The sequence below is a fragment of the Arachis stenosperma genome, chromosome 3, assembly GCF_014773155.1.
Source record: "Arachis stenosperma cultivar V10309 chromosome 3, arast.V10309.gnm1.PFL2, whole genome shotgun sequence".
NCBI classification, from domain to species: domain Eukaryota; kingdom Viridiplantae; phylum Streptophyta; class Magnoliopsida; order Fabales; family Fabaceae; genus Arachis; species Arachis stenosperma.
The window spans coordinates 39,174,280-39,246,368 of NC_080379.1; the positions used below are offsets into that span (position 1 = coordinate 39,174,280).

The following is a 72,089-nucleotide window of genomic DNA, read 5'->3' on the forward strand; positions in this document are numbered from 1 at the left end:
TTGAAGTATTTTCGTGTAGAGACTCTTCTTGGAGTTAAACGCCAGCTTTTATGCCAGTTTGGGCGTTTAACTCCCACTTTGGTGCCAGTTCCGGCGTTTAACGCTGGGAATTCTGAAGGTGACTTTGAACGTCGGTTTGGGCCATCAAATCTTGGGCAAAGTATGAACTATTATATATTGCTGGAAAGCCCAGGATGTCTACTTTCCAACGCAATTGAGAGCGCGTCAATTGGGCTTCTGTAGCTCCAGAAAATCCACTTCGAGTGCAGGAAGGTCAGAATCCAACAGCATCTGCAGTCCATTTCAGTCTCTGAATCAGATTTTTGCTCAGGTCCCTCAATTTCAGCCAGAAAATACCTAAAATCACAGAAAAACACACAAACTCATAGTAAAGTCCAGAAAAGTGAATTTTAACTAAAAACTAATAAAAATATACTAAAAACTAACTAAAATATACTAAAAACATACTAAAAATAATGCCAAAAAGCGTACAAATTATCCGCTCATTACAACACCAAACTTAAATTGTTGCTTGTCCCCAAGCAACTGAAAATCAAATAAGATAAAAAGAAGAGAATATGCAATGAACTCCAAAAACATCTATGAAGATCAGTATTAATTAGATGAGCGGGGCTTTTAGCTTTTTGCCTTTGAACAGTTTTGGCATCTCACTCTATCCTTTGAAATTCAGAATGATTGGCTTCTATAGGAACTCAGAATCCAGATAGTGTTATTGATTCTCCTAGTTAAGTATGATGATTCTTGAACACAGCTACTTTATGAGTCTTGGCCGTGGCCCAAAGCACTCTGTCTTCCAGTATTACCACCGGATACATACATGCCACAGACACATAATTGGGTGAACCTTTTCAGATTGTGACTCAGCTTTGCTAGAGTCCCCAATTTGAGGTGTCTAGGGTTCTTAAGCACACTCTTTTTGCCTTGGATCACAGCTTTATTTTTTTTTTCGCTTCTTCTTTCTTTTTTTTTGTATTCGCTGCTTTTTCTTGCTTCAAGAATCATTTTTATGATTTTTCAGATCCTCAGTAACATCTCTCCTTTTTCATCATTCTTTCAAGATCCAACAATTTTAACATTCATGAACAACAAATTCAAAAGACATATGCATTGTTCAAGCATACATTCAGAAAACAAAAGTATTGCCACCACATCAAAATAATTAATCTGTTATAAAATCTGAAATTCATGCAATTCTTCCCTTTTTCAATTAAGAACTTTTTTTTAAGAAAGGTGATGGATTCATAGGACATTCATAACTTTAAGGCATAGACACTAAGACACTAATGATCATAAGACACAAACATGGATAAACATAAGCATGAAAATTCGAAAAACAGGAAAATAAAGAACAAGGAGATTAAAGAACGGGTCCACCTTAGTGATGGCGGCTTGTTCTTCCTCTTGAAGATCTTATGGAGTGCTTGAGCTCCTCAATGTCTCTTCCTTGTCTTTGTTGCTCCTCTCTCATGATTCATTGATCTTCTCTAATTTCATGGAGGAGGATGGAATGTTCTTGGTGCTCCACCCTTAGTTGTCCCATGTTGGAACTCAATTCTCCTAGGGAGGTGTTGATCTGCTCCCAATAGTTTTGTGGAGGAAAGTGCATCCCTTGAGGCATCTCAGGGATTTCATGATGAGTGGGGTCTCTTGTTTGCTCCATCCTTTTCTTAGTGATGGGCTTGTGGTCATGCCTTCTCAGTTGAACCGGCTTTCCTTTTGAATCTCTCTTCCATTGGGCGCCCTCTTCACAAATGACTGTGAGGACTTGGTCCAACCTTTGATCAAAGTTGACCCTTTTTGAGTTTGAAAGGGACCTCGGGGATCACCTTCTTCTTGGCCACAACTTCATAGAAGTGGTCTTGATGCACCCTTGAGATGAATCTCTCCATCTCCCATGACTCGGAGGTGGAAGCTTTTGCCTTCCCTTTCCTCTTTCTAGAGGTTTCTCCGGCCTTGGATGCCATAAATGGTTATGGAAAAACAAAAAGCAATGCTTTTACCACACTAAACTTAAAAGGTTTGCTCGTCCTCGAGCAAAAGAAGAAAGAAGAGAGTAGAAGAAGAAGAAATAGAGGAAATGGAGGTGGCTTTGTGGTTCGGCCAAAAGGGGAGAAGTAGTGTATAGGTTGTGTGAAAATGGTTTAAATTTGAATGGTGAGGTAGGTGAGGTTTTATGAAGGATGGATGTGAGTGGTGAAGAGAAAGATGAGATTTGATAGGTGAAGGGTTTTTGGGGAAGAGGTGTTGGGGTGATTGGTGAATGGGTGAAGAAAAAGAGAGAGGGTGGTGGGATAGGTGGGGATCCTGTGGGGTCCACAGATCCTGAGGTGTCAAGGAAAATTCAACCCTGCACCAAGTGGCGTGCAAAAATGCACCCTTTGCCAATTTTGGCGTTAAACGCCGGGCTGGTGCCCATTTCTGGCGTTTAACGCCAGCTTCTTGCCCTTTCCTGTCGTTTAACGCCAATCTGGTGCCCCTTTCTGGCGTTAAACGCCCAGAATGGTGCCAGACTGGGCGTTAAACGCCCATTTGCTAGCTTCACTGGCGTTTAAACGCCAGCAAATTCTCCTCCAGGGTGTGCTATTTTTCTTTCTATTTTTCGTTCTGTTTTTGCTTTTTCAATTGATTTTGTGACTTCTCATGATCATCAATCTACAGAAAACATAAAATAACAAAGGAAAATAGATAAAATATAACATTGGGTTGCCTCCCAACAAGCGTTTCTTTAATGTCAGTAGCTTGACAGTGGGCTCTCATGGAGCCTCACAGATACTCAGAGCAATGTTGGAACCTCCCAACACCAAACTTAGAGTTTGAATGTGGGGGTTCAACACCAAACTTAGAATTTGGTTGTGGCCTCCCAACACCAAACTTAGAGTTTGACTGTGGGGGCTCTGTTTGGCTCTGTTTTGAGAGAAGCTCTTCATGCTTCCTCTCCATGGTGACAGAGGGGTATCCTTGAGCCTTAAACACAAAGGATTCTTTATTCACTTGAATGATCAATTCTCCTCTGTCCACATCAATCACAGCCTTTGCTGTGGCTAGGAAGGGTCTGCCAAGGACGATGGATTCATCCATGCACTTCCCAGTCTCTAGGACTATGAAATCAGTAGGGATGTAATGGTCTTCAACCTTTACCAGAACACCCTCTACAAGTCCATAAGCTTGTTTCTTTGAATTGTCTGCCATCTCTAGTGAGATTCTTGCAGCTTGTACCTCAAAGATCCCTAGCTTCTCCATTACAGAGAGAGGCATGAGGTTTACACTTGACCCTAAGTCACACAGAGCCTTCTTGAAGGTCATGGTGCCTATGGTACAAGGTATTGAAAACTTCCCAGGATCTTGTCTCTTTTGAGGTAATCTCTGCCTAGACAAGTCATCCAGTTCTTTGGTGAGCAAAGGAGGTTCGTTCTCCCAAGTCTCATTACCAAATAACTTGTCATTTAGCTTCATGATTGCTCCAAGGTATTTAGCAACTTGCTCTTCAGTGACATATTCATCCTCTTCAGAGGAAGAATACTCATCAGAGCTCATGAATGGCCGAAGTAAGTCCAATGGAATCTCTATGGTCTCAATCTGAGCCTCAGATTCCCATGGTTCCTCATTAGGGAACTCATTGGAGGCCAGTGGACGTCCATTGAGGTCTTCCTCAGTGGCATTCACTGCCTCTTCCTCCTCTCCAAATTTGGCCATGTTGATGGCCTTGCACTCTCCTTTTGGATTTTCTTCTGTATTGCTTGGAAGAGTACTAGGAGGGAGTTCAGTAATATTCTTGCTCAGCTGTCCCACTTGTGCCTCCAAATTCCTAATGGAGGACCTTGTTTCAGTCATAAAACTTTGAGTGGTTTTGATTAGATCAGAGACCATGGTTGCTAAGTCAGAGTGGTTCTGCTTAGAATTCTCTGTCTGTTGCTGAGAAGATGATGGAAAAGGCTTGCCATTGCTAAACTTGTTTCTTCCACCATTATTGTTGTTGAAACCTTGTTGAGGTCTCTGTTGATCCTTCCATGAGAGATTTGGATGATTTTTCCATGAAGGATTATAGGTGTTTCCATAGGGTTCTCCCATGTAGTTCACCTCTTCCATTGAAGGGTTCTCAGAATCATAAGCTTCTTCTTCAGATGAAGCTTCCTTAGCACTGCCTGGTGCATTTTGCATTCCAGACAGACTTTGAGAAATCAAATTGACTTGCTGAGTCAATATTTTGTTCTGAGCCAGTATGGCATTCAGAGTATCAATATCAAGAACTCCTTTCTTCTGATTTGTCCCATTGTTCACAGGATTCCTTTCAGACGTGTACATGAATTGGTTATTTGCAACCGTTTCAATTAGTTCTTGAGCTTCTGTAGGCGTCTTCTTCAGATGAAGAGATCCTTCAGCAGAGCTATCCAAAGACATCTTGGACAGTTCAGACAGACCATCATAGAAAATACCTATGATGCTCCATTCAGAAAGCATGTCAGAGGGACACTTTCTGATCAATTGTTTGTATCTTTCCCAAGTTTCATAGAGGGATTCACCTTCCTTCTGTCTGAAGGTTTGGACTTCCACTCTAAGCTTACTCAATTTTTGAGGTGGAAAGAACTTTGCCAAGAAGGCATTGACTAGCTTTTCCCAAGAGTTCAGGCTTTCTTTAGGTTGTGAGTCCAACCATATCCTAGCTCTGTCTCTTACAGTAAAAGGGAATAGCATAAGTCTGTAGACCTCAGGGTCAACCCCATTAGTCTTGACAGTGTCACAGATTTGCGAGAATTCAGCTAAAAACTGATGAGGATCTTCCAATGGAAGTCCATGGAACTTGCAATTCTGTTGCATTAGAGAAACTAATTGAGGCTTAAGCTCAAAGTTGTTTGCTCCAATGGCAGGGATAGAGATGCTTCTCCCATGGAAGTCGGGAGTAGGTGCAGTAAAGTCACCCAGCACCTTCCTTGCATTATTGGCATTGTTGTTGTTTTCGGCTGCCATGGGTTCTTCTTCTTTGAAGATTTCTGTTAGGTCCTCTACAGAGAGTTGTGCCTTAGCTTCCCTTAGCTTTCGCTTCAAGGTCCTTTCAGGTTCAGGGTCAGCTTCAACAAGAATGCCTTTGTCTTTGTTCCTGCTCATATGAAAGAGAAGAGAACAAGAAAATGTGGAATCCTCTATGTCACAGTATAGAGATTCCTTGAGGTGTCAGAGGAACAGAAAAATAGAAGAAAGAGGTAGAAGAATTCGAACTTAGTGAGATAGATTTCGAATTTGTGCATTGAGGAGGAGTGTTACTCCATAAATAGAAGGATGTGAGAAGAGAGGAAGAGATTTTCGAAAATTAAGTGTGGAAAAGAAATCAAGTGATTTTTGAAAAAGATTTTGAAATTAGAAATAAAAAAGATATGATTGAAAACTATTTTTGAAAAAGATGTGATTAAGAAGATATGATTGAAAAGATTTGATTTGAAAAACAATTTAAAAAGATTTGATTTTAAAAATTAATGACTTGCCTAACAAGAAAAGATATGATTCAAACATTAAACCTTTCTCAACAGAAAAGGCAACATACTTGAAATGTTGAATCAAATCATTAATTGTTAGCAAGTATCTTTGAAAAAGGAAAGAAATCGATTTTGAAAAAGATTTGATTGAAAAGATATGATTTGAAAAAGATTTGATTTTGAAAAATTTTGAAAACCTGAAAAAAATTTGCATTAAAAACAAAATCTTCCCTCTTGTGCCATCCTGGCATTAAACACCCAGAATGGTATCCATTCTGGCGTTTAACGCCCAAAATGCTACCCTTTTGGGCGTTAAACGCCCAACCAGGTATCCTGGCTGGCGTTTAAACGCCAGTTTTCCTTCTTCACTGGGCGTTTTGAACGCCCAGCTTTTTCTGTATAATTCCTCTGCTGCATGTACTGAATCTTCAGTTCTCAGTATTATTGTCTTGAAAATAGAACCAAGATCAAATAAACAATGCATGCAAGACACCAAACTTAAAATGAGACACTAGACTCAACAAGAAACATAAAATATTTTTGGTTTTTATGATTTTGTAATTTTTTTTGGATTTTTCGAAAATTAAGTGGAAAAGAAAATAAAGGTATCAAAATTCTTAATGAGAATTCCAGGAATCATGCAATGTTAGTCTAAAGCTTTAGTCTAAAGGAATTAGACATGGATAGCCAAGCTTCAGCAGGACATTGCATTAAAGAGCTAAATTGATGAGAATCAATCAGCTTTGGTGATGATAAGAACATCACCTTGAAACACTAGAATTCATTCTTAAGAACTCTGAAAAATACCTAATCTAAGCAACAAGATGAACCGTCAGTTGTCCATACTCGAAACAATCCCCGGCAACGGCGCCAAAAACTTGGTGCACGAAATTGTGATCACTACTTTTCACAACTCAAATAATCCCTAGTAATGGCCCCAAAGACTTGGTGCTCAATACCATGGCATAAACACAACTTCGCACAACTAACCAGCAAGTGCACTGGGTCGTCCAAGTAATAAACCTTACGCGAGTAAGGGTCGATCCCACGGAGATTGTTGGTATAAAGCAAGCTATGGTCACCTTGTAAATCTTAGTCAGGCAGACTCAAATGGTCGTGGATGATATATGAATAAAATATAAAGATAAAGATAGAGATACTTATGCAATTCATTGGTGAGAACTTCAGATAAGCGTATGAAGATGCTTTGTCCCTTCCGTCTCTCTGGTTTCCTACTGTCTTCATCCAATCCTTCTTACTCCTTTCCATGGCAAGCTGTATGTAGGGTTTCACCGTTGTCAGTGGCTACCTCCCATCCTCTCAGTAGAAATGTTCAACGCACCCTGTCATGGCACGGCTATCCAGCTGTCGGTTCTCGATCATGTCGGAATAGAATCCAGTGATTCTTTTGCGTCTGTCACTAACGCCCCACAATCGCGAGTTTGAAGCACGTCACAGTCATTCAATCATTGAATCCTACTCAGAATACCATAGACAAGGTTTAGACCTTCCGGATTCTCTTGAATGCCGCCATCAATTCTAGCTTATACCACGAGGATTCCGGTTAAAGAATCCAAGAGATAAACATTAGAGCCTTGTTTGCTTGTAGAACGGAAGTGGTTGTCAGTCACGCGTTCATAAGTGAGAATGATGATGAGCGTCACATAATCATCACATTCATCAAGTTCTTGGGTGCAAATGAATATCTTGGAACAAGAACAAGCTGAATTGAATAGAAGAACAATAGTAATTGCATTAATACTCGAGGTACAGCAGAGCTCCACACCTTAATCTATGGTGTGTAGAAACTCCACCGTTGAAAATACATAAGAACAAGGTCTAGGCATGGCCGTGAGGCCAGCCTCCCAATAATCTAAGAACTAGAAGTCCAAAGATGATCTAGAGATCTGAATTGATCAAAAGATGACAATACAATAGCAAAAGGTCCTACTTACAGGGAACTAGTATCTTAAGAATTACAAAGATGAGTAAATGACATAAAAATCCACTTCCGGGCCCACTTGGTGTGTGCTTGGGCTGAGCATTGAAGCATTTTCGTGTAGAGACTCTTCTTGGAGTTAAACGCCAACTTTTATGCCAGTTTGGGCGTTTAACTCCCACTTTGGTGCCAGTTCCGGCGTTTAACGCTGGAAATTCTGAAGGTGACTTTGAACGTCAGTTTGGGCCATCAAATCTTGGGCAAAGTATGAACTATTATATATTGCTGGAAAGCCCAGGATGTCTACTTTCCAACGCCGTTGAGATCGCGCCAATTGGGCTTTTGTAGCTCCAGAAAATCCACTTCGAGTGCAGGGAGGTCAGAATCCAACAGCATCTGCAGTCCATTTCAGTCTCTGAATCAGATTTTTGCTCAGGTCCCTCAATTTCAGCCAGAAAATACCTAAAATCACAGAAAGATACACAAACTCATAGTAAAGTCCAAAAAAGTGAATTTTAACTAAAAACTAATAAAAATATACTAAAAACTAACTAAAACATACTAAAAACATACTAAAAATAATGCCAAAAAACGTACAAATTATCCGCTCATTACAACACCAAACTTAAATTGTTGCTTGTCCCCAAGCAACTGAAAATCAAATAAGATAAAAAGAAGAGAATATGCAATGAACTCCAAAAACATCTATGAAGATCAGTATTAATTAGATGAGCGGGGCTTTTAGCTTTTTGCCTCTGAACAGTTTTGGCATCTCACTCTATCCTTTGAAATTCAGAATGATTGGCTTCTATAGAAACTCAGAATCCAGATAGTGTTATTGATTCTCCTAGTTAAGTATGATGATTCTTGAACACAGCTACTTTATGAGTCTTGGCCGTGGCCCAAAGCACTCTGTCTTCCAGTATTACCACCGGATACATACATGCCACAGACACATAATTGGGTGAACCTTTTCAGATTGTGACTCAGCTTTGCTAGAGTCCCCAATTCGAGGTGTCCAGGGTTCTTAAGCACACTCTTTTTGCCTTGGATCACAGCTTTATTTTTTTTTTCGCTTCTTCTTTCTTTTTTTTTGTATTCGCTGCTTTTTCTTGCTTCAAGAATCATTTTTATGATTTTTCAGATCCTCAGTAACATCTCTCCTTTTTCATCATTCTTTCAAGAGCCAACAATTTTAACATTCATGAACAACAAATTCAAAAGACATATGCACTGTTCAAGCATACATTCAGAAAACAAAAGTATTGCCACCACATCAAAATAATTAATCTGTTATAAAATCTGAAATTCATGCAATTTTTCCCTTTTTCAATTAAGAACTTTTTTTTTAAGAAAGGTGATGGATTCATAGGACATTCATAACTTTAAGGCATAGACACTAAGACACTAATGATCATAAGACACAAACATGGATAAACATTAGCATGAAAATTCGAAAAACAGGAAAATAAAGAACAAGGAGATTAAAGAACGGGTCCACCTTAGTGATGGCGGCTTGTTCTTCCTCTTGAAGATCTTATGGAGTGCTTGAGCTCCTCAATGTCTCTTCCTTGTCTTTGTTGCTCTTCTCTCATGATTCATTGATTTTCTCTAATTTCATGGAGGAGGATGGAATGTTCTTGGTGCTCCACCCTTAGTTGTCCCATGTTGGAACTCAATTCTCCTAGGGAGGTGTTGATCTGCTCCCAATAGTTTTGTGAAGGAAAGTGCATCCCTTGAGGCATCTCAGGGATTTCATGATGAGTGGGGTCTCTTGTTTGCTCCATCCTTTTCTTAGTGATGGGCTTGTGGTCATGCCTTCTCAGTTGAACCGGCTTTCCTTTTGAATCTCTCTTCCATTGGGCGCCCTCTTCACAAATGACTGTGAGGACTTGGTCCAACCTTTGATCAAAGTTGACCCTTTTTGAGTTTGAAAGGGACCTCAGGGATCACCTTCTTCTTGGCCACAACTTCATAGAAGTGGTCTTGATGCACCCTTGAGATGAATCTCTCCATCTCCCATGACTCGGAGGTGGAAGCTTTTGCCTTCCCTTTCCTCTTTCTAGAGGTTTCTCCGGCCTTGGATGCCATAAATGGTTATGGAAAAACAAAAAGCAATGCTTTTACCACACTAAACTTAAAAGGTTTAGACCTTCCAGATTCTCTTGAATGCCGCCATCAATTCTAGCTTATACCACGAAGATTCCGGTTAAAGAATCCAAGAGATAAACATTAGAGCCTTGTTTGCTTGTAGAACGGAAGTGGTTGTCAGTCACGCGTTCATAAGTGAAAATGATGATGAGCGTCACATAATCATCACATTCATCAAGTTCTTGGGTGCAAATGAATATCTTGGAACAAGAACAAGCTGAATTGAATAGAAGAACAATAGTAATTGCATTAATACTCGAGGTACAGCAGAGCTCCACACCTTAATCTATGGTGTGTAGAAACTCCACCGTTGAAAATACATAAGAACAAGGTCTAGGCATGGCTGTGAGGCCAGCCTCCCAATAATCTAAGAACTAGAAGTCCAAAGATGATCTAGAGATCTGAATTGATCAAAAGATGACAATACAATAGCAAAAGGTCCTACTTATAGGGAACTAGTAGCTTAAGAATTACAAAGATAAGTAAATGACATAAAAATCCACTTCCGGGCCCACTTGGTGTGTGCTTGGGCGGAGCATTGAAGCATTTTCGTGTAGAGACTCTTCTTGGAGTTAAACGCCAGCTTTTATGCCAGTTTGGGCGTTTAACTCCCACTTTGGTGCCAGTTCCGGCGTTTAACGCTGGGAATTCTGAAGGTGACTTTGAACGTCGGTTTGGGCCATCAAATCTTGGGCAAAGTATGAACTATTATATATTGCTGGAAAGCCCAGGATGTCTACTTTCCAACGCCGTTGAGAGCGCGCCAATTGGGCTTCTGTAGCTCCAGAAAATCCACTTCGAGTGCAGGGAGGTCAGAATCCAACAGCATCTGCAGTCCATTTCAGTCTCTGAATCAGATTTTTGCTCAGGTCCCTCAATTTCAGCCAGAAAATACTTAAAATCACAGAAAAATACACAAACTCATAGTAAAGTCCAGAAAAGTGAATTTTAACTAAAAACTAATAAAAATATACTAAAAACTAACTAAAACATACTAAAAACATACTAAAAACAATGCCAAAAAGCGTACAAATTATCCGCTCATCAGTAGCTTAGTATAGTACCTTGAGAGATGGAAGGGGATATGGAAGAAGAAGTCGTAGAGTGGAGTGATGGAGAGTGGAGGGGTAATGTGGGGCCACCGGAGGTAGGTGGTAGGAGGTGGTTGACTGGAAGAGGAGATGGTAGTAAGTGGATGGGTAGTAGAGAGAATGAGAAGAAGAGGGAAAGGAGAAGATGAATGAAGAGGGCAAGTAAGCTTCCTTTTTAAGTTGGCGTCGATCACTCGCGCGTACGCGCACGGTGCGCGCTCGCGCAAGGGGGCGAGGTGGAGTGGGGGCGCGCGCGCGTACGCTGCACGCACGCGCCCATGCACTTGGGGTGTCAGCACAGGGGTGGCATAGAGGTAGCACAACTCTCTGGATGAGGTACCAGAAGTTGGCTGCAGGGTTATTGGCGCGCACGCGCACGGTGCGCACTCGCGTCAACGTGGTTATGCCCCAGGCATGAGATGGGCCTGGGGTGGGCCTAACTCTCTGTGGAGTGGCCTAGAGGAGAGTCCAGAACAAGGGACGCGTGCGCAGCTAAGGCGCGCGCGCGGACCTCGTGTTGCTAGTGTAGGGACGCGTGCGTGCCAGGTGCGCGCACGCGGCAGAGGTGCTGGGCTGGTGGCTTAGTGCGGGCCAGAGAGAGGCTTAACTCTCTGGGATATGTACCAGGAGTGAAACAAGGTGATCGACGCGGACGCGCATGGTACGCTAGCGCGTCGATCTGCAGATTTCTCTGAGAGTGGCCTATGCTTCAGGCATGGCGCTGGCATGGTGCGGGTGTAACTCTCGGGAAAATGTATGGAGGGGTGTTTTTCGCAACCCATGCATCCGCGCACGGTGCGCGTCCGCGCGGGTGGTTGTCAAATGCCTCAAGGGTGCGCACGCGCCAGGTGCGCGCATGCGCAGAAGGGTGCCGTTTCAAAATTTTGCATACTTTTGCACCACTTATAGCATTCCAACCCTCCAGTCAGCCACTTAAGCACTAAAGAAGGGTGTTTTTAACTTGATAAACTACCAATGAACTTAACAAATGAAGCAGAATTAGAATTGAAATCTAGCTAACAAATGAAGTCAAGTGTTTAAGCAAGTGTCAATCAAAGAATGATGCAATGGCTATGTACAAAGGAAGATCTTACCATGGTGGGGTGTCTCCCACCTAGCACTTTTGTTTACCGTCCTTAAGTTGGACTTTCAATAGCTCAAAGTTCTTGTTCAAGAGGTGCATCCCTCAAGAGGAACACTTCAAATTCCTTGGAGTTCTTTCTTTGCTCACCATGATACAATTTGAGACGGTGCCCATTTACCTTGAAAATGTCCGGACTTGATGGGTGGCGCAAGTGGTAGACCCCATAAGGTTCTACTTTCTCCACTTGGTAGGGTCCATCCCACCTTGATCTAAGCTTTCCGAGTAGTAATCTCAACCTTGAGTTGTAGAGAAGGACTAGTTCACCGGGTCGGAATTCTCTTCTCCTAATGTTCTTGTCATGGATGACTTTCATCTTTTCCTTGTAAAGTCTAGAGTTGTCATAAGCTTCTAATCTCAAGCATTCCAATTCCGCTAATTGAAGCTTTCTCTCTACTCCGGCCCCACCCAAGCTCATATTACATTCCTTTACGGCCCAATAAGCTTTGTGTTCAATCTCTACCGGTAAGTGGCATGCTTTACCATATACAAGCCTAAAGGGACTCATGCCAATGGGTGTCTTGTAAGCCGTTCGATAGGCCCAAAGTGCATCGAGAGTTTAGTGCTCCAATCCTTCCTATTCGGCTTCACAATCCTTTCCAACACATGTTTGATTTCCCGGTTAGAAACTTCGACTTGGCCATTTGTCTGAGGGTGGTAAGCCGTGGCGACTTTGTGTATGATGCCATACTTTTTCATGAGGCCGTTCACTTTTTTGTTGCAAAAGTGGGATCCTTGGTCACTTATGATTGCCCTTGGGGAGCCAAAGCGACAAATGATATTATTCCTCACAAAAGAATAAACAACATGAGCGTCATCCGTTCGGGTGGGGATTGCCTCCACCCATTTTGACACATAATCGATGGCTAACAAGATGTAGAGAAAGCCATTGGAATTTGAAAATGGTCCCATGAAGTCGATTCCCCATACATCAAAGATTTCACAAAAAAGCATATTTTGTTGGGGGATTTCGTCCTTCTTAGAAATATTTCCAAACCGAATGCATTGGGGGCAAGATTTGCAATGGAGAGAAAAATATTTGAGAAGGGTTGGCCACCAAAATCCGCAATCAAGGACCTTTCTTGCCGTTCTTTGGGGGCCGTAGTGGCCACCTCCTTCGGAAGCATGGCAAGCGTCCAAGATTGCTTGGAATTCGGTTTGAGGTATGCACCGTCGCACTATTTGGTCCGCTCCACACCTCCACAAATAGGGATCGTCCCAAACATAGTATTTGGATTTGCTTTTCAGCTTATCCTTTTTGTGTTTGTTGAGATTGGGAGGGAACGTGCGTGAAACCAAGTAGTTTGCTATTGGGGCATACCAAGGAACTACTTCCGAGATTGCGTGCAAAGTGTCTAAAGGGAATGAGTCATTGATAGGAGTGGTGTCGCCTTTTGTGTGTTCGAGGCGACTTAGATGGTCCGCCACTAGGTTTTGGGAACCACTCCTATCCTTGATCTCCAAGTCAAATTCTTGTAACAAAAGCACCCAACGAATTAATCTCGGTTTTGATTCCTTTTTGGCCAACAAATACTTTAGTGCCGCGTGATCCGAGTACACTACAACCTTGGAACCAAGAAGATAGGCTCGGAACTTGTCCAAAGCAAAAACAATAGCTAGGAGTTCCTTTTCGGTAGTAGTGTAGTTGGATTGGGCTCCGTCTAGTGTTTTGGAGGCATAAGCTATGACATAGGGAATCTTACCCTCGCGTTGTGCTAACGCGGCTCCTATCGTATAATTCGAAGCATCACACATGATTTCAAATGGTTGAGTCCAATTTGGTCATCGCACAATAGGGGCTTGTGTCAATGCTACTTTAAGTTTGTCATATGCTTCCATACATTCCTTGCTTAGCTCAAATTCCGTGTCCTTTTGTAGTAGTCGAGAGAGAGGTAAGGCCACCTTGCTAAAGTCTTTGATGAATCTCCGGTAGAATCCTGCATGTCCAAGAAAAGAGCGGACTTCCCTCTCGGAGGAGGGGTAAGGTAAACTAGATATGACATTTATTTTTGCCGGATCTATGGAGATGCCTTCTTTTGAGACAATGTGTCCCAAAACAATGCCTTGCTTGACCATGAAATGACATTTTTCAAAATTTAAGACAAGGTTTGTTTTGGTGCATCTCTCTAAGACTTTTTCAAGGTTACCTAAGCAATGCTCAAATGAATCACCGTACACACTAAAGTCGTCCATGAAAACTTCCATGCATTGCTCTAGAAAGTCCGCGAATGAGCTCATCATGCATCTTTGAAACGTTGCCGGTGCATTGCATAGGCCAAACGGCATACGCTTGTAAGCATACGTTCCAAAGGGGCAAGTAAATGTGGTTTTTTCTTGGTCCTCTAGAGCAATGTGAATTTGGAAGTATATGGAGTAACCATCAAGAAAGCAATAATATGATTTACCGGCTAATCGATCAAGCATTTGATCAATGAATGGTAGTGGAAAGTGATCTTTTCTTGTGGCCGCATTCAACCTTCGGTAGTCTATGCATACTCTCCAAGAATTTTGCACTCTTGTTGCTATAAGTTCACCACTTTCATTTTTGATTGTTGTCACCCCGGACTTCTTTGGCACTACTTGGAACGGGCTTACCCACTCGCTATCCGAGATAGGATAGATGATGTCCGCTTCAAGTAGCTTAGTGACTTCTTTTTTCACAACCTCAAGAATGGTTGGATTAAGTCTCCTTTGAGGTTGTCGGACCGGTCTTGCTCCTTCTTCAAGAAATATGCGGTGCTCGCATACTTGGGGGCTTATTCCCACTAGATCCACCAAACTCCACCCAATTGCCCTTTTGTTTTTCCTCAATACATCTAGCAATTTTTCTTCTTGTTGAGGAGTTAATTCTTTTGCAATTATCACGGGGAGCTTTTGGGCTTCATCAAGGTATGAGTACCTTAAGTGGGGTGGTAGTGGCTTCAATTCCATCTTTTTGTTATTCTTTGAAGTTTGAGTTTCCGGATGGTTTGTATGGTGTGTGGTGTTTAGTTCGCTTGAACTTTTATTTGCTTCTTCAACCATATACTTCTCATCTAACTTTGCAAGGTGCACTTCGGCAACCATGTTATCAATTGGGTCACACTGAAATAGAGAGTGGTTCTCTGGTGGATGCTTCATTGCTTCTTCTAGGCTAAAACTTACAATTCTCCCATCTATTTCAAATGAGTAGGTTCCCGAGTAGGCATCAAGCTTAAATCTAGAAGTTCTCAAAAATGGTCTTCCAAGTAGGATAGATGATGCTCTCTCGGTCTCGCTTGATGGCATTTCAAGGACATAGAAGTCAATCAGAAACACCAACCCTTTGATATTCACCAATACGTCTTCCGCAACACCCGTCACAGTTATTATGCTTTTATCCGCTAGGACAAATCTTGCCGTCGACCTTTTCAGTGGTGGCAACTTCAATACCCGGTAGACGGAGAGCGGCATGATGCTAACACATGCTCCGAGGTCACACATACAATCTATAAATTGAACTCCATTAACGGTGCAAGTGACCATACAAGGGCCCGGATCATCACACTTCTCGGGCAATGCTCCCATTAAAGCGGAAATAGAACTCCCCAATGGGATGGTTTCCAATTCAAGAATCCTATCCTTGTTCATGCATAGATCTTTAAGAAATTTTGCATATCTAGGAACTTGATGGATAGCATCAAAGAGGGGAATGGTTACCTCAACTTTCTTGAACATTTCTACCATTTTAGGGTCGAGTTCTATGCGCTTTCTCGCTTTCTTTGCAAGTGTTGGAAATGGGAGTGGTTGAGCAATTTCTTCTTCCAAGGTTCTCTTGGCCTTGGGTGTCTCCCTTGTTGATTGGGTTTCATCCTCAACTATGACTTGTGGTGTCTCCTCTTCCACTACTTCTTCTATGTCTATTCTCTCCTCTTCTTGGGCGGTTGTGCTAGGATTTGAGTCCTTTGCTTCCTTCTCTTTTAGTTGTGTTCCGGATCTAAGGGTGATGGCATTGATGCCCCCCTTTGGATTTGGTTGAGGTTGAGAGGAAATGACACTTTGGATTGGGGGTTGAGGAGTGGGATTTGATGGTGTATCCATGCATGCAAGAAGAGCTCGTAGTGTAGAGGTGAGGCCGGTGAGACCGGAAGCGAGTGTGTTTTATAGTTCCTTTTGGCCTTGGATAATGGTCCGGAGTGTTTCTTCTTGGTTGGAGGGGGTGGTTGCATATGTGAGTTGAGGAGTTTGTGATTGGTTGGGTGGTGGTCTTTGATGTGATGGTTGGTATGTTTGGTAGTTTCTTTGTGGGTTTTGTTGGTTGTATGGTTGATTTTGTGAGTTGTATGGTCGGTTTTGTGAGAAATTTTGTGAGTTGTTGCTCCATCTTTGACCTCCTCCATTGTTGTTGTTGTCCCTATTCCCTTGTTGATGATTGTCTCTCCAATTTTGATTATGGTATCCACTCCCTTGATTGTAGCTTCCTCCTTGATAAGGGTGCCCTTAGTTAGGATTACCGCCTTGGTAGTACCCTTGATTGGGGCGGTCATAGAAATTATGGGTAGCCGCCAAGGTGTTATCTTCTTGAAGGCTTGCGCACTCATCCGTGTAGTGGGAGTAGCAAGAACAAATGCCACATACTTTTTGAGGAACCAATTGTTGGTTGTGTTGTTGAGGTGGTGGAGGGTGTTGTTGGTATGATTGAGGTTGTTGTGGTTGTTGTTGGTTCAATTGGAGTTGCTTCAAGATGGATGTCACCTCGCTCAAAGATTGAGTTAGAGCGGTGGTTTCACTACTAGTTGATACCTCATTCACGGTCCTTGGGCGGTTGACTCTTCGTCTCATATATTGATTGGATTCGGCTAAGTCAATGATAAGTTGCCATGCCTCCTCCGCTGTTTTGTATTTGGACAAAGAACCATTGCTAGAAGTGTCCAAGAGAGTTCTATCTTGCTCTCGCATCCCTTGACATATGTATCCAAACAATACTTGAGTGTCAAGCATGTGATTAGGGCATGCGTCTAGTAGCTTGCGAAACCGTTCCCAATACTCGTATAGTGGTTCTGTCTCACCTTGCACAATACAAGACATTTCCTTCCTTAGCCTATCCATCTTCTCCGGGGGCAAGAATTTATCCAAGAATCCTCTTCTAAGTAGGTCCCAATCGGAGGTGACTTCACTAGATAGAGTGTAGAACCATTCTTTAGCCTTGTCCTCAAGAGAGAAAGGGAACGCAAACAACTATATAGCAACTTCATCGGATCCTTCCCGTCTAGTAGTTGAACATATACGATGAAAGTCCTTGAGATGTCGAATAGGGTCTTGTGTGGGAAGCTCGTGAAACTTAGGTAGGAGGTTGATCAAAGCGGTCTTCAATTCAAAGTTTGCATTCAAGTTGGGGTGAGTTACATGAAGGGGTTGAAGGACATAATCCGGTGCACCCGCTTCCTTGATGGTAACTCTCCTCGGAGCATCCATGGTGTTAGTACCTAAAACAAAAGAAGAATTGTTAGTGAGATTGATGGGAGTATGACTAATGCCTTTGTTGAGTGACGGTTCAATGTTCACTTTTAGTAAGGTGGTTGAGGTGATGAAAACCTCTTCACCTCTTCCAAACTTTAGCCGCCTCTGAGCTTGTCTAATATGAAACAAAGTTCGTTCTATTTCCGGATCAAAAGGGACTAAGCTCGGATTCGGTTGTGAACGCGTCATGTAATGAAGGGAAAATGAGATTCATGGTAACGATGAGGGGTTAGTCACTTGAACAATTTACAATGGAATGCAACTATGTACATATATACACACTATTCCAAACAATAACATGGCACACTAAGCAAAGTTCCCCGGCAACGGCGCCATTTTGATAAACGAAATTTAGCATGCCGATTTAGAATTCAATGATGAATATGATCGTGAGTATAGTCTAATCGACACTTAAATTTCGTACCAAACAATCCTACAATCTATAACCGAGAGTACTAGTCTCCCGAGTCGTCCTCCCTTGGAATTGCCAAAGTGTGCATCTTATTGATTAGAAAGCCTTGTTAGGATTCTTTGAAGGTTTTAGCAAAGTAATAGGAAACAAACAATCAATCATTAAAAGACTTGGCTTAGGGTTGGCATTAGAATTTCTATCCTTATAGCTCCTTCAATGATGACAACAATTAGGCCTTGCCTCATTTAGTTATCCCCTAGGTATAGAGGAAAGTCAAATGAAAATAATCAACTTGAGTCACAAGTCCTAGCTTCACCTCATGGGAATCTAGCTTTAGTGCATTCCAAGTCAATTAACAATCCCTAATTCCAAATCAACAATTGACACAACTATTCAACTTCTTCTAATGGCCCAAACCCTATGCCAAGTAAGAAATTTCTACTCCATAACTAGTGTTGACATTTTATCAAACAATTGGTGAGCAAGAATGAAAGTCATAGTAAAATGAGAAGAAAAGTAGAATTGAAAGTATTGCAACACAAGGAACTAACAACAATTGTCAAAGAACAACAATGAAAATCAAATTCTCAAGGTATTGATAAAATCCAAAACTACAATGTTGAATTCTAGATCTATGAAAATTGAGCAATTACAAATATTACTTGAAATTAGAGAAGAAGATCTATGACATGAACAAAGTGAAGTGAGAATTGCAATGGATCTCACCAAAGAGTGATGGAAAATTCAGAAATTGGATGAAGATGAACCCTAGTGAAAGTTTGGAATCTCTCTCTCCTTCCCCAAGAGTGTAACTAACTATCCCTCAAAAATATCTAAAATCTAGAAAATGAACTAAAAGTCCTTAACCCTTACTCCTTTGGTCTTCTTAAGCCTTTCCCGCCAAGGTATTTTCCCAAAATGGGATTCTCAACTACCTCCACGCCTAAGTCACGTGGCTTCTTAAAAAATCATATTCGAACATCGGCGCGCACGCGCAAGGTACGCGCGCGCGCCACCGAAGCATCTTGTAATGTGCGCGGAGGCGTGATGTACGCGTGCGCGCCCATGAAGATCATGGCTTAGCCGCTACGCAAGCCGGCTCGTGGCTTGGCTCTTGGCTTTGGCTCCTAGTTGCTCTATCCACGCGGACGCGTCAAGTGCGGGCACGCGCCCATGTTGAGATTTCCAAGGCTCAATTCTCATGCTCCCTTCCTTTGCACCCGTCCTCCTTCTCTCTTCCGATCCATCCCTGCCCTATATTCTGAAACCACTTAACACACAGGTCATGGCATCGAATGGCATCAAGAGAAGATTAGAAATGTATCTATTTTAGTGCAAAATAAGCATGTTTTCATCCATGGGGCAAAACTAGGAAAGGAACACAAAATCTTGTATTTTCATATAGAAAGTGTGTGGAATCATTGATAAAACCCCTGAAATCAACACAAGATAAACCCTCAAAATGGGGTTTATCAATCATCAACGAGGAGGTTAGTACGGAAATATTTTTGATTCTAGCGGTATTTGTGCCTTAGTGGTTTTGCATGTGGGTTAGATGGTGGTTTATGTTAGTGGTTTATGTAGGTGGTTTATGTGAGGGGATTATGTTGGTGGTTTATGTTAGTGGTTTAAGTTAGCGGTTTAAGTTAGTGGTTTATGCTAGTGGTTTAGGTTTGTGGTTTAGGGTAGTGGTTTATGTTAGTGGTTTAAGTTAGTGGTTTCTGTTAGTGGTTTATGTTGGTGGTTTATGTTAGTGGTTTATGCAAGCGGTTTATGTTAGTGGTTTAGGATAGGTGGTTTTCGTTAGTGGTTTTATGTTGGTGATTTGTTTGACTTGTTTGATGGTAGTTGTTTTACGCTAGCTCTTTTATGTAAACCGGTTTAGTTAAGTTGTTTCTTGTTAGTGGATCTCGTTAAGCTGGTTTATGTTAGCTGTTTAGTTGTGCGGTCTATGGGTTTGTTTTCCAGTTGCTTATCTTTCATGTAATGTTATGCGGTTTTATTTAGCAGAATGGTTTGTTCATGATTTATCGTGCTGCTTACGGTTGTGGTTGGTTTTTAAGCTGGTTCTAACTATACGGTTCATTTCGTGCGCAGCCCCAGCGATGCATTAGGAGCATGCGGCGGCAGCAGGGCATGCGACTTGATGACAGATACGTTCTGTATTTGCAGATGGTAGGTCTATACCATCTTGCAAGGCTGAACGACCGATGGTTCCGGCTAGACGAGGCCCTTGTCAGTGCATTCGTGGAGCGATGGCGTCCCGAGACGCACACGTTCCATATGCCGTTCGGAGAGTGCACGATCACACTCCAGGACGTGGCATACCAGCTAGGTTTGCCAGTGGACGGCCGTTACGTGAGCGGGTGCTTGTCAGAGTTTCATATATACATCGAGGGTGGCCGTCCAGCCTGGGTCTGGTTCCAGGAGTTGCTCAGAGTTATACCTCTTCCCAGTCAGGTTCAGAAGTACGCAGTGAACTGCAGCTGGTTTCAGGAGAATTTCGGTGAGTGCCCTGTGGATGCAGATGATGACACTGTGCGCCGATATGCCTGTGCGTACATCATGATGTTGTTGGGCACGCAGCTGTTTGCGGACAAGTCCGGGAACTGGATTCACATCAGATGGCTTCCGTACGTAGCGAGGCTGGAGGAGCTGGGTACCTACAGCTGGGGTTCTGCAGCTCTAGCTTGGTTGTACCGGTGCATGTGCCGAGTGGCGAACAGACATGTCGTCAAGTTAGCGGGCCCGCTTCAGCTACTTCAGTCTTGGATCTTTTGGCGCTTTCCTCGGTTTAGGCTTGCAGGATATGAGACGTTGAGCTGGTCGTTGGCCTCGAGGTACTATACTAGGCATTCTCTATTTCAATTTGACATACATAACTGCGTATTCATTAATATTGTATTGCATAATCTGAACACATATTTCAGTAGATGTAACACATGTGTATGGTGCAGATGGTCAGGTTACAACCCTTCCGGGAGCGAGAAGGGTCCTAGAGTGCAGATGTGGAGGCTCAGGATAGACCGGTTACAGGACAGGGAGGTGAGTATGCTAGTTAACAAGTGTCCTTTTATAATCAAACTTTTCTAGTTGTGTCCTACAGTTGCCCTGACAAGGGTGAGTTCCTTTTGCAGTTTATATGGATGCCGTACAGTAGCCCCGACGTACTTCAGGTTGTGCATCCAGAGGTTTTGGAGCCTCGGCATATGGCGTTGTGGCACTCTGTGACCGCGCTGATCTACTTTGCTGTCATAGAGTGGCATCAGATAGATCGTGTTCTTCCGCAGTTTGGAGGGGTGCAGCCCCCTCCGCATCCCGCCCTGAACATCGACTTTCTGATGTCGAAGGACGGGAGAGGCGGCGATTGATGGTTCCCGTCTACTTTGCAGAAGTGGCATCTCCACTGGGACTCTCGTCAGGAGTGTGTGCTGAGGTTCGACGTTGTTGCCGACCCCGGACCGTCCCATGCGTTCCTTGATTGGTGGAGTCAGCATGGGAAGAGGTTCTTGTCTCCGGAGACGCAGTTGGGGGATTCGAGAGCAGCTCCGATTCCAGTTGAGGCCTCACAGCGGGGTCCGGGGCGAGTTCCTGACATGGATCGTCCTGAGGACGTGCCGGACAGGCGTAGGGTTGAGAGGAGGATGGGTGTGAGGACACGGCGGAGCCAGCGTGAGTGGAGGTGGCCTGATCATGCTGTGCACGATGATTACGACGCCGGTCCCGCTAGAGGCGGACGACGAGTCCAGGGAGGTAGGGCGAGGGGGCGTGCTGACCATGGGGACGACGGCGACGATCAGCATGGGCACGTTGGCGGGGGTGGTTCAGGGGCTGCTGCAGCTGCTGGTACTAGCACACACGATGGCGGTCATGCAGGTGAGTGGTATGGTACAGGGATGGGTGACGGGGCTGACACAGGTGACGCTGGACTTGGATCTGGCCCTCTTGGACATTACTTCGTTGGTGTGCCAGCCGATGACCAGCCTGAGCAGGGGGGTACACCTTGGCGCATCTCGGGATCACAGTGGTCAGACTTTATTGGGTCAGACACGCTTGTTGGGGACTTCGGGAGTCCACGCTTCCTAGAGGAGATCACCGCCATCATGCAGGGGGACGTGACTCCCCGCAGTGGTGGTCAGACCTCAGGCATACAGGCCCCGTTAGATGTTGATCTGAATGAGCCTCCATCCTCATCCGCTGGTCACCAGTTCTGTCTCGGAGGTACCCCTACATCCGCCTTCACTGCTGCATCAGAGTCTGTCGCAGGGCCGTCGGCGGCACCCCTGCATGTTGCGCCACCTGCACAGCCTGCCCCACAGGAGGATGGGGATGACATCGAGGATGAGGAGCCGTTTATCCGCCGAGGTCAGAGGGCACGGGTAGCCCGTCGCTGTGGTACTGGCTCGCATCTGTTTAGATGATTCACGTTTCATGTATTATGTTCCCTAACGTTCAATCATGTATGATAGTGATATGTACTTTTCTTGTTATGTTATAGTCTGTTTACCTATGTTATTTGTTATTTGTGTTGTGGGACATTGACTATTTAGAATCATTCAATCATGAAACAGTTTAGTGTTTATTTTTACTTATTAAATTTTGCATCTACAGAACGTGTAGTAGTACTCATTATGAAAGAAAACATATTCATTACTACTCGCAACAATCAAAGTACAATGTATAAAGATCAACTAGTTAAGTACGTGCTCAAACATTGCATCTAACAGGAAAACTTAAATGTAAATAATACTAACACTAACAACATGCGCACTAATGGCGCCTTGTCTGAGACGATCCTCCAACCTGTGGGCAACTACGTCGTGTGTGTCCGGGTTGGCGACATAGGCCGCACCTCTTTGGCCGATTGGGATCTGCCTCGTCCATATTCGTCCGTATCCTAGTGGATCTAGGACGACCCTCTCTCGCACGCCTCTTGTCAGGGTCCGGAATCACCGTGGGCCCATCGTAAGGTGGCCAGAAGCCCTCCGGGATCGGAGGTGTGAATCCCATCCGATACACACTGAACACCGAGCTAATCTGATAGACACTGTGAACGTAAGAGGTCCAGGTGACCCGTGAGTAGGCACAGCATGCAAGTGCGTGCTGACACGGGAAATGAAAAGCCTGGAAGTACCCGCAGTCACATGTCCGAGAGGCAAGTGATACTCTGTAAGTACCCAAGGAGAAAGAACCAGTCGGAGTGGTCTCTGCTACGGTGAACTCGGAGTTATCCCGGTCATACAGCGTCACTGTGAAGCACCTGGCCGTCTTCAAGTTGGCCTCAATACACTTCACCAAATGCTGACTGAATTGTTGTCCGGTTCCCATCTTGGCCTCAGCCTCTCTCCCCTTGTGAACAAAGAGTTCCGCAAGCCTACCATATGTTGCCTTCACCAGGGATGCTACAGGGAGATTTCTGACCCCCTTGAGGATTGAGTTCACACACTCGGAGATGTTCGTCGTCATGTGACCGAATCTCCGCCCCTCATCACGATGCTGAGTCCACAAGGAGTAACCAATCCGGTTCGCCCACTCACACATCGCCGAATCTTCAGATCGCAGAATATCAAACTAGTAATCAAATTCAACCTCGGTCTTCGCATACGCCACATTCACTAGAAGCCTCCTAGCGTCTTTGCCCTTGAAGGTAAGGGCAAAATTAGCCGTTACGTGTCGTATACAGAATGCACGGTACGCAGATGGCGGTAACCAACCGCCGTCAGTGGCCTTAAGCGCAGCCTTGATGCCGTTGTGCCTGTCCGATATAACCAGCAGACCGGGCTGCGGGGTCACGTGCTGTCGAAGGTGCGAAAGAAAGAATGTCCAGGACTCCGCATTCTCACCCTCTACTAGTGCGAATGCGACAGGTAGAATATTGGAGTTCCCGTCCTGTGCAATCGCGATAAGCAACGTTCCCCCATACTTCCCATACAGATGTGTGCCGTCAATGCTGACTAGCGGCTTGCAATGACGGAATACCTCGATGCACGGCGGGAAAGTCCAGAAAAGTCTGTGGAAGTACGCTTGAGACTCGTCCACCTGTCCTCCAACTAGAACCGGGCTCGTCTTAAGGACCGCAACACTACCAGACATCGTCAGATGGACACTCAACACCCACCTAGGTATGTCGTTGTATGACTCATCCCAGTCACCGTAGATGAGGGCAATAGCCTTCTGCTTTGCCATCCAAACCCTCCGGTAAGTCGGCCTAAAACCAAAGTGCGCTGCCGTGGCGTTCAGGAGCACCTTTATGCTCACGGATGCGTCAGCCCTAACCATTGGCATAATGAACGCCGAAATCACATGATAATCCAAACTCCTGTGGTCACTCGAGATGGATATGGCCAGGCAAGTGTGAGGTCCATTGTACCGTTTGACCTCCCGAATGCCCTTGCGCTTCCGGAGACTCAGTCGAATCAACCATGTGCACCCATTTCCAAACTCGGAACACTTGCCCACATACCGGCGGTGATCGGACTCCACCACCTTGTACTGTACCCCTCGCCGGATGCTGTAAGTCTTCACGCTTAACAGGCCCTCATCTTTATCCTGGAATTGCTGACCAACCTGGAACTCTGTCAGACCAGCAGTCCCTTCCGCATCTCTAGCTCCGAATCCAACAGCGTGCCCTAAAACCCCCTCATGTCTCATGGCGTCCAGGTCCAACGAGGAAAAATGTGGTGGATACTGCTGTGTGCCAGAGCTAGAACCACTGCCCGCCAATGCAGGCCCATTCGCTCCAACCTCGTCGCCGCTGTCATCCTCAATCGTATCCGGCTCGACGTCGTCCTCCTCTGCATCACCCAAGACTCCGTCTCCAACGCCAACCGGTGGAACGCCCTGTAAGGCATTCGGGAGAATATCAAAGGATCCTACCTCGTCGCCTAGGCCGTCATTCAGATCAACAGCAAAAGACGGGGAGGCGACAAGTTGGACCGCTGGCTCGTATACTGGGACGGAGGAAGAAGCCACGGCAGCCCTGGAACTGGAACCAGCTGCCGTGGTTACATCGGTGGTATTCCGGTTCGAACCCCCTGAGCTGGATACCACATCAACCAGCTTTGCCAGCAATTCTGGTGTCTTCACCTCCGGAAACTGCCTCCGACAAAGAAACATGACTTGCAGGTCCTCATCACTACCAATCGTGAGACAATCATACTTAACCGTATCGTGCAGGATCGTGACTGGAATGCGATAGAAAAATTTCTTAACCCGCTTCACACCTTCCAGGCCAAGTTTCATCAGCACTGATCTAACAAGGTCATCATACCTTGTCGTTGGATTCACGACAACACAGAGAGGATCCTTATCTGTGAACTTCACTCCGGAACGAGTTTTCCTCTTAATGGATCCTCTGTGGTGAACCAGAACAACAAAACTCTCCTCACTAGCCATTATACTCCATCTAATGAGACCAACTCACGTTTAGAACGGTTATATAAAGGTCTCTCTCCCACTAATTTGAACCGACCCGGTTCGAACTAGCTCGGTTCGAATTACTAAGGCCACACTCTCTCTATAATTCGAACCTCCCTGGTTCGAATTATGTGCACTCAAGGTTCGAACCGACTTGGTTCGATTTATGAAGAAAATTCAGGTTGTAATTCGAACTGCCCCGGTTCGAATTACTCTCATTTGCAGTTCGAACCATATCGGTTCGAATTATATATATACAAGATCCTGCGCATTATTGAAACGATTTTCAGTTTGGCTTATATACGTCAATTTGAGATGGCATTGGCTTATACTGGTTTTTTGCCCAATAATATAACTATGGGTAATATTGTAAATATACAAAAAATAATCTTTCTCTCTTTGTTTTCTTGCTTGTTGTGAATGGAAAGTTTTTTTGGTGAGACCTACAAAAAAATTTTCTTTCTTCCCATATTTTTTGGAATCCAAACAAAGGAAAATAACATTTTCCATTCATTTTTCTTCTATCTTTTTTCTTTCCTCTTATTTTTCTTTAAACCAAACATAGTATTAAACTTATTTTAAGCATAAGCATATTAACAAAGAATAAAGTTAGACACGTTTATACTTAATTTAATTATATTTAAATGTATCTAAAGAATTTTTTTTTTATTAAAACATGATTAAAAATGTCTTACAAATATGGTATTTGAAATATATTTAATATGTAAGGCGACAACTCAACAATGTGCCTGTTAACAAATTAAAATTATGTTCCTGTTTTTGTGGCATAATGAATAAATTAAAAAAACGAAAAAAAAAATGAAAAGGAGAGAGAAGGGGAACCGTATTCGATTCTCTAGTGAGAATTTCATGTCACAGCTCAACCACAAGGAAACTAAGATGATAGAGATAAGGAGCGTTTGGAGGAAGTGCCCACGAACTCCATTCTTGAAGCTCAAAACGCAATAGCACCAAACAGGTGTTAGCTCGGGGGTTCTAGTGATGCCGCAATCAGAAAAGTCGTTCAGTAACAAACTTCCAATAATCTGTATGTCGTGCCTTTTTTAATTTTTAGTGCTATATATTATGTTTTTACTTTTATATGCTTGAGTAACTTTTGAGTTTACAAGACATAACTAGTTTTCTTGTAAAACCATCGCTTGTTTAACATGGGTCTTTGGAACGCCTTGCTTGTACTTGAATTCGTTCAACGAATTCAATTCAATTCTCTGGCTTGAAATTATATTATGAGAATTCAGTTGTAAATTGGTCAAGAAGTCAGTTCATTTCATGGCTATTGCAAATCATGTAATTTAATTCAATTTTATAATTTAGTTTTTTGAGTTCTATCTCCTTTTCTTTTCTTTTTATTTTCCTTTTTTTTTTCATTTTAAACACCCTAGTGATGTTTTGGCATGCTAACTCTTGATGGCAAGGTGGGCAAAAGAAAAGTTATATCACAAAGTACAAATAGTTGATGTGTTATTATTTGATTGAGTTTATTTATATGGTTGGCTTGGATGTGGGGTATATGTGTTTGGGATAAGGTTATTGGTAAAATACATAGGAAGTTGGACCCTTGGAGCCTAGGCTAAGTAGTATATTTCTGCTTCTGTTTTATTTTTCCAAATAGTATTGTTCGGACTTTGTTTTCCCATAAATAATGCTCTGTTTTATTTTGGTTATTCATGTTACTAATATAATATAGGAAGAATTTTAAGTGTAATAAGTACCCCGTCGATAATTTTAATTATAAAAAATATTATAATTAAAATCAATGATTAAAATTATTAGAATACCAAAGTTTTATGTACATTTAAATTTTTTTTTATAATATATATTTTGTTCTTAAAATTTTGGATCAAAATCGTTTTGATCTTTTTACTTTTTTTATTCTCAATATTATAAAATCATCTTTTTCAATGTCATTTTTTAGACCAAATTATCCTAATAATAACGAGGAGTTTCTCGATCAACTCGAAAGAGATGTTCTATAGATTTTTTCAATCATCAATATACAGTCCATTCATTCATTTTTACAAATTATTTCTCGTACTCATTTGAATCCTCACACAAATTATTATACAATTATTCTTCTTCTTGGTTACGTAATCGGAACCATCAGACATTCTTCAAGAAAGAGAAGAAGCTCTTCGACGTCGTTCTGCACACTTATGGTCCCAGGGTTGGCGTTCTAGTTTATCACTTTGTTCCAAAGGTTTGGTTGTTCCTTCAGAAGTGAAGTGACATCCATAATTCCATGTTTGATTTTCTTGGAAAGATTTAACATCATCGCCATACTAGTGGAGGTTTAGAGGAGGTTGACCAAGGTCAAGTATAGGATGAAACTGACAATGAAATTAGGGATAGAAAAAAGGGTAGTTTGAGAATTTTAAAAGTGTTTCAGTATTTAAGTAGTTTTGTCCATAGAATTCTATCTTCTATGCGTACAAAGTCAATTTTATTTTTTCATACTTAAATTTGTTAGTGTTTAAAACATTGTTGGGTAAAATAGTAGTTTAATATATGTGTGCGCACGTGTGTTACTATGATGATTGCAAAATTAAGGTGGTTACAATAGTACCTTAGAAAATGGTATTATCATTTCTGTTTTTATGTCATTCCATATATAATTTTTTTTTGCATTGTATATTTAGATGAATTTGTAAAATAACTTTTGCTTATTATAGGTTAATTATTTTGATTTAACATAATTTTTGGACAATATATTTGCCTATATTTACAGGGATTCCAGGGGATGGCAGATGTTTGTTTAGGTCTGTAGTGTATGGTGCATGCCTTAGAAGAAGGGAGCCATCTCCAAGTCTCAATAGGCAAAAAGAACTTGCAGATGACCTTAGAGCCAAAGTAATCTTTCACCTTAATTAATTTATTAAGTAACTTATGAATATTGTTAAAGTAATTATATTCTATTCTATGCAATCTAAGAGCATCTCTAATGGAGTATTTTTAGAATATTACTTTTGATACTTTCAAGAAGTGAATTGATTTAGAGTTGAAATATGAATTGGAGTTAATTTATGAAATGAAATCTATATCACTTTAGAGAAACAGTATCATCTTAATAAAAAATCAATAAAATTTTGCCACTTGTATAATTATATTTTTAAAATAATAAAATTCTTATTCAAATAATACTATGCATTGGAGAAGCAAATTTCACCTTTAATTTTAAATTACTATTTATAAGAGACTAAACTTTCTGCCTTGGGACTAGCCTCTCTCACTCACCCTTTCTGTCTCCTTCTCAGTTAGATCCAATAAATCCCTTCCCTTTCTCCGATCAATAAGTCTCCCCATCCCTTTCTTTCATCCACATATGATCCCACAAATATTATTGTAGAATCCAAAATAAAATGAAATTAGAACTAACATGAAATGCTCTAAAAATTAATCAAAATTTAATAGGATGGTTGGTGCATGGATGAAATAAACATTAATCACTCAATGACCAAGAGTTAATAATTATGGTAAATTAAATTAATATTTTATCATAATTAAATTATGTCACGCATAACACTCTTTTATATTTATAAAATTATTTCATCGAATTTCTCTAAAAATAAATTATTCTAATAGTAAAATTATGTCCATGTAATTTAACTTAATAATAATTATGTCACATATGAGAAAACAATTATCAATATTAAAATTATGGCACTAGCTAGTACTTTTTATACTTTAGTTATCCTTGCATGTCTGAATTCAAAATATGTAGTGTAGTTGTTTCAGTGATGAATCTTCAATTTATTTATTTGTAGGTCGTAGATGAATTCATCAAGAGGAGGGCAGATACTGAATGGTAAGTTCTCTACGTTCTTTATAATGAGACAAAGAATGTTTTTGATTCACTTTTACTTCAAACCTTCACTTATATATATAATTATCTCATTTTCATTATAGAATAAAAATAAAGTGTAGCTGAAAAATAATATCAAAGATAGGATGTTAGATTGACACATGAAAAATTCCTAAGCTAAAATTAAAGGTCTTTTTTTCTTTGTTAGGGTGTTAGATTGACACATGAATTCCAGGTATGATGATTCATTTGGGCTTTTGGCCCATTCTAATAAAACAAAAATGGTATAATGATTCATAGAAGAGCAATGCTAGGGAACCAAAAGGATATTAGCCAAAAACCAGCCAAATATTTTTGCATGAATTCAAAATTTTTACGAGTTAATATATATGGATGTTTTTTTTGCTAAGTATTAGAATGTTTCTTTTCATACTAAATGGATGTTCTTTTATATATTTTTCGAATTTTTTTGTATTACAAATGTGAATATCTCTATTTTTTTAAGAATTTCATAATTTTTTTAAATTTTATAGATATTTAATTATTTTTGCTAAAATATAACAGAATGTTTCTTTTATTAAGTATTAGGATGTTTTTTTTCATATTAAATGAATGTTTTTTTTATATTTCTGTAATTGTTCAATATAAAAGTCCCCCTTCATCTCCAAGAAGAATAGGAACGACGATTCGGCTTCAATGATGACTGAATTGGAGATTCTTCATATTCAAGAATCTCCACCTCCAAACTTCGAAGGTGATGGCAATGCCTTCATGCATCATCATCAACATCAACATTAACATCATAACAAATGACGGAACATGGCCATGCGGAAGAGTACAACCATAACCATAGGAATGAAAACAATGCTAACAACCACTACCCTAACAATAATGAAGCTATGTATGCTAATAACCATGATGATGATGATGTTGCTTCCTCTGTTAATACCATTCATGATGATGATGACATCAGACATGATGGATATGTCATCTCCAACAATACTCATCACCATGGAGCACCCCCTGCCGCTTCACGAAAGCCGGAGTATATGCCGCCACCACCGCCACAGTTCCACAACTCGCCAGCGGCTCAATTTCACGCTTCACCGGCGCCTCAATAACAGAGTTTTGGCGGATTAGGGACAACGAGAGGAGGTTTAAAACAGACGATGCAGGGTCATCATAGTTGACGGCAAAGAGGTTTTGATCGTCAATGATGTTTAGAGTGTTGATTGGACTAGCCGACGTAGAAGAAAACACCGCAATTGCATTGAGAGAGAGGAATTTGTGTGTGATTGTTGGAGGTTGGTAGGTTAATGTGAGAGAGAAGAGGAAGGTTTTTTATAGGTTTTAATTAGGTTTACTTATTTTAAATTTTTTAAAATTTGAATTTAAAAAATTTAAAATTAATTAATTATTAATATGATTTTGTTTAGTTTTTGGCTGATAACCTTTTGGTTCCAAATACTTTTCCTTCATAGAAATGATTAGAAATTTAGGATTATCTCATGTCTCTCATCATGAGAAGCCATGTTACAACTTACAACACACAAAATATGACAATGTATGCATATATTTGGCAAAAGTATAAGGTGTGATTATTGTTGGGAGATAAAATAATGAAATATAGTAGCAATTTTCAATCATTTATTCCATGTAATAAGCAAGGTTAACTCTAATCTTCGAAATTTAAAATATAATTTATTTGGTTATTAAATTACATTTAGTAGATTATTTTATTTTCTGATGAGTTAGTTTTTATTCAATTATATATTACTTTCACAAGACATACTACAAAATGTGGCTTAATGACATAACTTATATAAAAAACCTCAAATATTATAGAGTTCGTCTATCCTTCGACAAACTCTATAATTTATATAGAGTTTAATGAAAAATCATTCAAAAGAAAAAATTGTTTAATCTACATTTAAAAAAATAATGAGAAAGACTAATTTTGCTAGATCTCCTAAGATTAGTGAACGTGAAGAGTTAAAAAGAATAATATCATGGAATTATAATTTCGTGGAATTATGAAATAAGGGATAGTAATAAGATTCAATTAGACACAACAGGATCCAACAAGGGAAATTTGTGTTGAGGGTCATTCCTAGAGATAGGGAGATAAAAATAGAGAAAGAGAATAGAACTATTGAAGGTTTATTAGCAATAGAATAAATACAACACTACTTCCAATTAATCATTTCTCGTACTCTATATATACTACTAGTACTCTAACTAATAATTTCTAGAACTAGAGACTCAACAATCAATTATGCAGGAAAATAAAAACTTACCTATTCTTGGATTTCTTGCTTTTCTGAATTTTGACCAAGTCTAACTTCACTTGTCACTACACCCTCCCTCAAACTTGAGGTTGATCTAAGAACAATTTGTAGTTTTGCCTTAAGCCTCAAAAAAGGCTGGAGAAGACAATGGCTTAGTCAACACTTCTGCTACTTGATCTATACCAAGTATGTGTATAACATAGAGCTGCTATTTTTGAAACTCTTTTCAAATTAATCGAGCCTCTATCTGAATGTTCTTGGTCCTATCATGCATTACTGGATTTGCTATCAAGAGAACCCCAAATATACACAATAACTAGAAACTGACCTGAGATCTTCAAGATCTGCTGTCCAATCTGAATCCAAGAATCCATACAACCTGTAATCATTACATCTATGCAAAATTAGACCATAATCTCTTGTGCCTTGTATATACTTGAGCACACGTTTGACAACTTTTCAATGTGCTAGTAAAGGATTGTGCATGAGTTGACTTATCTTGCACAAGGCAAAAGATAAATCTGGTCGAGTTATACACAAATATTGGAAAGATCCAACAACAATTCTTAATTAGATCCTGTTGATAAGAGTTGAAGAGAATAATCATGGGAGTTGGCAGTGAACTAGCTTGTGCCATTCCCAATTTTAAAAGAAGATTAGTCACATACTTGGTTTGAGACAAGTGAATACCTCAACACAATCGTGAGAGAATCTTGATAAACTGACAAATAACAACACAATAGTGAGCATGAAATTCAAAATAAATAAAATTATCTTCAGACAACTTTGATACACTAATAAGGTTTTTGGTGATTTGAGGTGAGTGAATTAATTGTTGTAAAGAGAACCATCTTTTGGAGTCTAATGCATAAAAAAAAGAATGACCAACATGATTGATTGGAATACCAAAACCATTACCCAATTGAACCTGATCAAAACGGGCTCTATTCAAATCTTGATTCATAGAGTTTGGTAAAGATGGAAAAGAGGATTGAGTGAGATTGGCTTGCATCATACTATTTTCAGGTTTCCTAAAATTTTCAAGCATGTCATCATTAGAAAGGATCACAGATTCAACTTCATTGAGACCATACATCTCAGGTTTAGCATTAATACTAGTAATCAAACTGTGATAAATCTCGTTTAGTCCCTCCAAGATTACTTCAATATGGTCTTTAATTGATAGAGGATAACTAAGAGTAGGCAAAGAGTGTGTGATATGCTTGATCTTTGAAATATATTATGATGTAGAAGATCCTTGCTTCTTTATTGTCTTTAATTGTTTCTTCAATTGCTTGACTCTCTACTTGGTTGATTTCAAGAAATACTCTTTAATTCTTTTCAAATTTGAAAAGCAAAAGTGCAACCTACCATTTTATTCTCGAATTCAGTATCCAACGAGGACACCATCCATGGGTTGAGATTGTAATCACCTAGAAGCCACTGTTTAAATTGCCGTAATTCAACTCTAGCTTGTTGATTTGAGGTTGAGCTGAATTAAGCAGGTATGCGATCTTTATGTAAATGTTCTTCAAGATCTTGGCCTTTGATCACAAATAAAGCTTGTTGATGACATGTCTTGCGATTAGTTTCACAAAGTTTGTCACTGATGGGAGTAAAAGGTATGTGATTAAAGAAATTGGATCTCCTACAAAATAGTTCGAAATAGAAAAGGGTCTATAACAAAGTGATCTACTATCTTCGTTTTTATTTTTCTTATTGTTGATGCTCTTTATAGGATGGTTACGGAGGTTGTAAGAAATGAATGTATATTTCCACTATAAGTAGGGAAGATAATATAGAGTTATCTCATTTTCAGTTTGCGGATGACATTATCTTATTTTATCCATTAGAGGAAGAGACTATTAGAAACTATAAAAGGCTATTACGGTATTTTGAGTTAATGTTGGAATTAAACATTGATTTTGATAAGTCTAATTTGATACCGATAAATTATCAATAAGAGTGGAGTGAGTACAAAAGACATGTAGGTTGTTGGAATGCAAGGAGGCTATGCTACCAATCAAATACCTTGAAATATACTTGGGTGCGAATCCGAAATTTGTGAAGACATAACAATCGATTATTGACGAAATGGTAGAGAAGCTCAATATGTGAAAAATAAAGATTCTCAATACAGCTGGTAAGCTGGTTCTTATTAATTTGTTATGTATAGTTTGTCAGTTTACTATCTAAATTTATATAAGATGTCCAAGACAGTGGCAGAAAGGTTAATTACACTGCAAAAAAGATTCTTATAGGATAATAAGGAGAATGGGAAAATGGGGTAGCTTTAGTGAAGTGAGAGATAGTGCAAGTAACGAAAAAATTAGGAGGGTCAAGTGTTAATGATGCAGTGATTCAAAATACATTTCTATTGTTTAAATGGTGGTGGGGGGTTTCTAATAAGGATTGTCCGTTTTGGAAGAACATTGTATGATAATGCAATAACTTAAATCTTTCATGAGATGCTTTCAACTGAGACATTACCAACAAGAGGGGTCCATGGAAAAAAATTTGTCATTTTCATATAAAGGAACAATAGATAAAAGACAAGATAATCAATGGTTTGACTTTGGAGTTAGGGGATGTAAGAAGAATTCATTTTTGGGAGGATAGTAGTAAATCGAAAGATAATTTTTTAAAACTGTTTTCGGTTTCAAATAAAAAATAATCTGTCATAGGAAAGTGTATGTAAGTTTTGGGATGGATTAGAATGAATGTAAAATTTTCAATGGAGAAGGAAACTTGAACTATTAAACCAACTTTATGATATTCTACTATCAGTAAAATCAACAACAGAAAAAAACAGAATTGTGTGAAAGTTTAAAAACAATGGTACATTTTTACTAATTCATTTGTGAATTAGTGCAAGTCTTGTAAGCAGAAATTTTTGGAGCCTATATATAATTACATCTTTACTAAAGGTGTATAAAAGGCCTTGATGCTATCACGCGTTGAGCTATTTATTTAATTTATTTTGGTTGGTAAAGTTAACACAGAAGGACAAATTGAGTAGATTATGTGTTATCAATCAGAATAACAATGTTTGTGTATTATGTAAAAAGAATATTAAAAATATCTTGATTATGAGTTTACTTAAAAGGTGTGGAATTGGTTGTTAGATTTTGATAGTCGTTAGACTGTTTCAGCTATAATAAAGTAACATTTTAAAAATTAGATTGTGTAAGGATGAGTAAAACAAATAATTGATTAGATTCTTTTTTGTCATTTAAAATATTTGGTTAGAAGGATGAAATAAATTTCTAAAATAAAATATTAAAAATAACAAAAATTATTGACAAATTATTTATGTGCTACAAAGAATAAAGTGGTGTAGATCTTTTGAATGGTTGATGACAATATCAAAAATAATAAAATTTATATTTTTTTATTTTGTTTAGTTTTTTAGTCCATTTTATTATGTTAAATTCTTTTTGTTCAAAAATAAAATAAATAGAATAAAAATATTAAAAATTTATATAAATAAAATTAAAAATAAAATAATAATATTTTTATATCTAACGATGAAACAATTCTAATGCACAAAATAATATTTTTATTTAAATAATATTATTTTTTTACAGAATATTTTATAATTAGAAATGATAATATTATTCAAATTTACAAAGCTCTAACTTGTCTTACCCAATCAGAACGGATAATTATCTAATCTATATAAAATTATTAATATTATTGTTTGATATTGTATCATTCTTAAATTTGCGATTTAATTTATATTATGTATATAATTATGGTTATGGTTATATAAATTTTAAAATTTAATTTTATTTATTAAATTTTAATAATTAATAAAAACAGGTAGAGACGCGACTGGTACTTACAAAGATATATTAGGATATAGATTTTACTAATAGTGGGAGAGGCAAAACAGGTTTTATACAGACTGTTATAGAACAAAACAGAATTTGATAAGACAAAAATTTGCCTCCACCCATCCGATTGCCACCCTATATATTTATAGTTGATCTTGAGTTGGAATTAAGTATACAGTGTTTAATGTAATTTATAATAATGCATATACATAGGTTTCTTGAGGATGACTTTGACACCTACACAGGACAAATGCGAAAGCCTCACGTTTGGGGAGGAGAACCTGAACTTCTTATGTCCTCGCATGTTTTACAGTTAAGTAGACAATTTTATTGTTAGCAAAATAATTTATAATTTATGTGTCTGTTTATTGCCATGAATTTGTTATTGATATTTTATTTTTATTTATATTTTTAAAATTAACTTTCATACTTATTATTATTATTATTATTATTATTATTATTATTATTATTATTATTATTATGGTAATGGAAAAGATCTATAAAAATTAGGAGTAATTTGAGAATAACATATAATAGGATAGTGACAATATTCACTTTCTAATTTATAATGACTCTAATATTAATATTTCATTTTCTTTTCTAGTTAAATATTTATCTTTTAACATACTTATTTTTTCCTATTTTATGCTAAAATTATATGAGGATAAAATATGCTTTTATTTCTAATATATGTATAAGCAAACTACAAGTGATGGTAATTGGTAAGGTAGAATTATATGTTGATGTAATTGATATATGTGTTGTGGTTATAGGATGCCTATAACAGTGGTGATGGAGGATAAGAAATCCAAGAATCTTAAAGTAATAGCTGAATATGGTCAAGAGTATGGTAAGGATAACCCAATTCGTGTTATCTATCACGGTTATGGCCATTATGATGCCTTCAACAATTCCAATAACACTACATATTCGCAGAAATGATTACAACTTTGATAAGCTGCATATATCATATAAATGTGATTAGTGAATTATTAAGATCCCTGTTATATATCTATCCCATCACTAGTGCCATTATATATATATATTTTATAAAACTTAATTTTACCGATTAATAGTTAAATTCCAATAACTTATTTTGCTGTAAAAATAAAAATCAATAAGATTATATTTCAGTAACTCATATTTATATACATTTTAAATTTTTATATTACCGTTAATTTTGTTACGTGCAGTGATACGAGGAGAGAAATGACGGTTCGAAAATTTAACAAAACATTCTCTTCGTCGGTAGCATAGTCCGAACCGACAAGTAACCCTCCTAATCAAAGTTTAAATTCAAATAATAAAAATAACCGAGAGTTTTTTAACATTGTGTCGTTCTCCTTAGGACGATGCAATTAAGGTGTCAACATTTTCGGTTGTGAGAAAAATTGGGGGTTTTGAAATCAAAGAACGAAAGATTAAAAGAACTAAGTAATAAAAGAACTAAAGAACATGATCAAAAAGGTATTTAATGCAATTAAAAGAAAGCAAGATCAAAACTAATGAAAATGCTATAAATGTGTAAAAGAGCCTTGACTTGGGAATGAGAGTTAAGGAATCCTATTATCGTCATAACCACAACTATGGCAACTATGATGAGTCAATCTCGCTTCGTCTACCCCTAACATCGAGGAGTAAGTCAAGCAAGCATAATTGACCTTAATCTATAAATCTTAGCTAACTCACCAATCACTTGGTGAAAAGCTAGTCTCAATAGAAATAAGAGTCAACTAACTACTCAAGAAACATTCAACCAAACAAATATAAAGCATGGAACATTAAATTCATCAATCAAAACTTCAAGAAACTAAAATTGCAATTATAAACAAAGTAACTTGAACCAAAAGAGAAAATATCAAAAGTAATGTAATTGAAGAGAAATTAAAGAGTGCTTACAAGAGAGATGAGCAAAATCCAAAATCAACTTGAACTATAAAATGCTACAATAGAAATGAAAAATGAAATAAAATCCTAAGAGAGTATTCTATCTACACTACTCCTACTTCTACTATGAAAAATGTAAAAATGAGCTCTAAGTCCTAATCTAAAACCCCATGCTTTGATATGGCTTCATTTCCCTTTGATATAGTATCTCCATTCAACTTCTATCCTTCCAAAATTGGGCCAAAAGGACCCCAAAATCGAAAATCACGTGTTTCATTAATGAATCTACGTGCAGGGACCTGTGCGTATGCACAGAGGGTTGTGCGCACGCACACAAGTTGATTTCCATCTTGTGCGCACGCACACATGCTTGTTCGTACGCACACTTGACTGTGTGTGCTTCTCCTTATTTTCTTCATGTGTTCTTCCTTGTTAATGCTTTCTTCCACTTTTTCTAGCCAATCTTGCCTATAGGACCTGAAATCACTCAACAAACATGTCACGGCATCGAATGGCATAAAAGTAGAATTAAAATGGTCAGTTTAAGCACAAAAATGCATGTTTTCACATTGAGGTATAATTTAGGGACAAAACACAAAAGTATGCTATTTAAATGGATAAGTGTGAGTTTATGTGATACAATCCACTCAAATCAAGTCAAAATATCTCATCAAATAGGGACTCATCAATTTCCACTCACTTAAACAATAGTATGTCCTCATGCTAACTCAAACAAGGAGAAAGATCAAAGGGGTAATGATTTATTAAATGCAAGTATACTATATATACTATAGTTATCCTATGAGTTTGTTGAAAATAAACAAACAAATCTTCAAGCAAGAATATGAACATATAGGGCTAAACAATGAAGTAACTCACAATTCTTGTGAATTGATTTGAATTTCAAAATGAAGCACTTGCAAGAATACATGATAAGAAATGTGAAAACATAGAATTGAGTGATCGAACCTCCCGAATGTGTATGCACTCTATCGCTCGGTGTTTAAGGTTTTAATCACTCAAGTCTCTTCTAATCATGCTTTCAAGGATTTGCTTTTCATCTAACCATCAACAATGTATGATGTATGAATGCAAGTATCATGAGGACTTCATAGGGTTGTAATAGGGTTAGGGTTAAAGTGGGATAAATATGGCTAAGTGGACTAGGAAGATTGAATCCTTGATCAATTTAAGTACCCACTCAACCTATATCAATCCAATAAAAAAAGATGCAACCTAACCTTCCATCATTTTCTTTCTCACACATTCATGTATATGCTTTCCATTCATAACACATATGTATTATTTATTTACTCCCTTTTCCCTTTAGGGTGACTTCTGTCCCACTTTTTCTCCCCCCCCCCTCTCTCTCTCTCTCTCTCTCTCTCTCTCTCTCTCTCTCTCTAAAGCAAGAAACTAAAATGCATATGGTTTAAAAATTCTATACATGAATGCAACCACTTTAAAATTTTCAAAGCATACCCGAAATACTTTCAATCTTTTCTACCAAAGTTCATCCAAAATTCCCCTACACTTAAATAAAATACACTTCTCAACCTAAGCTAATCAAGGATACAATCAAGATAAATCATGGTTTTTCACTTAAGGTTGTAATGTACTAAAATCAAACAATGGGGTAAATAAGCCTCAAAGGAGGTTAACAATGATAGTTACAAGGGTATGTCCATGCGGTAAGTGAGTTCAAAACAAAGATTGCCTCAATCATGCTCAATGCATTCAAATAGCAACTATTGGAAATAAAGAATCAAGCACAATCAAGATTACAATCATAGAAGAGATATAGCACACAATGAACAAAATTTGCGGTTATAAGGTATAACTACTCATTATAGGCTCAAATTTCACAAGGTATTTTGTTCTTAACTAATTTCTATGTTTCACAAAAATAGTTTAAGCAAGTTAAAAGGATTTTCCAAATCAATTCATTGGTATGGCCTCAAAACAAAATTCTTGAAAATTCTTGTTGTTTTTCACCAAAGTTATTTCCTATATGTATGTATATTGTGATGGATGCAAAAAATTTTCAAAATTCTTAGTTCTTTTTCTAATTATTGTATTCAAAAACCAAAATGCACAATTAGGATCAAAATCAAACTAAGTGCTATGCTATTCACATCATCCAATCACAATCAAAATATGTATATACCGATTAACTAAAAGTGCAATATCTATATACCAAAATAAAGATGCAATGCTAAAGATATAAACATACTAACATATATGCAACTACCAAAGTACTAACTTCTAGTGCATAAGGTAAAGTACTCTAAATCTGCAAAAGCATAATAAAAAGTAAAGTAACTAAATGCTAAAGTGTTTAGGAGAGAATTTTTACACAAAAAATAGTAGATCCTCCCCCACACTTAAATGCAACATGGTCCTCCGTGCCAAAAAATTGGATAGGGGGTCTAACTCTGCGGTGGTGGGTGCTGTGGTGGCTGGTAAATGATGATGTCCTGGGTCGGTCCTGTGGTGGTCTCAGCTGCTTGCTACTGGACTAGCTAGTCATCTGCCTCAACTGCTGTGTCCGCAGCTGCTACCTCTGCTGCTTCTGCCTCTGCCACTGGCCGTTCAGTCTCATGCTCTAGCTTTGGCTCAGACTCGGGTGTAGCTACAGGAGGTGGACCGGGGTCTCGACCATCCTGTATGGCAGCCAATCACTGAAAGCGGCGCTCACAATGGTGCTTGTGGCGGTGAAGCTCCTGAACGAGCTCATATAATGGCCGTGGTGTAGGGGCAGGTGCTGAAGGTGCTGCTGATGATGAAGGCTCAGTGGTCTTTCTCTTCTTTGGCGGCGGTCCCTCATACTCTCCACGAAGCAGAAATGGATGGGTGCTGATGAGGGTAGACATCCAGTCTCTGGTCTCCGCTTAACCCCAGATAGTGTGGCCAGTCTCGTGATCATCGATGGGAAGGTGATGTTATACTTTTGGTTCGTATACACCTTCCACATCGACTCTCTGATAAAGGGCATAATAGAAATCCTCTTACCTTCCAGAATAGCCCATAGAAGAACTGCCACTCTGACTCTGTTGTGTGTAGCATGCATGCTCGGCAGGATAATCGGCAATGATCTGCTGCCAGATCCTCGCCTTAGGATGTAGATATGAGCATGCAATGCTGAGGGGTACCACTTTCTCTCCCCTACTGTACTCCCACCTGGCCTCAGGTAGGCCAATCTTCTCCAAAACTGCGTCTAACCTGATTTTTTCTTGAATCAGAGACGCAGCTATCTTAATATAATCATCCTCTCTCTCTAGAATGTGCAGAATCTGGAGGAGTGCCTCTAAAGCATGGTTGGAAGTGTCCAACTGCACTCCTCTAAGGAAAACTGACTCGGCGCCCTCGTTGGGTAAATTTTCATAGAATTCCTTGACCATGTGTTCATTGACTTCCACTGGGTCGAATTCTATGAATTTCTATCCATAGTAGTTCAAGCGGTTGGTGATAGCCTCAAAATATTTATCTGGTAAATTCAGCTTCCTTTCATAATGGAAGGTCTTCTTTTCCACTTTTCTATACTGCTTTTGGGCCTTCTCATTAAAGAAAGTATCAGCCTGGTTGCTTGGCGGGATAGTGACAGGAGTCTTGGAAGAAGTTTTCTCCTTTCCCTTACAAAGCATCTTGAAAAAGGAGATAAAACGGAATATATCTTAGGAGAAACAAATATTTAACACAAAAAGCAAAAGAGGGAATAGTCAAAATGCAACATTTAGAGCCATATAATAATTATGACTTAATTGAAGAAAACCGGTTGGAAGAGGTAATATGTTCAAAAGAAAATGTGGTTATCCACAATCAAAAAACCTAAGTAATAATTAAGTGATAAACAAAGAACAATTAAGCTTAGGTAACAGGGAATGAGAGTGAATTGATTTAGAATTTGGTTATTACAATTATGTTTTGAAAGTGTGGGATTTGATAAAAATTTGCAATAAGGCAATAACCCAATTCAACATAAAAGTGGAAACTTATTCATGGCAAAAGTGAGGTAATCATATAAATATAATCCTTGTTCGAAAATCAATAGATTTGATTAAAATCAACTTCAATTGCTCAAAAATATTTCGAGGAACAAGTAATTATATATATGATCATTGCTAATCAGAAACACATGAATAAGTGATATATTCAACTCACTAAGGTAACATGATATACACAAAGTAGATAACGCCAATTGGATAGTCAATTGATTAATCAAAGTGGGAATCGTAGAACTACATTGGTGTTCAAATCACATTAATGACTATTGTGCATAATAAAAATTCAATATCAATCATCATCCAAGATCATAGAAAACTGCACAAGATGAGTTATAATGCCTACAACAACAACAACAACAACAACAACAAAGTCTTGTCCCACTAGGTGGGGTCAGCTACATAAATCAAACGACGCCATTGTGCTTTATCATGTATCATTTCTACGGAGAGACGGTTTACATGTAGATCTCGTTTGACCACCTCATGGATGGTCTTCTTAGGTCTTCCTCTGCCTTTCGCCCCTTGTCCATCTTCCATCTCATCCACCCTCCTGATTGGGTGTTCTATCGGTCTTCTTCTCACATGTCTAAACCACCTGAGACGCGATTCAACCATCTTTTCCACAATGGGTGCTACTCAAACTCTCTCCCTTATATCTTCGTTCCTTATTTTATCCAATTGCGTATGACCACTCATCAATCTCAACATCTTCATCTCTGCCACACTCATTTTATGTTTGTGCTCCCCTTTGGCAGCCCAACACTCCGTACCAAAAAGCATAGCCGGTCTTATAGTGGTGCGATAGAATTTACTTTTAAGTTTTAAAGGCACTTTTTTGTTGCATATAAAACCAGATGCAATCTGCCATTTTGACCAACCTGCTTGGATCCTATGATTTACATCCTGTTCAATCTCTCCATTATCCTGTATGATGCACTGGTGCACGAAATTGTGATTCATTCTTTTCACAACTCAAACAGTCCCCGGTAATGGCTCCAAAGACTTGGTGCTCAATACCATGGTCTAAACATAATTTCACAACTTTGCACAACTAACCAGCAAGTGCACTGGGTCGTCCAAGTAATAAACCTTACGCAAGTAAGGGTCGATCCCACGGAGATTGTTGGTATGAAGCAAGCTATGGTCACCTTGTAAATCTCAGTCAGGCAGATTCAAATGGTTATGGATGATATATGAATAAAACATAAAACATAAAGATAGAGATACTTATGTAATTCATTGGTGAGAATTTCAGATAAGCGTATGGAGATGCTTTGTCTCTTCCGTCTCTCTGCTTTCCTACTGTCTTCATCCAGTCCTTCTTACTCCTTTCCATGGCAAGCTGTATGTTGGGCATCACCGTTGTCAGTGGCTACAATCCCGTCCTCTCAGTGAAAATGTTCAACGTGCTCTGTCACAGCACGGCTAATCATCTGTCGGTTCTCAATCAGGTTGGAATAAAATCCATTGATTCTTTTGCGTTTGTCACTAACGCCCAGCCTTCAGGAGTTTGAAGCTCGTCACAGTCATTCAATCATTGAATCATACTCAGAATACCACAGACAATGTTTAGACCTTCCGGATTCTCTTGAATGCCGCCATCAATTCTAGCTTATACCACGAAGATTCTGATTAAGGAATCCAAGAGATAAACATTCAAGCCTTGTTTGCTTGTAGAACGGGAATGGTTGTCAGGCACGTGTTCATAAGTGAGAATGATGATGAGCGTCACATAATCATCACATTCATCATGTTCTTGGGTGCGAATGAATATCTTAGAACAAGAATAAGCTGAATTGAATAGAAGAACAATAGTAATTGAATTAATACTTGAGGTACAGCAGAGCTCCACACCTTAATCTATGGTGTGTAGAAACTCCACCGTTAAAAATACATAAGAACAAGGTCTAGGCATGGCCGAGAGGCCAGCCCCCATGATCTAAGAACTAGACATCCAAAGATGATCCTAAGATCTAAAGTGATCAAAAGATGAAAATACAATAGCAAAATGTCCTATTTGTAGAGAACTAGTAGCCTAGGGTTTACAAAGATGAGTAAATGACATAAAAATCCACTTCCAGGCCCACTTGGTGTGTGCTTGGGCTGAGCATTGAAGTTTTCATGTGTAGAGACTTTTCTTGGAGTTAAACGCCAGCTTTTGTGCCAGTTTGGGTGTTTAACTCCCATTCTTGTGCCAGTTCCGGCGTTTAATGCCGGGCAGTTTTGAGCTGATTTGGAACGCCGATTTGGGCCATCAAATCTTAGGCAAAGTATGGACTATTATACATTGCTGGAAATCCCAGGATGTCTAATTTCCAACGCAGTTGAGAGCGCGCCAATTGGACTTCTGTAGCTCCAGAAAATTCACTTCGAGTGCAGGGAGGTCAGAATCCAACAGCATCTGCAGTCCTTTTCAGCCTCTGAATCAGATTTTTGCTCAGGTCCCTCAATTTCAGCCAGAAAATATCTGAAATTACAGAAAAACACACAAACTCATAGTAAAGTCCAGAAAAGTGAATTTTAACTAAAAACTAATAAAAATATAATAAAAACTAGCTAAGACATACTAAAAACATACTAAAAACAATGCCAAAAAGCGTATAAATTACCCGCTCATCATGCATCCAAGATACTTAAAACTTTTAACTTTTCGTATGAAGTTTTCTCCAATATTCACCTCTATATTAGGGTTTTTCCTTCTCAGATTGAACTTACACTCCATATATTTCGTCTTTCTACGGCTTATGCGGAGACCATACACTTACAGGGCTTCTCTCCATAAGTCCAACTTCTTATTTAAGTCTTCTCTTAACTCTCCCATAAAGATGATATCATCAGCAAAAAGCATGCACCATGGCATAGGCTATTGGATGTGCTCTGTGAGTATTTCCAATACTAATGTGAAAAGGTATGGACTTAAGGATGATTCTTGGTGTAATCCTATACCAATAAAAAATTTCTCTGTCACACCACCTTGAGTCTTCACACTAGTTGTGGCCCCATCATACATGTCTTTAATTGCACAAATATATGTGATCCTTATTCTCCTCTTTTCTAAAACCTTCCATAAGACCTCCCTTGGCACCCTATCATACGCTTTTTCCAAATCAATAAACACCATATGTAGATCCCTTTTATTACTACGATACCTCTCCAACATCCTTCTTAGTAGGTATATCGCTTCAGTGGTAGATCTGCCTGGTATAAATTCAAATTGGTTCTCTATTACATGTGTCTCTTTTCTCAACCTCCGTTCTATCACCCTTTCCCATAACTTCATGGTATGACTCATGAGCTTGATCCCTTTATAGTTTCCGCAACTTTGTATATCCCCCTTATTCTTGTAAATAGGTACCAAGGTGCTCTTTCTCCACTCATCAAGCATCTTCTTTGACCTTAAAATCTCATTAAAAATCTTGGTTAACCAGTTGATACCTTTTTTCTCCAAGGCCCTTCCAAACCTCAATCGGGATATTATCAGGTCCTACTGCCCTACAATTTTTCATCTGCTTTAGAGCCTTTTTTACCTCGAAGTCTCGAATCCTTCGATAGTAGCAAAGTTTTGATCTTCTTTCCTTGTGCATAACCGAGCAAGGCTCGGAAGAGTCTTCTGTCCCTCATTAAATAACTCGTAAAAGTAGCTCTTCCACCTTTCGTTAGTCTTCTCCTCTTGATCCAACACCTCTCCATCCTTATCCTTTATGCACTTAACCTGAACCAAATCTCTCGTTCTTCTTTCACGGTTCTTTGTGATTCTATATATACCTTTTTATCCTTTTTTTGTGCCCAAAGACTGGTAGAGACCCTCATATGCTCTTGTTCTTGCTTAACTTACAGCCACTTTTGTCTCTTTCTTAGCCGCCTTATATTTTTTCCAGTTATCTGCGTTGTGGCATAAAGACCACTCTTTAAAGCACTATCCTTTTGTCTTTATCTTTTCTTGTACACTCGCATTCCACCACCAGGACTCCTTGTCTCTTGGTCCTATTCCTTTATATTCACCAAAGCTTTCTTTTACCATTCTTCTAATAACTTCTGTCATCTCCTTCCATATCTCTTTTGCGCTTCCATTCCCATCTCACTTTGTCTCTTCTCCTACCCGCCTTAGGAAGCTTCTTTGTTCCTCAGCTTTCATCTGCCACCACCTCGTCCTTGGGTTCTTCGTATAATGTCTTTTCTTCAACTTTTGCTCAACGCGAAAATCCATGATGAGCACTCTATGTTGTGTTGTCAAACTCTCTCCTGGTATAATTTTACAATTAATACAAAATTTCTGATCGACTCTCCTCAACAAGAAGAAGTTGATTTGAGAGCTTGTCATGCCACTCTTATAGGTTATAATATGTTCATATCTCTTTTTAAAATATATATTTGCGATGAGAAGATCAAAGGTTGAGGAAAAGTCCAAGATAGTTTTACCGTCGACATTGATCACCCTGAAACCATGGCTTCCGTGAATACTCCCATACCCAGTCACTTCTCTCTCAACATGGCCATTTAAATCTCCTCCTAAGAAAATCTTATCTCCCGAAGGTATGTTTTGAACCAAACTCTCTAGGTCTTCCCAAAATCTTATCTTGTGTTGTTCGTCCGAATCCACTTGCGATGCCTAGGCACTAATCACATGGAAAACACCTCCCTCCACGACAAGTTTGATAGAGATAATCCGATCTCCCACCCTCTTGACATCCACTACATCTTTCTTTCACTGCTTATCCACAATAATTCCAACCCCATTGATAAACCATTATTTTATGGTTTATATTGTGTTTAATTGAGTGGTTTTTATCAAATTCTTGCCCACTTATTCATATGATTTGCATGATTTTACAATTCCTTCCCAAACTTATTCCATGGTTGAAAACCTGCTTCCTAGAGATCTTTTTATTGTGTATTTTAATTCTCCTTTATACCATTCGATACCGTGATCTGTGTGTTAAATGTTTCAGGCTTCATAGGGTAGGAATGGCTTAGAGAATGGAGAGGAAGCTTGCAAAAAGGGAAGGAGCACAAGAAATAAAGGAGACAACCAGCGAACAGCGACGCGCACGCATGGCTAACGCGTGTGCGCGATTTGGACAAAATCACAGCGACGCGTACACGTGCTTGGCGTGTACGCATTGATTGGAGTTTGCGCAAACGACGCGAGCGCGTGCCTAACACGCACGCGTGGAGAGAAAAATCATCAAACGACGCGTACGTGTGACATGCGCGATCTGCAGAAAATTCAGGAAATGCTGGGGACGATTTTGGGCTGCGTTTTGACCCAGTTTTTGGCCTAAAAACACAGAATAAAGCTAGGGAACATGCAGAGACTCAGTTGATACTGAATACATTCATAATTCACAATTTTAGGTTTTTAAATGTAGTTTTTAGAGAGAGAGGTTCTCTCCTCTCTCTTAGGATTAGGATTTAGGATTTCTTTTAGGATTAGGATTTCTACTTCTCAATTTCTAGGTTCAATTTTTCTTTTATTTATTTTTTCAATTTAATTTATGAAATTTTCCATGTTAGATTTGAATTTATGTTTAAACGTAGTTTGAGGTATTTCAGATTTATGATTGCTTTATTCTATTTATGATGTTTTCAATTTAATTTAGAATTTTCCCTTTTGGCTTTGTTTAAGTAATTGGTGATGCTTGAGTTATCAAACTCGAGGTGTTAACTGAAAATTGGAATTCCTTGCTAATTAATTTGGATTCCACTAACTCTAGCCTTTCCAAGGGAAAGACTAGGACTTGAGGATTCATATTGATTTATCCACCTGACTTACCTTCGTAGTTAGAGGTTGACTAAGTGGGAGCAAAAGCTAATTCTCATCACAATTGATAAGGATAACTAGGATTGGACTTCTAATTCTCATACCTTGCCAAGAGCTTTTCTAATTATTAATTTATTTTCCTTGCCATTTAAATTACCTGTTCCCTATTTCAAAAACCAAAAAAATATATTTTTTTCCATAACCAATAATAAATCATACTTCCCTGCAATTCTTTGAGAAGACGACCCGAGATTTGAATACTTCGGTTATTTATTTTTATTGGGTTTGCTTAAGTGACAAACAAAACTTTTGCACGAAAGGATTCTCTATTAGTTTAGAGACTATACTTACAACGCGATTATATATTTGTGAAATTCTTTACCGATAGAAATCCGATCGTCAAAATGGCGCCGTTGCTGGGGAATTGCAAACGTGTGCATTATTATTGGTTATTGTAAATATTTTCTTTTTTATTAATTTTTGTTTTTAATTTCTCTCACTACTATGAACTCTCACCCCTTTGGCTATGAGTATGGTTACAATTATGTTGCAGGAAGAGTAGATTACAATGAGAACATGCATCAAGGTTGGAACAATCAAAGATGGGAGGAGCCACAAGAATTTGATCAACCCTCATGGCAACAACCACCTCCAATGGACTATCAACAACCATTCTGTGATGCATACCAAGACAATGGCTATGGTGAACACTCTTTTGATTATCAACAACCACCACCAGCCTATGAAACTCCCCCTCAACATGACTTTGGATCACCATACTCACAAGGCCCTTTCCACCATTCACCTCCATATGACCCTAACCCTCAACCACCATACCAACCACCTTATGAGCCATATGAACCATATATAGAACCACCCTAATTCCAACTCAATTACTCCCAAGAACTACCACCTCAATATTCACCATCTCCATATCCATCAATCCAAGAGCACTATGATCCTACTTATCATAGTCGAACGCAACAAGAATCAAGGGATCATCTCAAGAAAACAGTGGAAAAACTTCATGCAACCCTTCGCCAACTAGATCAAGCGATAAATCGATTACCTTCCCGACGTTCAGACATTCAAGAAATCCCCAAGGCTTTATGTGAAGAATCTATTGAAGAACGTGGCATGAAGGAGAAGTTAGAAACTCCGGTGGATAGTGAGCAGCACGATTTTGTATTAGAACAATTGGAAGAAGCTACGCCTGCCATTGAAGAGGAAGAAGTGGTTGAAGACTTAGGAGATACAGAATCTCCATGGAAAACTCAAGTCACAGAGCCTCCTTCTAAGACATTTACAATTGATGTTGAGGAGGTTGTACAACCTCTAAGGCATATCATGGTTGAAGACTTTAAAGAGAATGATCAAGAGATGGATTAAATCATTGATGATATCTTATCTACATTTGAATCCTCTCCCATTGGACTTGACATGGAGATTAAAGAAGAAAAAGCACAACCTCCTATGCCCTTGGTGAACAATGAAGAAGAGATCGAATTGGAAGAAAGCTACCAAGAGGAACAGGTTGAAATTGAAGAAGCTTGCAAATAGGTGGAAGTTATCAGAGAAGAGCACAAGGGAGTGGAGCTTGCAAATTCATTAGAAATACCTCTCCCAAGGCCATTACTGTCCAACATAACGTTCAATTGGGTAAAATTCCTATCCTTATCCCTTCCTTTCCCACTTGAATATGGGCTACTGGAGACGGATGGTCAACTTAGAGCTCTTTGTGGCATTAAGAGTAAGAGGAAGATGGTTAGTGGTTGGAGTTGTTAGGCAAGGTTCATTAAGGTTCCGCATTCCGCACTGGAGTACAAGTGTTGGTGCAGAGCTCAATTGAATGGGTCTAGGATGTTGTTTGGCCGCTTCAGTGAGAATTTAAATTGCTTGTCACACGGCTGGAACAATGATGATTAACTTGAAGACGGGTGTAGAAATAAGATTTGGGATTCAAGAATATATGAGGAACAATTCTGGGAGCTCAAAACTTGTGAAAAACTCCATCAAAGCTTGAGGAATTTACGTGGTATTGATAGAGCTTATTGGAAGTCCAAGCATTGGTGGAAGTTTCAAGACGAGTTCAAGCACAAGCCGCCATGACAAGGAGCTCACCAAATGTCCAACTTAAGGACTTTAACTAAAAGTGCTAGGTGGGAGACAACCCACCATGGAATGATCGTTCTTTTTCAGTTTAGTTTTATTTTGTTTTGTCTTATTCTTAGTTTTATTTCATTCTATTTTTCTTAGTGTTCATTCATAATGTCTGCATCAGCATCTGTATTTTGCATTCTGCATACTGCATATAAAAAAAGGGGGATCGACGCGCACGCGTCATGTGTCTATGCGCCCTTGAACAGAGAGTTGCGCGAGAGACGCGTGGGAGTGGTGCGTGGTGCACAAACCATGCCAAGAGTTCGCATACCTCACGCGTACGCGTCCCCTGCAAAAATTCAAACCACGCGTACGCGCCATTGACGCGCACGCGTGACTATGTAAAATCGGCGTAAATGATGTTTGGCCAGAAAGTTGTGTTGGTGTGAGGCTGGAACTGTGCTGGGAGCACAAGCCCCATCACGCGTACGCGTCCATGACGCGTGCGCGTTGCTTTTCCACAATGGCCATCCACGCGTACGGGTCCCCGACGCGTACGCGTCACTTGAACTTTATGCGATCCACGCGTACGCGTGCTGTACGCGTACGCGTCGCATGCGACACATGATTGAACCATCTCAGCGCCTGATTATCTTTCCCCCAATCCTAATTCTTTTTCCTTCCTACTTCCTTCATTCTTCTTTCTTTCTTTTCTTCTCCCCCTCTACTCGTTTATCCTTTTAATTTGCTGCATTTTCATTATTTTGGTCTCTTTTCTTCTTTCTTTTTCATGCATTCTTATGTTGGTGTTAGAATTCTATTTTGGTTATACCTTACTATACTTAAGCTTGTGGATTTTATGATGAGTGATTTGACAATTGATATTTTAATTTGGCTCTCTTATACATTTGGATTACATTATTTTCATTCCAATTATACCTTGCACACCACGTGTTTGTGAAATAGCTTTTCTGGCATTTTGAATCCTATTTTCTTTTACTCGTTTACTTGTATGCCTCTCTTTCAAAACACTTGGATTCCACATGTATTTGAGGTTATTATTCACAATTGTCTTCATTACATATGCTCTCTAATTTGGCACATTTTATAATTGATGCTTGAATTATGCTTCTCATGCCCATTAGTTGCATGCTTTTACCATCTTGCATCTAATTTTATGAATTGCCTTTTTGATCCGTATTGATGTCTTACATACATGTTATAGCTACCATGTATTTAAGCTATTATCCTCTCTTTGGCATTCATTATCACTTAGAATCTCTTCCTCCCAGTTCTTTCGTTCTCTATATTTAATATTCTTCCTTTTCTTTCTTTTTTAGACATGGGTACCCAGAAAGTAAAAGATAAGGCCACTGACAAGACACCGGGACGGAAAGGAACCAAGAGACCTCCAGCTAAGGCACCTCCACCTACAAGCGTCAGTTAGAGAAACCCGTCCACTTGCACATCTTAGCATGCACCGAGGATGGTGCAATCTTTAAGTATGAGGAGGTCGATACTGATCTCCATGGGTTAGTTATTTTCTTCTCAACACCAATATTTTACTTTATTTGTTAGTTCATTGTTGCATTTGTATGTTTAATTGCATGTTTGTTTGATTTTATGCATATTCTACTTGGTTAAAGTAATAAATTTCTTTTTAAGACCCTATTTTTGAAAATTTCACTAATTTAAATCAAAACTTTTGTGTTAAACTTGTTTGAAGACTGTAAATTGGAACATGGTTTAGAGCTAAAGAACACACAATCCGTGAGATTTGAGCTTAATTACATGGTTACATTATTTAACCATAATATTTTATTTTTGTGTGTTTCCTTCTCTATGATTGTAATCTTTACTTTGTTTCGTTCTATATGTCCATTGTTTAGTATACTTACATGCTTGCATATGATTGAGGCCATATTTGATTATTAATTCACTTATCCCAAATAAGCCCACCCTTTTATGTCACCCTTGTTAGCCACCTTGAGCTTTTTAATCCCTTCTGTTCTATAACCACATCACTAGCCTTAAGCAGAAAAATAAATTAATTACCCCAAATTGAATCTTTGGTTAGCTTAAGATAGAGATTGTGCATCAACTAAGTGTGAAAAAACTGTGGGAACATGGGATTGATAGGGAATGTGTTGTGCTTCTACTTTATTTAAATATTGGGAATTGGGTACCTACTCATGTGAGACCAGAAAAATTAAAAGTCCATGTGCATTGATATGTTATGTTTACTTGTATATTTTCAAAAAAAAAAAAGAAAAGAAGAAAAAAAATATATAATATAAATAAATAAATAGGGGACAAAATTACCCCAATGCTAAGCTCAATAAAAGATCAATGCATATGTGATGAAATTAAAGAAATATTTGGTACTTGAGTATGTGATACAAAAGTGGGAATTATGGGTAGCTAGGCATGAAATTAGAGTTACATAGAGTGTGTGTGTTAGGTGAGAGCTTAGGCTATTCAATGATTCAATATATATATACCCTCACCTTTACCTTAGCCCCATTACAACCTTGAAAAGACCTCATGATGTTTGCATTGATACATTAAATATTTGTTGATTTGTTAGATGAAGAACAAAGTTTAGAAAGCATGATTAGAGAAGAGTAGAGTGATTGACCCTAGACACTTGAGAGTTAGAGTGATATACACTACCAGTAAGGGTTCAATGCTTAATTCTATGTTCCCTGCTTTCATGAGCTACCCTTGTCCGTACCCTTTCCATCTCACCCTCTTGACATCTACTACATCTTTCTTCCACTGCTTATCCACAATAATTCCAACCCCATTCTTATTCTTCACTTTTCCTATATACCAAAGTTTGAAATCAGAAGTATCCAATTTTCTAGCCTTTGCACTAACCCATTTTGTTTCTTGTAGGCACATAATGTTAATCTTCCTTCTTGTTATGGTGTTCACCACCTCCATGGACTTTTCTGTTAGAGTGTCTATGTTCCATGTCCCAAATCTCAATCTTCTATCCCTCCGAACTTTACCTTTTACTTTGTGAACTATCTTATTTACCCTCGTCTGTTCACAAAAATGCGAGAACCCTTGCTTATTTAACACTACATCTGGGTACCGATGCAGCAGCTCTTGCTCATTTGACACCGTACTCGAGCCATACAGCGCGTTGCTTCCGGGAAACGACCTAGCTTTAGCGCAATAATGTCTTTGATTCATGTCATGGGGATTCGACCATATTTTTATGTTGGTTGTCGAAGACCTAACACAACCCTCCTCATTTATCTGGTCTTGGGACCGGCTATGTACCGCAAGTGTAACATAGGCAGAATTATGAGTTATAATGCCTATGCTTATCAAACATAAAATTTAAATAAAAAATATTCATTGAGGCATTTCATCGAACATGTAATGTGCATGTAAACAAAGCAGAGAAACTAGTTCAATTCTAGTATTAATCAACCCAGAAAATAGCCAACCAACAAATATATTCAATCCATAAACACAATGTAACAAACCTAACAAAGCTATACCTAATCTAAGTTATTAGAACTCAGAATTAAAAACAGGAAAAAATAATGAAAGCCAAAAGAAACAGGGGGACGGTGGTAGAACCTGCGTTGGTGAGAAAGAGAGAATAAAGGGGAAACGGAGGGGAGGTGGTGATGCACGGTGGCCCAGAATTTTGCTGCCAGAATGGCGCTTTTGGAGCTCCTGGTTGGACGCGAACAGGGAAGGGTACGGGACAAGGGATGTTGGCGTGGAAAGAGAGAAGAGGGGAGGGAGAGGGGTGGTTGTGGTGGTCGCCAGCGTTACTGGTCGGCGGTGGTGGGACGGAGGTGGTCAGGGTAGTTAGGGTGGGGTAAGTTCAGAGAAGAAAAGAAGAAGAAAGGGGTAGAGTGGGGTCTGAAGCGCGATACAGTTCGCTTTTTCGAATTAACCTTCGAAAAGGAACTCATGCGTATGCACACTAGGGAAAAGAAGGGGTTGTGCGTGCGCAAAGGGTGGTGTGCGCGCGCACAAATGAACGGCGATGACAAAGTGAGCTCGCAGTGACAGTGAGAGACGGAACTGCCGGCAAAGATAGAGAAAGATTAAGCAAATAAAATGATTCCAAGTCACAACAAACAAAATTCAAAATCCAGCTAACAAAAAGCATGAACAAAATTAAGTAATTAACCAAACTAAGTGATTCCTAGTCATAGAAGAAAAGATATAATATGACATCACAAAGGTGATGTACATTGTAACGAAGACACCAAAAGTAACTAGAATAGAAAATCAGAAATTTTAAAAACAGCAATCACAAGAATGAATAGCGCAAAACTCAGTCTAGAATACATAAATAAATAAATACTACAAAATGGAGAAAATGAGAAGACCTACCTGATGGCGGCGAGGGAAGCACGAACAGAGGAGACGGTGACACGGTGGCGGTGACGGAGGCATGGTGAACATAGAGAGGGCGCTCGAACAGAGGAGACAACGTCAAGCTCCTGCAACAGCGCTGAGCTTCCACACGCGATGGGGCTTCGGGGTTGAGGGCGGCAGGGTTGGGTCACTGGGTGGCTAGGGCTTGAGTTGTTGATTTCTTCCAATTTCATAGAGGAGATGGGGTGGGAGTGTGAATGGCCAAATGGGGGCTGCGGTTCGCTGAATGGGTAGAAGATTTAGGGTTTTTTTTAATGTAAAACGGTGCCGTTTTGAAGTTGTTGCCAAACCGGAATCTTCTTAAAAATCGATTGGTTCAACCGATTCATTGGTTAACCGCTAGTTTGACCAGTTCTCTGATCGGTTTTCTGCAGGCAGGTTTATGTGGTCAACCGAACCGGCTTGGTCAGTGATTCTCGGTTAACCCAGTTGAACCGATCAGTCCGGTTTGGTTTTTAGAGCAATGTATTTTACCCTCTTAACAAGAACCTGCGTCACGGTTAAAATATTTCAGTATCAAAATTAAGAAATTTCTTGTTATGGTTAAAAAATTTCGGTACTATTTTTCTGAATAAATACTACTACACAATTCAAAACTCTCTATCTTTCTCTTCTTCTTCTTCATCATCGCCTTAATTTTTTTCTTCATCTTCTTGTTTCACTTATCATAATTTTTCTTGTTTCACTCTCTTAACAAGAAAAAAAAAAGAAAAATTAAACAAAAAAAAACAATAAATAAAAAATGTTGCAACAACCAGGAGGAAGAGAAAAACAACGCAACAATAAAATAATGACGATAAAGAGGAAACATGCAAAGAAAAAAATGCGAAAAAAAAAACATGAAAAGAAAACGTGAAAAAGAAGTGTTTGATTCACATGCACATGATGTGAATAAATTTTGTTGGGTGTAAACCAACTTGATTAAATGTTGTTGACAAAACTACTTGAATGTGTAAGGAGACCGATATAATCCCGCTAATCAATCTTCACTCTTCCTAGGAATATAAACAGAATCATCACTCTTCCTTCGTGATAAAATGAGACACTGGGTGCAAATGAGGCTTGACACAAAATGGTAGATTTATCGGCCTCCATGAAGGGTTCGAAATATGGATTTATTCCATGTAGTGGAATTTAGGAACCCATATAGAGTGTGTGGGTACGTGAATTTGTGATGTAATGCTCAAAATTAAAGACTTTCCGATTTATCTTACCAAAAACAAAAAAAAAAATGAGATAATGGGTCAACTTTGATGGTGGCTTGTGAATTTGGATTTATTCCATCTAGTCGTTAGATTAGTTTTTTTTTGTAAATATCTGCTATCTGAATCAACAAAGCAGACAATATTGTGAACAACAAAGAGAAAGAATTGTAATTTCATCCACAAGCGGGATTAATTGCACCTTTAAGAAACTTTGGTTAGTTGAAGCCTTGAAAATGGGCAAAGGATTCGATAGTCATTTGGACTATTAAATGATCCAATAACAAAACATATTTTTTAAGTTTTTTAATAATTGTCAAATAGTCCTTATGTAATTTTAATTACAAATTAATTTTTTATATATTATTTAATTATAAAACCTACTTTCTATTTTATAAATTATTATTTTATTATTCATCTATCATGTTTATTAACAATTAGAAACAAAAATAATAACAAAATAGATTTTTCATTAATTTTTGACTTCCATAAATATTTTGGTAACAGGCTTGCTACACATACAAGCCTTTTTGGCTTACAAGTTCTATAAGTTGGCCCAGCCCAACAAAAAACACGCGCACTACACTCCCCCACAATCGAGCGTAAACACACACACCTTACTCAACCGTTTCGTTTTTCCAAAGTGCGCTCATTATGAAAGACTCTTCCTCTTCTTCCTCAATCAATACCCAAACCGTCGATATTCAAGCCACATTCGAAACCAATTGCAATTCTGAAGAAACCGTCCAACTCCTTGCGAAAAGTAGAAGAAATCAAGAAGAAAACATACAAATCTCCATTAAAAAAATACCAAAAAGAATGAACAAACATTATTCAAAGTACTATTTTACTGTTCTTCTAGGTTTTTCATATTTCTGTTTCTGATTTCGAAATTGAAGCACTATATTGTCCGTATTTCTCTCTCTGTTTTACTGTTCTTGGTTTAGATCTCATATTACTGTGATGATAAAACTGTTCTTCATTTACGCTATTTTACGTACTTCTAGTAAATGGTTAAACGTGTGTTTTGATATGTTTTGGTATATGTTTTGTGCATGTTTACATGTTTTTTAAGTAGGTTTGTATACATATAAACTCTGTATTGAATTTCAGGTGAAATGATTTTTGGGTGTATGTGGCGAATTTTTGGGTGTATATGTTAGAGTTCGAATGTGACTGTTGCTTCTAGTGGTATTTTGAACTTAAATATCTTTCTGAACTCATATAATGTCATGTAATCTAAAAAAATGTAGAGGTGTATGGACTGATATATACATTAAGCGTATTGAAGTCTAGCTGGTGCTGTTCTAATTGTGCTTGACCTTGTACTGTCATTTTATGCATATTTGGTTGAGCTGAATATAATTTTAAACTCATTTTATTTCGTCTAATTGAAAAAACAAAATGTGTACAGGACTGGATTTAGGTGTACGTGGCTGATATTTGGGTGTATGTCACTGATATTTGGGTGTATTTTTTATCTATTAACAGTATCTCTTTTTCATTGCAGTAAAAATAAAAACCAAGAACCAAGGTGGAAAAAAATACAATGTAAGCACATATATATATATATATCTTAGAACAAGTCAATTTTTCCTAATACAAATATAGGTTATTTAAATTACTCTAAGTTTGCTTTGTTTACACCAAACCAAAGACTTGAAGTGTGCCACTAGACTATTGAGTGAAAAATTTAAAAAAAATGAGCGAGACAAAGAAAGCAATCATTCGTGAATTACGTTTTGGTGGACTCATGCACATCCCACCAATGAATGTGCCTCACAAACTATTAAAGGAGTTGGCTAACTCCTTTAAATTGGTCAAAAACACATTGGAAACAAGCGAGGGTTCCTTTAAAGTTAAACCCAAAACAATAGGGACTGCCATTGGCCTCAATGCATCAGGTAACTGATTATAGAAAACCTCTATACTTCCATTCTTAGTAATATATTCTTCGTAATATCTTATTCTGATCTCATGTAATCAAGTAATAAATTTAGGTGTATATGAGTGATATTTGGGTGTATTTCAAGTAATTTGTAGTGTAAATTATTTTCTTTTTTATAGGAAATCTATTTCCTGATAAAGTGAGTTATAAGAAACTTTCTAAAGAGAACAAACTGATTTTTAGAAAGTTCCAGGGGAAGACTCTAAAGAATGTGACCGATGACATGATGAGTATTGGTGTTGAAAACAAACAAGATCGCCTGATGTTCTAGAGGATTTTTATCCTCTATATTCAAATGGCATTCTTGTTGCCAACAACAATAAACAAAATCTCTCTTGTATACCTAGCTCCAATTTTTAAGATGGACAAAATAACGGAGGGCAACTGGGGACCCAAGTGTTGAATTTCATCATCAAAGGCCTAACTGATTACTGTCTAAAAAAGAAAAAATCAATCGACGGCTGCCTCTTTGCCTTGATGATAATCTATTTTCATCTGGCAAAAAACAAAGACAAGAAAGGAGAAGAAAATCCTGGACTGCCCTGGGTTAGCAACTGGAATAGAGAGCAATTGGTTTAAAGGATGAGAGCAGAAATAGACGGATATATGGTAAGTGAACAGAATACCTTCTCTAATTGGGTGTATTTTATTTATGTAGATGCTGTAAACTGACACTTCTACCGTTTCAGGGTATCGTAAAGAAGGTTGAAACAGAAAAGAAATTGAAAGAAATGAAAAAAAAAAAGAAAAAAAACAAACAAAAAAACAATAAAAAAAACAAGGCAAGTTCATCATCTGAGAATGATACATCTGAAACTGAAGCTGATTTTTTCTCTGAGTCTGAGTCTGAGGAAGACTCAGAGAAACCAAGAAGGAAACAACCCACCAGAACGGCCAAAAAGTAAGTAATATTTTTTGGTGTATTTTGTCACTTTTAGCGTGTTTTTTACTAATGATTGTTTGCCTTTTTCTGGAGGATTCCAATTCAGAAAATGAATTGAATGATGAGTAAGATTCTGAAATTATCATCGCTTTCTTTTCCATTTATTTTCAAAATTTGATGTATTAACAGATTGTTTCTCATTAACTTTCAGAAGTGAAGAATTATCACCAATAAAAAAAAAACAAAGAAAAAAAATTCAGACTACACCCAAAAAGTAAGCATTGCTTTGGATAGTATTTTATCATCAATTTTATTTTGTTTTTCTAATTCAAACTTTTTTTTATTTTTAGGGCACAATCCAAAAAGAGAAAGCACGTTGTTAAGGATTCATCTCCTGAACAAACTCAATCCTATGATGGGTAAGATAATTTGTAAAGCTATATTACCGTTTATCATCAAAATTATATTTGTTAACATGTTCTTTTATGCATGTACTATCAGATCTGAACTTGGAACTGAAGTATTACAAGAATTCTTAAGGGAATCAAAAAAAAAAACAAATGAAAAAGCTACTGCACATGGGTTTGTTATATTTGGGTGTATATTACCAATTTTAAGGTGTTTTGGTCGCTGATAATTGTTTTTGGTTTCCTAGGAAGAAAGGAGCTTGGCTATGATCGACAGAAGGTCACAATGACTCATCCAAAACGTAAGAACCTTTATTTGATAAAATCTTGATATCCTAATTTAACTGTATAGTATTTTTACTGAATGATGTTTATTCTATACTTAGAATACCAGAGGTGAACTTAGAAAGTGAGAATGATCCTTTGTTTCAAGGACAAACAGATCAAAGCAGCTTAAACAAATCGGTGGATAGCATATAATTTTTGTTTCTAATACCGGTTGCTTTTATTTTTTTACCTTCTGCTTCTAATTCTGTATATATTTTTTTTAGAAAAAAAACCCTTTAATATTTTATTCAAGAAAAAAAAGGCAGGAAAAAAAAGCAAAAAATACAACTACGTAAGTTCTCAAAAAACAAAGCATGTGTTTCTTTTCAATGCTTCAGGTGTATTGACTTTATTTGGGTGTATTTCAGGTTGAGTCTGGTAGAAGAATCAGCCAGTGACCTAGCTTAATAAAAGATGATGGTTGTGCGGATGGAGACACATTCGCAACCTGAACCGCTTTCAATATGAGTTTTACAACTAAATTTCAACCTTCTAATCATGAATTTTAAGGGACTTTCTTAGCTTTTTATTTTTGTCTTGTTTAGTGTTCCGATTCAAGTTTATCTGCCTCTGTCCCAGACAACAGCAACAAGCCCTGTGCCAGCAATTGAATCATCCCCCGCAAAGTCTCTGAGAGAGAAAATTGGTGAAGAAAGAACAAAAAGGTAAGGAATAATATTCGGGTGTATTTGGTTATTATTTGGGTGTATATTTTTTTAATTGGGTGTATATTTTCCTTATTTTGTGTTTGGGTGTATTTGATTATTATTTGGGTGTATATTTTCCTTATTTGGGTGTATATCTTCAGAATTAATCTGTAACTAGTTTTTTTTATAATATGATTCGTTTTATCTAACCCTGCAGCACTCCACAACCCCCGAAACTTGATGAAAGCACACCCATGGTTCCACCAGCTCCATCTAAAATGTAAGTTCATCACAATATAACTTGGTTTTCGATATCATTCGTCAATTCTTATTCTTATAGTACGTTATATGTCAACACACAGTAATCCAGCCCCAGAAGACGCTGCTGCACTGATGATCATGGCCCGGACAGCATCCTACATACCTAAAGAAAGTCTGATGCCATCATTCAGCCTTGGCTTGACTGATTCAAGCTAAGAAGAAACACTGACGCAAGAAGGGCAGGGGTAACCAGGACCTCAGAAGGTAAAAAGTCCTGAAACACCAAAACTAATCGAACAATTAGAGGAGCTGGTGGAAAAAATTGTAAACAATGGGGTGAAGACAGCATTGGATTATGCAGAGGGTAAAAGTCCGCCGATTGAAAAGCAGTCTGCCGAAGAAATTTTTGAAAAGTATGAAACTCCTGGGAGGAGCAAGGAAATGTCGGCTGAAATGAAAGAGAAGTGCTACATGTGGGCCACACGTGTGAAGACATACGGAGATGGAACCACTAATGAGTATGAATCGGTGTGCACCCTCAAAGCCCAAGAACGATTCATTTTGTCAAAAGTCCACTTTGCATCTCTAAAAGCTGCTATAAATATAGAAGCTGAGGTAATATTAGAATAAGATTAATGATTTTATCATGAAATGTAACTGCAATGTTGATTGATGTAAAATTGATTTGGGTTTTTTTTAGATTGTCACTGCTATGTGCCTGATCCTGAACCAACAAAACATTAAAAGATTTCAAGAAGAAATATACTGTCTCCCCTCTGATATTGTGGTAAGGTATACTTTAATAAAATTTGGGTGTATTTGTGTAATCTTTTGGGTGTATTAAATATTTCATTTGGTGTTTCACAAATGTTGCAGAATATGGCCATTGAAAATCATCCAGATGAAAAATTCTTACAGCCTAAATCCAAAAAATCATTTATGGTCGAAGACTACCCAATGTTTACATCCTTTTGGGACCTCAAAAAATTAGCATCACATCCATATGTAAGTTTTCATTTATAAAACTTCTTATTACAATTCTTTGGTTATGTGCCAATTAAACTAAAATATTATTCAATGTGGACATGCTTCAAATTTTTGCACCTGTTTGCTATTCTGAGCATTGGTGGATATGGGAGGCTGACGTAAGAAAGAAAAAATTTTATATACTTGACCCATATCACAAAGAATGTCCCTCCAAAGCCAGAATGAAGCTAAATACATTTGTTGTAAGTTGTTTCTATTTTTTGTGTTTTAGTATTTAGGTGTATTTCTGTTCAAAATAAGGTGTAGTTTGTGATTCTTTGGGTGTATTCCTTTATTAAATTTATTCTTATATTTTGCTTTGTCTTTTGTTTTTAGGGGTATGTGATTTCGAGAATGAGGGTATATGCCAGGGGCACCTCTCAGGAAAAGGGATCGTGAAATTGAACCATCATACATTGACATCTCAGGTCAAAAAATAATGTATAAATTTTTCACTTTGAAAATTAATCTTTCCTATTTTAATTTGCTAATTTATTTTTTGTTTTTCATCTATGATTGTGATGTATATGTAATAAAATGGCTTGAAATAATTCAATCTGAAAATATTAAAAGGGGGAAGTATGAGTGGGACAATTGGACTCAGGTAATTGTGTTTAAAACTATATAACTCTCTATTACTTTAGTAAATTAACATAGTAGATTAAAAAGAATATTCTTTTAAACTGTAGGAGAAGGTGGACCACTTTAGAGTAGAATTTGCTTCCCAAATTCTATTTCATGAAATGAATCAAGACAGAGATGAATCCATTAGAAAAAGTGAAGCAGTAAGATTGTCCAAGCCATCTTTACTGTTGTTGAGTCCATATTGTCAGATAGATTCTGATGATATTGACAGTGATTTATCTAAGTGTTATGTATTCTTACAATAGTTTAAACACTTCTTGTAAAATTTTGTGAATATTTAATCCAATTTTATTATAATTTTTTTTGCATAAATAAACTTTCTCTACTGTATTCAAAAGATCTAAATTACAGGTTCTAAAAAATGGAGAAAAATAGCACCAAACCTACTAATACGCCCAATTACTTTAATAATACACCCAAATAAAACTAGTATACACCCAAAATGAGTCCTCACATATTTCAATTGAAAAACCAACAAAGATGTATGGGAATTCAGAAATTTGAATTGTTAACCTTTTTAGGATATGATTGTATATGTATACTAAATCTAAAACAAACAATATAACCAAAATACTAATTTCTAATATAAACAGCAGCATCTGAAAAATATAAAAAATTATATTTTACATCCAAAAAATTGAAATTTACACCTAAATAGTTTCACTATACACCCAAAATTTTATCCCCTACCGTTGAATCCCTAAAACCCTAAATCCCTAAACCATAAAATCCTAAAACCTAAACCCTAAACTCTAAACCCCTAAAATCTAAACCCTAAACTCTAAACCCTAAAACCCTAAAACCTAAACCCTAAACACTAAACCCCCTAAACCATAAACCCTAACCCTAAACCCTAAAACCATAAACCTTAAAACCATAAACCCTAAATCCTAAATCCTAAAAACTAAATAAAATACTAATTTCTAACATAAACAGCAACATCTAAAAAGTATAAAAAATTGAATTTTACAACCAAATAGTTTCACTATACACCCAAAATTCTATCCCTTGCTGTTGGATACCTAAACCCCTAAACCCTAAATCCTAAACCCTTAAACTCTTAAACCCTAAAACTCTAAACCCCTAAACTCTAAACCATAAACCCCTAAACCCTAAACCCTAAATCCCTAAACCCTAAAATCCTAAACCCTAAAACCTAAACCATAAACCCTAAAATCTAAACCCTAAACCCTAAATCCCTAAAACCTATACCCTAAATTCTAAACTCCTAAACCCTAAACACTAAATCCTTAAACCCTAAACCCTAACGTTAAACCCTAAAACCCTAAACCTTAAAATAATAAAGCTTAAACCCTAAACCCTAAACCCTAAAAATTAAACAGAACACTAATTTTTAACAGAAACAGCAGCATCGGAAAAATATAAAAAAGTTGAATTTTACACCAAAAAAATTGAATTTTACACCTAAATAGTTTTACTATACACCCAAAATTCTATCCCCTGTTGTTGGATACCTAAACCCCTAAAACCCTAAAACCTAAACTCTAAACCCTAAATCTTAAACACTTAAACCCTAAAATCCTAAACCCTAAACCCTAAACCCCTAAATCCTAAAATCCTAAAACCCTAAAACCTAAACCTTGAACCCTAACCCCTAAACCCTAAAAGCTAAATAGAACACTAATTTCTAACATAAACAACAGCATTTGATAAATATAAAATTAAAATGTCAAACACAAGAATATTCAGAAATACACCCAAAAAGTTGAGCGTTACACCAATATCCTGTAACTATACACCCAAAAATCTATCCTCTCCTGCTGGATCCCTGAACTGATAATTCATAACATGCCCGTGATATTGGGTGGAATTTGGTTACACCACTGATACATCATCAAAAAGGGTTATGTTCATCGATGCGCATTGATCAGTGAGAATCCCTTTTGGAGCATTTCCTCTCTTGCAACGAAGCCAACATTGAAATAACCATTTGAATAATTTAATATCTTCGTTTTTCATCAAAGCGCATCCAATAAGTGTTGACTGGCCGTGGTAATTCACCCTGATAAAAGAACCACAAACCAAATTATACCTGAAATAGATTACGACAAAACAGAATTAAAATCATTACATACACCCAAATAATGATTTTATACACTCAAAAATATCCAATATATACCTCTGTAGCAGATTCATAAAACAAAACACAAAACAGAATTAAAATCATTAAATACACCCAAATAATGATTTTATACACCAAAAAACATCCAATATATATCTCTGCAACAGATTCATAAAACATCATTAATTCAGCATCATAAACAAGAACAGAATATTACCTGTTTGTATTACACAGGTGGTGTCGAATGAAATAACATCTCCAAAATACTCAAAGGCAGGCTCTGCTCCTTGCGTCGGCCCAAAAAGGAAGCTTAATCGACTGATCGTCCTCGAGTTTGAGCTCGAAAAAGAAATGCTTATTCTTTTCTTTCATTCTTAATAAGTATTTTCCGAATTCTTTTGCATCTTCTAGTTCTGAAACATTTCGCACTTCTCTCGTGATGTAATTCCTCACGTCTTTTTCGATAAAATTTAACTCGCGGTGACCCCCGGCTGCTGCAACAAATGATTGGTAAGCTTGGTCTGATACTGGCTTCTTCGTTATTCTCTGTTGTACGACGGATGGACATGCTTAGTTCCCTGTGCTCTTTGAGCATCTCGGCTTGATTTGGACAGCAAGGATGTGAATGATGCAACACGACCTTCAAAATGATCCAAGCACCAACATTCTTCAATGTCTGTATATAAATTCTTGCAGGACAATTTAAACCAGCAGTGGGATTTGTCTTCTTAGTTGGAGATATTTTTTATTTCCATTTTCCTCTCTGTTACATGTAATCAATTGATTCTTTATTTTGTTTCCCTTCTTATTTGTGCTCCGAACTCTTGTAGAAAAACTTGCAGCCTTCGCATAGTCCTTGTAGAATTTTGCAGGATCTTCAAGGGTGTTAAAAGTCATTCCGGCCTTGGGAACAATCTGGTCATCAACAACACAGAAGGGCTGCAAAATACACCAAAAAATACACCTTGTTAAAAACAAGTATATACTATAGAATTTATGTACGTTATAAAAAATAATAATTCAACTAAAAACAAGCATACACTGTAACAAAAACAATTCAACTAAAACAATAAAACAATTCACCATCTGTCAGATGAAAAACAATAAACTGTAAATACACCCAAACTTTCCTAAAATACACCATAATATTCCTTATCTACACACGAATGACAACAACTCAACCAAAATAATAAGAAAAGCCATAAACTGTAAATACACCCAAACTTCCCTAAAATATACCCAAATAGTTCTGATCTACACCCAAATGTCTGATATAAAATGCACAAAATTAATCAAAACTAGTATATTAGATTCAATTCACATTCAATGTTCACGCATTAATTTCATAGTCAATGTTCACGCATTATTCAGCTACATAATCATTAACGACTAACTGCATCAAATTCAGATTCAATAATTAACTGAAACTAAATCACACCTCAGGAAGTTCATTCAATTCAAATTCAAAATCTACTTCGCTCTAGTTTAGCTGACAATTTGAAGTTGAGTCATCCATTATCTTTAAAATGATTTCACAGCTTGATTTCAGAAACCATAAAAATAAAAAAAATGAAGCAAGAAAACAGAGAGAGAAATGCACGTAAATGACGAAGGAAAAAGCAATGAGAAACGCACGTAAACGACGAATGAGAAGGCAAAGAGAAACGCACGAACGAGATCGAACAAAGAAGGCAAGAAATTCGAAAAAAGAAACGAAATCCTTTAAAAAAAGGAAGTTATATATTCGTGCATTAATTGATTTAAAAGTCTGTTAAGGAGGAGCATGAAACACACATGCCATAAGAGGCACGTTTGAGGGTAAAGGACTTGTAACACTTGTAAGTGTTAATCACTTGTATGCTGAGATTATTTCTTTTGGTAATGCAAATTAATGAGGTTTTTTATTGCTTAATCAGTTACATCCATAAAAGGAAAATCGTGTTTATTGATAATTCAATCGATTGGAAGTATAACTAAGTTACATCTATAAAAGCTAGGAAACTCGTGATTATGGGTAATTCAATCTATTGGAAGTACAACCAAAACCAAGTGGGAATTAAGTAAAACGCTTCAAAGGCAACATCTTTGCGGGAAAAAGAGAGAAAATGAAGAGAAAAGAATATTCGATAAACTTTAACAAAACACAGAGACGTGAATTAAAAATAACATGAATATAACTATATAAGTGATGAACAAATGAAAGCTCAACTGTCATGAAAAATGTTGCAACTGTGCATTAACCTCCTTTTTTTATTTGAGAAAATACTCAGTTTGGTCCTGAAGTTACACTCGTGACTCAATTTAGTCCTTGACGTTTCAATTGTCTCTATTTAGTCCCTAAACTTTATAAATTTTAATCATCTTAGTCCCTGCGGTGGTTTCCACCACAGAGTCATTACCGGAGAGATAAGGTGTATAACAAAATGCCACGCTGGACTCCACTAAAATGGCTTCGTTTCTGTTTGGTGCTCAAACAGCCCAAAATGACGTCGTATCATGTTATATGAGATTGAAAACGTTTTAGTTAAACAAGTAACACCATATTCTCCCAATGGCGCTGCGAGTCTGACTTATCAGATTCATTAAAGTCGCGATTCTCTTCTCTTCAACCACTTCACACTGCACCGGTCGTCTTCTCTTCACCTATGTTGACTAAGTTCGAGGTAAGCAAAATATTGAATAAAAAAACTTCTATACCCATGATAATGCTTTGTTTTTTTGCTTCACTTTTGGTTCCTCTTCTTTTTCTTTTTATGCATTCTAGCTAAATGCATTTTGTATTGCATGTTAGTATATGTTAGTTTTTGTGCTTATTCTATATTAGGGTTTATGTTTTCAGTGAATATCATTTAATTTCTTGAGTTATTGGTTAGATGTTCGATCATTCCCTGTTTCTGTACCATTAATTTGATTTTAGATATTGAATCCTGTATTTTGGGTTAGGGTTTTAACATGGGTGTGTTTGTCTGATAATCAATGGATTAAGAAATAAAAAGATGGAATCAGATTGTCATATGCAATATGTTACATTTGATTCTTCTTGTGCAGTTTCATCAAAATCTTAATCTCATTAAGTCAATTGCTTATTGCATCTTGTAACATGGAATAATTGATCTGATTTTCTAAATGAGCTCGTTTTGGTCTGTTGTCGTCTCATAACAACAATGCAATTTATGTTTTAGCAAGTCTAACGGAAGAGAGAAAAAAATATTTTGAGGATAACTTTATGTACTCGTTATGTACCCTGTATGTACTCTTATTATAATTAACTATCATAAAAATTAAACTAATTAAAAAATAATTTAAGTAACACAAACCCTGTCATGATATGGTAAACAGTAGTCAAATTACATTATTTTGCCTTATTACATCTCTCTTTCTTCAATTCAATTGAATCATTGAATAAATATTGAGGTGAATTTTGTTAGTTTCTTATCTTTACAATTGAAATTATGGAATGATATTTTTTATGATATTTTTTAATTTTTCTGCATGCAGATGGGAGATCAATTCATTAAAATTATATATCACTATGAAGGATCATTTTTCATGAATAAAGATGAAAATTTGACATACTGCAAGGAACAAATTTCAGAGTTACCTGAGTTAGATACAGACACATTAGATATTTTTTCAGTCAGAGACTACTACAAACACCTTGGATATGATAAGGTCGAGCAATACAGGTGGTTGGTTCCTAACATGCCCTTGACAACTGGTTTGAAGACCTATGAGATGCTAAAAATGTGCTTCTATGCTGAAAAAAACAACGGAGTTGCTCATGTGTATTATGAGCATGGAGTCTTTGAACCGGAATATGTTGAGGAACAACAACTATCTAAGGAAAAAGAACTGATGTATCCACCCCTACCACAAGTATCCACCCTTGCCCTAAATCTAACTCCCACACAAATACCCACCTCTACTCCAAAGTCAACTCCCATCCTAATACCCACCCCTGCCCCAAGTCTGACACCCACCTCTTCTCCAAAATTAATTCCTACCTCAATATTCACTTTTACCCAAACTGAAACTCCAAACACAGCAACTGAAGTTAGGCCCAAATCTAAGTCTAATTGCAACCCGGTTGTTCCTACCATTGCTCCAGTTGTGAGCTCTGTCCTATTCCACCTGTTGATGTACCATCTCAAGTTGGTGCACACCAAGAAATTCAGCATGAAGACCAGGCTGAGGTTGAACTTGGCATGAGCCAACCAATTATGTCTCAAAATGAAGATTCTCTACAGGTAATAGTATATTTTAAATTATACTTTAACTTTAACCACTATGCGAATTTATTTTTTGTCCAAATTTCACTAACTTCATACTTTTTATAGATGGAGACTAGTCTAGTGCAACATAATGCAAGGCCTCCAAAGCTTGCAACCAAAAGAATGGTGTCCCAACCATCTAGTACTCCACCAGCAACCAATGTACCAGTTGATCCAATGCAAGGTGCATCTTCAGGAACAGCCACACGACTAGCTAGTTTCATGAAATTTGTCCTTACTCCCGGATTTAAACCTCCAAGAAAAAAGAATTAAATTGTTGATCATTCTGTCTTTGGGAGCTTTATATGTAATAGGGTATTATACTTTTGGATTAGTTATCTTTTGGATTAATTACCTTGTTTCTCTAAGTTTGGATAACTTTGTAATGATGACTTTTGGTTAGTTATACTTGGAATGGTTCCTTTTGGATAATTTACTTTGTTTTGTTTGTGTGTTGCATCACACTAAATTTTTTAGTTGTGTTTGAATTCAGTATCAATCTAGATGTTTTATTAATGAATTATAAAGAATTTAGATGAGATTTTTTATCTGAAATTGTTATATTTTATTTTGGGTTGTTTGATTCATATTAACACAGGGACAATTTTTATTCATTGAGACTTAAAATAAAAATAGATACAACGATACATATATAACAACATACGTTAATTTTTCTTCAAAATATTCTTCCAATTTGAATCAAAACTATCAAAATTTGACTATTTACCAAAAAACATCGGTCAATCTTCACCATTTCCATAATAACATAGCAACTACAAGCAAATTTATTACAACCAACAAAGCCACTCCCAATTTCAAAGCCCTAACATCAAATTCCAAACTTTCAATGTTCCAGGCAAAGTTCATCCTCCATTCTTCATCATTTTCATTTTTTGGTACTACTCTGCCTCTTGGTTCTCCTTCTTTATAGAATTCATTAGCCCAAACAAACAACCCACACCACCTCTTGTCAACACTCTGCTAATAGATTCAGTGGAGATGGAAAAAGAATCAGATACTATAAACTTTAGAAAAAGTTAAGAATAATCTTGCACTTACATTGTAGTTTGGACACCCAAAAAAGGGTCTTCCTGAATTTGTATCTGTTTCTGACCATCTCAGAACGGGTCTACACCCACACCCACACCACTCTGAAAATAGTTCTTCTCTGCTTCGAGTGGTTCTCCAACCTCCATTAGAGCGTTGATAGCTGGAACTCCCAACGGATTTACTGGCGCTACCCATCATGGACTTCATAAAAACGTCTCCCAAAAAAAGAGTAAGAATTGATGAAGAAGTTAAGGGACTTCAAATGAATTTGGGGATTAGGGATTTAAATAGTTTCTAGGAACCAAATTGATGCAAAAGTTTCAAATGCCACGTAGTATATCCGTTAGACGTCCAGCGTAGCATTCTGTTATACACATCATCTTTCCGGTAATGACTTTGTGATGTAAACCACCACAGGAACTAAAATGATTAAAATTTATAAAGTTTAAGGACTAAATAGAGAATTGAAACGTTAAGGACTAAATTGAAACTCGAATGTAACTTCATTGACCAAATTGAATATTTTCTTTTTTTTTATTTGGTGCACTTACTACTTTTAATATCAAACGCCATTTATCTTTTTTATAACTAACAGAAAATATCTTTTATACTCTAAAAAGGTGCTTTAAACAAATACTAAACGTCATTTCTCATTTTTATAACTAACAAACATTTCTTCTGGAAATTCCTGTAAGATATTCCATGCGTATATCACCGTGGATTAATTTCTCTTTCATTCTTATATAGCAGGGAATGATTACAAACAGCCTATGACAAACAAAATTTTCACTTACATTAACTGGTAGGGAGACACAAAGGTTACTAGAGTAATACAAAATTTACATGCCTTAATAACGTAACTGATTAAAGACAAGGGCAACAAACCTAAGAAACCTTAAAACGACGTCTATAACAGAGACCTAACATAATTCCATCAATATATATGGTGCCAGCTTAAAAAAGTTCACGACACTCCAATGTCAAAGTAGAATTTTACATAAGCAAGAACAAGAAAGGGTATCATATAATATCATATGCTTCTTTTTGTATCAATAACATTGTGCTAATTGCGACTTCTGCACTTTTCCATGGCTCTAGGTGCTGCAAGAATCAGAATATAGACAAGTGTGACAATTTAATTAGTACACTATGCAACGCATTTAAGTTAGTGGAATGCAACAGTCTTATACATTAAAACCATGATTCTATATTCCAATTTGGATAGTGTTGATGAGTTTTCACAATTCAACAGGTAGATGTAAACGAAGGAAAGTAGAGATTGCAAAAGAATTTGGCCCTACCTAACCCAATTGCTTCGGAACTCTTCATTATCCTCAACCTCTTGCAAGAGTCAGTGAACATCCTGAAGCAAGCAACAACGATGAGATAATTCCTTTAGGAAATAATCACCAATATCATATGTCTAAAAACTACGAGGTTCTCCTAAAAATCAAAGCAGAAAAGATGAACTTACTCCCAAGGAACATCACCAACTAGCATCCAATCACCATCCTTGTCTTCATAGGTGAGCACGTATTCCGAGCTGTGGAGGAGATCCCTCAATTTGCTTTCGCTTGAATTATCTCGGCTAGAAACCCCATGAGAGCCGCATTGACCTGAACTTGTTAATAAAACATCATTAGAAGCTGTAACAAAAATGAAGATGGCAGTTACATAATTCAAATACAATTAACCATATAAGGAACCTCCCCAGTAGAGAATTATTAAAAAGTAATCATAGCACTCTTAGTGAAGCCAACTAGCTTGATCCTTTGTAATGAAAATATTAGTGTACTTAGGCGATATTACACTTACACACGACTTAATTCCCTTCATTGTACAAGTATACACTAACCTTGTATACAAATTCAATCCTCAAACAGACTAATTTACCGAAATACTTATGATCTTAATTCTGTAATGATAAACATAAGAAAAGGAGTGATAGTGTGTAGAGAAGAACTCACCGAGAGTAAAACAACTAAACATCTTTTCGAGTGCTGAAGAGAGGTCCCTATAGGAAGCATAATTGTTGAGATCCATTTTCCTCAAGTATGGGGCACCATCCATGCTGACTTTGACATAAAGGCAACCAGGCTTGGGTTCTGCATCAGCTTCATTCTTTTGAGGAGGCTGAGTTGCCATTGAGTTCTTCCTGAATGAACGGATTGGTGGCCATCCAACAACTTGTGCCCTGATTCACATACATAACAATAATAATCAATCAACTATATTATAGCATTATCATTATCATTATGATATGTGTTGTAATTGCAAGTTCAAAACAGCATAGTTAGCTAATAAATTGTTGACCACAGCAAGGAAAAATGAACATAGGAGGGTTTCAACTTTCAAGTTTCAAGTTTTCAACCAACTAACTAATTTGTAAACTTTTCCAAGCATGCCAAATTAGTAAAACATGAAAGGGGCAAATAAAATAGAGAAGAGGGTAGGATAGTACTTTGCAGCAGGAGCAGGAATAGGCTTTGAAGGTTGTGGAAGTGGAAGAGGGTCATTGTTGGTATTGTCAGAGGGAGGAGAGAACAAGGAAGCATCTTTGCCCAAAGCCAAGTCAGATCCAGCTTTTCCATTCCCAGAAAGAACCCACTTGCCATCAATGGCGTCCGAGAAACCCCTCTTTGCCCCCAAACTAGTACTCTTCACCGGTGACTCTGACCCTGGCAACCCAAGCCTCAACTCAGTTGCTTTCAGGTTCAACCCAATGCTTTCTTCCATTTCACCAACCTCTCCCAACCCTACATACCCCTTTTCTGCAGACATCAACACAACTCTTCTCTTTTGTTCGTAGCAGCGAGATTCTGAGACAAGCTTTTTGTGCTTGTGTGTGTAGAGACTAGAGAGCTTTGGACTTCTTTCTCTCTCTGTTTTGTACGTAAAACTCACTGCACTCTGTTTGGTTTATTTATGTTTGTGTTTGCGCTATGGAGTGTAAACCGTAAACTACAATAACTGCGACTTAACTAGTTGTATTTTTAAAATAGAATTGTAAAAGAATAAATTGAGAACACAATTATCATTATTATTTTATTATATATAAGAACGAGGATGTGGTTTACAAAAGAGAATAAGGAACTGTTTCTGCTTTTTACTTTTTCTTTTTTATAAATATAAAAATTCTTTGTTCTAAACTCTCTTCTTTTTTGTGTTTTTTTAAGGTTTAGTTAATATATGCTTTTAAAACATAAGTTAAGCTTACTATTAGTTTATAATAAATTTTTTTATTAATAACTTTAACATACATGTGTCATAGTTAAACTTTTTTTTTTCATTAGATTTGAGTGAATCTTTTTGTGGCCAATCACTCCGACAACCCACAGAAAGTACCCGGCATACTTTCTTTATTTTATTTTTTAACAATTAATGCCAATAATCCATTCATTAAGATGAATTTGCTTGGTCTAGGGCTTCATATTTTGCGCCAATGCACTAAATAAATTAACAAGAAAAAACACATAGTTTTGCTTGTTAATTTATTATAAACCGTTCAACACTCGATCAGAATTTTGCTTGTATAATATACGTTGTGGCTGATTCTGATAATAAATAAATAAAAATAAAAATATTTGCAAGACAATAAAAATTAGTCTAAATTAGCTTAAAATTATTTTATTTTATTTTTATTAATTATTTTTAAAATAAATACATAAAATAAATATATAATTTTAGATGTTATATACATATAATTATAAATATTAAATTAAATAAAATAATTTTAAGTTATTATCTCTTTATAATTTACTATAAATAAAATAACTTGTCAAAAAATAATTAATGCAACACATAACTATTAACTTTGTTATGATTTTTTTTTTGGTGACACTTTATTATGAATTTAAGAATATGTTATTATAGTTATAGAATAAAATAGACAGAATAATAAACTTGCAAAACAAATATAATGTGTGTTTAGATTAAAGTTTATAAATGCGAGTTTGTAGCAAATTAATTTTATAAATGTGATTTTAATAAAAAAGTGAATTAATGTTAACGTGATTTATATTTGATAATTTTGTATTAAAATCGATTAGAAAAAGTATAGGTAGATTTAGGTGTACGGATGGTTATCCTAATATTAAGATTTAGGTGGGTAAT

At 37.6% G+C, this 72,089-nt stretch overlaps 3 protein-coding genes across 3 annotated transcripts; 1 reads left to right on the forward strand and 2 right to left on the reverse strand.

Annotated features, from left to right (window-relative positions):
* Nucleotides 1-23,272: 23,272 nt before the first annotated feature.
* LOC130965938 (uncharacterized) lies at nucleotides 23,273-25,096 on the reverse strand. The gene has a single exon (XM_057890694.1). It carries the CDS (start codon nucleotides 25,094-25,096, stop codon nucleotides 23,273-23,275), a length of 1,824 nt encoding a protein of 607 aa, XP_057746677.1.
* A 785-nt stretch (nucleotides 25,097-25,881) lies between these two features.
* LOC130970138 (OVARIAN TUMOR DOMAIN-containing deubiquitinating enzyme 4-like) lies at nucleotides 25,882-36,076 on the forward strand. The gene is made up of 5 exons (XM_057896133.1): nucleotides 25,882-26,165; nucleotides 27,864-27,985; nucleotides 28,900-28,940; nucleotides 35,275-35,373; nucleotides 35,835-36,076. The coding sequence occupies exons 1-5, from the start codon at nucleotides 26,120-26,122 to the stop codon at nucleotides 36,001-36,003; spliced, it is 477 nt and encodes a 158-aa protein (XP_057752116.1). The 5' UTR covers nucleotides 25,882-26,119; the 3' UTR covers nucleotides 36,004-36,076.
* A 32,617-nt stretch (nucleotides 36,077-68,693) lies between these two features.
* On the reverse strand, nucleotides 68,694-70,964 carry LOC130970468 (auxin-responsive protein IAA27-like). Its single transcript, XM_057896560.1, has 5 exons — nucleotides 70,438-70,964; nucleotides 69,944-70,170; nucleotides 69,451-69,592; nucleotides 69,278-69,339; nucleotides 68,694-69,077 (listed from the first exon to the last, which is right to left on the reverse strand). The coding sequence occupies exons 1-5, from the start codon at nucleotides 70,755-70,757 to the stop codon at nucleotides 69,040-69,042; spliced, it is 789 nt and encodes a 262-aa protein (XP_057752543.1). The 5' UTR covers nucleotides 70,758-70,964; the 3' UTR covers nucleotides 68,694-69,039.
* Nucleotides 70,965-72,089: the final 1,125 nt, after the last annotated feature.

Excerpts from the sequence above, each read along its gene's own strand:
- LOC130965938 (XM_057890694.1), bottom strand. The coding sequence starts at position 25,096 with ATGGCTAGTGAGGAGAGTTTTGTTGTTCTGGTTCACCACAGAGGATCC.
- LOC130970138 (XM_057896133.1), top strand. The coding sequence starts at position 26,120 with ATGCCGCAATCAGAAAAGTCGTTCAGTAACAAACTTCCAATAATCT. Across the intron at positions 26,166-27,863 it reads TAACAAACTTCCAATAATCT|GGATTCCAGGGGATGGCAGA; the intron begins GTATGTCGTGCC and ends CTATATTTACAG. Across the intron at positions 28,941-35,274 it reads AGGAGGGCAGATACTGAATG|GTTTCTTGAGGATGACTTTG; the intron begins GTAAGTTCTCTA and ends GCATATACATAG.
- LOC130970468 (XM_057896560.1), bottom strand. The coding sequence starts at position 70,757 with ATGTCTGCAGAAAAGGGGTATGTAGGGTTGGGAGAGGTTGGTGAAATG. Across the intron at positions 69,593-69,943 it reads GTTTAGTTGTTTTACTCTCG|GTCAATGCGGCTCTCATGGG; the intron begins GTGAGTTCTTCT and ends TAACAAGTTCAG. Across the intron at positions 69,340-69,450 it reads GTTGGTGATGTTCCTTGGGA|GATGTTCACTGACTCTTGCA; the intron begins GTAAGTTCATCT and ends TGCTTGCTTCAG.